At 32.0% G+C, this 72,089-nt stretch overlaps 4 protein-coding genes across 10 annotated transcripts in view; 2 read left to right on the top strand and 2 right to left on the bottom strand.

Moving 5' to 3' along the window:
* The first annotated feature begins 17,538 nt into the window (after positions 1-17,538).
* On the top strand, positions 17,539-27,023 carry LOC107613730 (actin-related protein 7). 5 transcript variants are annotated; one of them, XM_088496892.1, is made up of 8 exons: positions 17,539-17,556; positions 17,819-18,002; positions 18,162-18,377; positions 19,428-19,569; positions 20,845-21,089; positions 22,393-22,576; positions 24,174-24,241; positions 24,914-25,448. In XM_088496892.1, exons 2-8 carry the CDS (start codon positions 17,925-17,927, stop codon positions 25,064-25,066), a joined length of 1,086 nt encoding a protein of 361 aa, XP_088353018.1. In that variant the 5' UTR covers positions 17,539-17,556; positions 17,819-17,924; the 3' UTR covers positions 25,067-25,448. The 5 variants fall into 5 exon arrangements, 3 of the variants coding, with proteins under 3 accessions (XP_088353018.1, XP_088353017.1, XP_016171345.1); XM_088496891.1 differs by lacking the exon at positions 17,539-17,556 and adding an exon at positions 17,584-17,602; XR_015896446.1 differs by lacking the exon at positions 17,539-17,556 and adding an exon at positions 26,757-27,023 and having other exon boundaries at positions 17,701-18,002; positions 24,914-25,129.
* Positions 27,024-37,976: 10,953 nt separating this feature from the next.
* On the top strand, positions 37,977-41,698 carry LOC148549447 (uncharacterized). Of its 3 annotated transcripts, XM_088497414.1 has the most exons (9): positions 37,977-38,340; positions 38,438-39,046; positions 39,157-39,254; positions 39,523-39,607; positions 39,716-39,790; positions 40,079-40,389; positions 40,495-40,928; positions 41,011-41,345; positions 41,474-41,698. In XM_088497414.1, the coding sequence occupies exons 3-6, from the start codon at positions 39,160-39,162 to the stop codon at positions 40,208-40,210; spliced, it is 387 nt and encodes a 128-aa protein (XP_088353540.1). In that variant the 5' UTR covers positions 37,977-38,340; positions 38,438-39,046; positions 39,157-39,159; the 3' UTR covers positions 40,211-40,389; positions 40,495-40,928; positions 41,011-41,345; positions 41,474-41,698. The 3 variants fall into 3 exon arrangements, with proteins under 3 accessions (XP_088353540.1, XP_088353542.1, XP_088353541.1); XM_088497415.1 differs by lacking the exons at positions 41,011-41,345; positions 41,474-41,698 and having other exon boundaries at positions 38,065-38,292; positions 38,438-39,254; positions 40,079-40,168; positions 40,255-40,389; positions 40,495-40,616; XM_088497416.1 differs by lacking the exons at positions 41,011-41,345; positions 41,474-41,698 and having other exon boundaries at positions 38,438-39,607; positions 40,079-40,168; positions 40,255-40,389; positions 40,495-40,616.
* A 961-nt stretch (positions 41,699-42,659) lies between these two features.
* Positions 42,660-46,842, bottom strand: LOC110265700 (protein FAR1-RELATED SEQUENCE 5-like). Its single transcript, XM_021108881.2, has 3 exons — positions 46,627-46,842; positions 43,148-45,474; positions 42,660-43,020 (listed from the first exon to the last, which is right to left on the bottom strand). Exon 2 carries the CDS (start codon positions 45,329-45,331, stop codon positions 43,412-43,414), a length of 1,920 nt encoding a protein of 639 aa, XP_020964540.2. The 5' UTR covers positions 45,332-45,474; positions 46,627-46,842; the 3' UTR covers positions 42,660-43,020; positions 43,148-43,411.
* Positions 46,843-68,825: 21,983 nt separating this feature from the next.
* LOC110266020 (polygalacturonase) overlaps positions 68,826-72,089 on the bottom strand; it is a 6,043-nt gene continuing 2,779 nt past the window's right edge. Inside the window, exons 6-9 of the mRNA XM_021109697.2 lie at positions 71,422-71,503; positions 71,207-71,315; positions 70,446-70,562; positions 68,826-69,234 (exon numbers count right to left, since the gene is read on the bottom strand). Coding sequence (XP_020965356.1) covers positions 69,007-69,234; positions 70,446-70,562; positions 71,207-71,315; positions 71,422-71,503 — 536 coding nt within the window. The 3' untranslated portion in view covers positions 68,826-69,006. The remainder of the gene's footprint in view (positions 69,235-70,445; positions 70,563-71,206; positions 71,316-71,421; positions 71,504-72,089) is intronic.

The following is a 72,089-nucleotide window of genomic DNA, read 5'->3' as shown; positions in this document are numbered from 1 at the left end:
AACACACTGCCTTTAAATTAGCCCTTATAATTAGAGTAGAAGGTCTTTATTTAAATTATTTGTCCTTGTTTATTATTAGTGAGGACTTTATTGTTATTTTTTTTAGAAACTAATTTATAAATTTTGAGTAATTAGAAAATAATTAATTAATAAATTAATTATTATTTTAAAAAATTAAAAAATTAAACTTTATAGTTTAGAATGGAATAAATAATTAAAATACGAAATTTGACACTAATTTAAAAAATTTTGGCCTAAAATTGAGAGGAACGAATCGAACCAAACGAACTGGGCTCATAGGGGTGTATATGGTTTGGTTAATTCAAAAACCAAACCAGTTTTTTGGTTAGCCAAAAATTTAATCTTGGTTAATTAACCAAATTGATTTTACATGATAAATCGGTTATTAACCGTGAAGGTTGTGGTAGGCTTAGAGAAGGGGATTGAATCTATGCCTTTCTTTTAGTTGCTGTTATGACCATTTTTAAACAAACTTTCAATTCTGATTCTGTTTGAACTAAGCAGCAAAAATTTATGAGACAATTTATTTTTGTCTCATGAATATCAGAAAACAAAACAGTGCAGAGAAGAGAAAAGCCAACACCAGCATATGTCCTGGTTCGGTTGCCTTGTGCTATGCAACCTACGTCCAGTCTCCTCCACAACAATGGAGGAATTTTCACTATAGTTAACAGTATTACATACACCAATTCCACAGGATTGACCCAATCCTTTCACACTCAAGTTGTAACCTAACTTGACATTGGCTATGCTAATACCAAACTATTCACTCTTAGTGCTAACCCAACTAAGAAAGGGATACCTCACAGGTACAAGATACAAGACATAAACATACCTAAAGAAATCAGAAAATAACTCTAGGCTTTTCTCTCAAGTGTTTTACTCAACCTTTTTCCACTCATGGCTTTTACTTGAGTTTCCTCACAATGCATTTTCTCACAAGAAATTACAGAAAGATATACATAGAAAAGAACATCACAATCAGTAAAACATGAAGGAGATTGACTTCATCAACAGCCTCTTCGCTATGTGCAAAATCAGATTTGCAAACCTTAGCTTGAGTTCTTCAGTATTGGCCGAATACTTCTTTGAAAGAAAGCATTATCCAAGTAGAGGAACTTCTTTACAGAACAAAGCTCACACAACTCTGATTTTCTCTCCTTACTTCTGAATGAGCAGAAAGTCTTCTTTTATCTCCTTGCATGTTGTTGGGTTCTTCTTCCAATGTCAACACCTTGAGCCTTGAGTTTCACCAACCCACAGATTCACTTTTTCTCATTAAACCTTAGAGTAGAAACTTTGCTTCTGACTTCTCCATCTTGACCGAAAGCCATAAAGCAGCAACCATAAAAATCTTCCAATGGTCAACTTAATATGAGCCCTTGAAAACCAACTTGGTCCCCAAGACATGTTTGAGACCGTGGATTTACAGCAGAGAGGAACAGAAATCTTCTTTTTCATATAACCCAAACTGGAGATACAGAAAGTTGAAGATGAAGAGAAGAAAGTGTGTTGCATGTATGAGGAAATGGGTTACCTTTAACCTAAGCTTGATATGGTTTGAATTTGCTGATTAGACTTCTATGTTTCAAGCTTGGACTTTCTCTTTCTTGCTTCTTTGATAATCACCTTAGGGAAGAAGCTTTCTCTTTCTCTTTCTCACTTTTCTGAGTTTGTGATTTGACTAAGACAGAGGAGAGAAGAACGTTGCTTTGACAAAAGCAAGTGAGAGGGAATGAAGACTTCAATCTTGTATGAGAAGTTTGGTGGGATCAACTTGGATTTATGGATATGGGCTTGGATTGGTTTTGATTAGTTTGGCCCGTTGGTTCATTTGGCTTTGTTTCTTTTGAGCTTTGCTTGTTTATTGACCCACTAGCCTTGCTATATTATTTTCATACCAATTTGGGCTGCTAAACTAAGTTTTGACCTGCAACATATAATAAATAATTAGTAACATATAATTATTAACACTCAACACTAATTATTTATTTTGCCCAAAAATAATATTTGTCATCACTAATTAATTTAGTTAATTTCTTAACTCAACAAACCGGTTAGCAAATTTAAAAACCAGTTTTTAATCGGTTATTAAAATAAAAATTAATTAAAAAAAACAATTTTTATATAGAAAAATTGGTTTTGAATTGAAAATTAAAAATGGTTTTTACATAAAAAATCGGCTGTTTTTTACACCAAAAAATTGGTTTTTATACAAAAAAATTTGTTTTTACATCTAAAAATCGGTTTTTACACAAAATTTAATTTTTTTTACATAAAAAATCCAATTTTTTACCCTTTTTTAAATTAAATTTTTTAATCTAAAAATTAATTTTTTTTCTTTCTAAATAATACGAGTAACATTTGTAAATAATAGAATCTCTTCCATTGCAAACATTTTTATTTTTCTTCAACACCTTCCCTATACAAATAAGGCGTAGTCCACTCCACAATCTTCTTCACAAAACCAACATTGGAAAAGCAAGTCTAATCTCCTTAGCAATCATATGTGTACTTTTCTCTCACTAAATCATAGAACCTTTATAGACCGCTTCCATTTCTAAATTAGTTTTAGAATACAAGTAACAAGATAAAAAAAAATTGAAATAAGAATAAAAATAAGTAACTAAATCCTACCAAGTACCAAGTTATTTAAAACATTTGTCCATTAAGTCTAATACCTAAGCGTTTAGAACATAACTAAAGAAAACATAAACAACCAAGACTTTATTGTCATCCTCAAGCGCAATTGAACTTGAACCTATTGAATAAGTAATGTCCTATGATAAAATCAAATCAGCAAAAAAAAAAAAAAAAACTATATATATCAAGCTAACTGACAGAGAAAAACTATAAAATAGATATTGGAATTGATAAATCATCATATGATATATTTAAGAGACATTTAATATTCAATTTGTAACACCCTACCACACAGATTCTTATGCTTAAGTAATAAAATTGAGGTGATGAGGTATTACGACCTCTAAAAATAAAAATATACATACAAAATAGTTGAAAAAGTTTTATATCTAGGAGCCTTTGAAAGAAAATTTAAAACAAAAGTCGTAACACTTATGTAAACGGAAATTTGCGTGCGAAGAAACGTAAGATACATATATAGGAATAATAAAAAAGGAGTGTTAAAGATACAATTAACAAGGTTTTCAACTCGGTTCGCGAAGATAAACCGGCCAAAGCATATAAGTATATATATACATATATATAAAAGAATTCCAAAATGACCCAAAGCAGAAAAGACAGCCTATTTCTCCGAGCCAACCTCTAATAGGGACAATTATAAAATACAGGGTGAAAAATCTATATACATATATAAATATAAACAAAATACGTCCCTGAGTCCCAAGAGTCCTTCGCTTCATCAGAATCTCCAGAATACAGAGTGGTGCTTCTCAACCTGCATCTGAAAAATACAGAATATGTATGGGATGAGAACTGGGGGTTTTCAGCATGGTTAAGGTGCACACATATAATAAATAAGGTCCCGAAAAAGCTAGAGGCAATCCTAGAACTTCGATACTCAGATTATAAAACCTAAAGGAACAAACTGAACCATAAATTTGGTTATAACTCCCTAAGGTACCCAAGTCAAAGTATAACCCTACTCTGCAGTTTAACTTCTGTCTCCTTTAACTCTAACCCTTGGTTTCACTTTCAAATAACATAATATTCTATATATTTTACCGCTTACTACTAAATCATTGTTAAACAACTCTTACCACTGACCTAACCAGTCACGACCTATGGCCCAAATCAAACCAGCTCAGCCTCTGGCCCAAATAAACTAAACCCGACCTCTGGCCCATTTCAAATCAAATCAATATTATCACATATCCACCACCAAGGTACTTAAAACAGAAAGACAATCACAAACACAAGCAAATAAAAGGCAAACACATTTAAAGAACAATTACAGCAAGTATCACAGTTATCAGTTAAACATAATTTATCAGATAGGCAAACCAAAATAATTATGCACACCCAAACAAAGCAAACAAATGCAACATGATGCATGCCTGTCCTATTGGCCGTGAGCTCACGTGTCGGTTAAACTGCCAAAATCCGACACATCCGGTAGCTAACCCGGACATTTGTCTCTAGGTTGCGCATCTCCAGGAGGATCATAAACGAAGGAGAGTGCCTTTCCACATCGAAGGAGTGTGCCTTTTCACCTTGCAACCAGAGAAGAATGTGGGAAAAACAATACAAAGGAGAGTGTCTTTCCACTTTCCCCCACACCCCCATCACGACAAGAGAGGGAACTTCCATCCTCAACTTGTCATTCGAATACATTTTCAAGTTAACGAGCAAGCGGGATCGCACCCAAACCTTGCCCTCTCGACCATTCCGGCCACACACACATCTCGACCATTCCGGCCACACACAGTCATCCCTAATCTCATCATTAACATCTCAATTCAGTTACTTTAGACCATCCTTGACTTTTTGCACTAAACTTCTGAAGGGCATAACTCTTTCGTTTTAAAACATTTTTCATCCGTTCTTCGAACGGCGTAAACTTCACGGACCCAATTTTTATATAAAATAAGTTTAAAACAATTTGGGAATCTGGAAGCGGAGTTATAGCTCGCCGAAGTTCAGACAAAAATAAGTTTTTCATAAAGTTCTTAAACCTCTACTTTCACCAAAAATCAAACTCAATATTAACTTCCTATACATATAAACAACACCACAACATACCATTTCAGCCTTACAACCCCATATTCTACCAAATCAATCATACCTCAATTAATCACACTTATCCCAATTAATCTCAATTATACACACAATTCTCAATTTATCAATATTTATATACTCTTGTTCATTTTTCTCATTCATCACCATCAAAATCACCATTCATCAACCTAGTTCATCAACCACAACCACATTCACATCATGATTCATTAAATCTAATCAAGCATCATCAATTCTACATACATTGTCAACTAAATCACTAAACATGCTCCAAACTCGTAATTCAACTTATCCTAGGTCGTCTAGCCTAAATTTTCACAAGACATTATATATTAAATACGAGAAACCAAAACTATACATTGGCCGATTTCTTGATAACCCGGAACACCTCAAGCATTTCCAAACCACAAGCTCCACAACTCCAGGCCCCTCACCAACGATACCTGGCCTCCAAAGCTAATCCTCTAGCTTCCAATTTCTCAAATTAACTCCAACCGATAACCAATTTCAATCTAACATCACAATTATCACTATAATCAATATAGAGTTCACTAAATCAATATCTCACAAAAGATTGGAGGGTTCTTACCTTGCCCATAGCTCAAGTGAGTCAAACCCAACAAAAATCCGCAAGCTAACTCGAACTTAAACACCGAAATCATACAAAATTCAACATGCATTCATATTGAATTTCGAAACTGAAGTGGGAAGATTTGGGTGTACTAGATTGAATTTATTACCAAATTAGTTAGTGGACTTTGTATAGAATTCTGAGACGAACGCGTGGTCGCTGACGGCTCGTCAATCGAAACTCCAGATCAAAAGTTACAAGGATTTGAAGTTGAATTGAAATTGAAACCTAGGTTTTTTCTCCTTCTCTTACCTTGCATGGCTTCAGCGTTCTTGGCTGAAGGGAAGAAGAGAATTGGCTCTTCTTATATGTGGTTGGGCTGATGGGTTGGACCTTGGGCCTATTTTGGACTCGGTTCAACCAGTTCGGCCCGTTCGACCTAATCTTGGGTCAAATTCTTTAAAATTAGTGTCAAAATTCTTGTTTTAATTAGTTCTATCTCACTAAATCATAAAATTTTATTTTCTAATTTATTTGATTAATAATTAATTTATTAACTAATTATTCACCAATTACTCAGGGTTTACACAATTTACCTTACTCGACCTTTTTAAGCTCTTCGAAATTCTCAGGTGCAAGAGAATAGAAAAAGTCTCCTTTAAACCCTAAATGTTAAACCACTAAATCATAAATCCTAAAATCTTAATCCTAAATCCTAAAATCTACATAATAATATTTAAAACCTAAACCATAGAAACTAAACCATAAACAAATACAGTTTTATTCCGTACTAACAAATTAATACACCAATTAATAGGGGTGAACGTGGATCGGATCCAATATCCACAATTTTTAAGCTTGGATCCGATCCGATCCAATCCGCACCGGATATCAGATATATCCGCAAAACACAAAAATATTTTTAAAAGCTTATTTTTATTAAAAAATATCAATAAATTTATTTTTCTATTTTTTTAAATATGTTTACTCTTAAAATAATATTAAATATACTTTTTTTAAATAATAAATTAAAATAATATAACATATATGTTAATTATTAGTTGAAATAAAACATAAAAAGAATATTTACTTATTTATTTCTTTATTTTTGCGGATACGCGGATATGCGGATACCTATACAAAATCTGCAATCCGATCTGATTAGTATGCGGATTTGATCCGATCCGATTCGATAGCCTTGCGGATCGGTTCTATAACTGCAATTTTCGGATTGAATTCAGATAAATACCGTAGATATGGAGATCGGATCCGATCCATGAACACTCCTACTAATTAATACTATTCACATCTATTTTTTAATTTTTTGCTTCCAATTATTTTTATCACGGTCTCTTTCGACACATCTTTATTTATTTATTTATTTATTTTTTATCATGGATCAAGGTCTACAAATAGATCCGACCCCTAAAGAACTACCCATCCACATCAAAAATCCAGGCCCAACTCGGTTACTATTCCAAGTTCCCAATGTTATAGAACTATCTCCATGGCTATTGATGAAGGATGAGATGCTTTTTGGAGACGCCGCTTATGTCAACGCGATATGAACAATTTTTAAGTTTAATCATTGGGTATGACATAATTTATCCCATGTATTACCAAAAAAAAAATTAAAAAAAAATTCAAATACACATATTCATATCTAGCCAACCCACTTAACCGTTTATTTTCTCCAACTCCATTTTCATATTAGATGAAGTAAAATTCTTGTCCACAATAAATTCAAAACACAATAAAAACAACAAAAATGTTGTCCACCAAAAAGGTTCAACCCAAAATTTTAATCACCATCAGTTGTAGATTACGGTTAAGTATTAGGGTAATGCTACGGTGATGATACCTATTTTTTTCATCATGTGATGAACTGAGTTGGCATGGTGATAATAAAGACACGTTAGTATAAATATCAGATTACATTTATATTGTTATAAAAAATATGTCAGATTAGGAAATTTTTATTTGATTTGACTTTCTTTCTTAACCAGATGTAATTGATAGCAATTAACTTAATTAACAGTGTTTTATTTGACCATTTTAGTTAATTATGGGGCTGATGGCCCATTATTGATAAGTTCTGAAGATGCACTTATTTGTTGGTAAAAAAATTGTAGAGCACATTTTATAATTCACAACAAAATAAATCACTCCAGAACACATTAATAATAATAATAATAATAAATAGGAAAATAGTGTAACATATGTAATTGTTATTAATATTATGAATACCGGAGATCCAACAGGTATTATTATATTTTATTTAACTATTTTTTTATTATTTTAAAAAAATATATTTTTTAAATTGTAAATTTGATGTTATTAAATAAAAATAAAAATAAAAATAAAAATTTTATAACTTATTTACCATTTAGAATGTATGAAATAAAAAAATATAAATTAAATAAAGTATAATTAAAAAAATTTAAATTACATTGTTAAAATGTGCAATAAAAATACAAAATTTATAAAGTAGTTATTTATAAATAAATATTATTAAATTTATTTAAAAATCAAGATATTTTATTTGAAAATATTATAAGTTATTCTATTGTGTTCATAATTGAAAATTTTTGTTAAAATAAATTTTTTGTATTCTGATTTTTTTAAAAAATAAATTTAAATTGTATTGAATTAAATTTTAAATTGAGATAAATACTTTTTAATATTTTAAATTCATAAAAAATAAATAAGAGTGTAACCAGCTATAGAAAAATGATAAAAATATACACTCTTATTTATTTTTTTTGAATTTAAAATATCAAAAAGTATTTATCTTAATTTAAAATTTAATTCAATACAATTTAAATTTATTTTTCAAAAAAATCTGAATACAGAGAAGTTATTTCAACAAAAATTTTTAATTACGAGCACAATAGAATAACCCATAATATTTTTAAATAAAATAAGGGTTAATACATATTTTTTGTTGAGTAAAGTATTTTTTTTATCCTCAATATTTGAAGTAAGTCTCAAAGTTGTCCCTAACGTTTCAATCGTTCTAATTAAGTTCCTAACGTTTTAAAATCGACTCAATGTTGTCCTGCCGTTAGGAATCCGTTAACAAAATTGGCGGCGGGACAAAATTGAGACGATTTTGAAACGTTAGGGACTTAAATAGGATAAAAATGTTGGGGACAAAAACGATACATAGAAATAAATTTTAGGGTAAAGTATATTTTTTGTCCCTGAAGATTAACAAAAATTTAAAAAATGCCTCTAAGTTTTATTTTATTTCAATTTTGTCTTAAAAGTTTTCGATTTGCATCAAATATACTCTTAACGGCTAATTTTTCAAAAAATTTAAGACTAATTCAACAACAATTTCATAAGAACAACCCTCAACATAAGCAAATCAAGCATAATTTTCAGGCATTATTGTTAGATTGGTCTTAAATTTTTTGAAAATTTACCCGTCGAGGATATATTTGATACAAATCGAAAGTTTTTGAGACAAAATTGAAACAAAATAAAACTTAGGGGTATTTTTGAAACTTTTGCCAAACTTTAGGGACAAAAAGTATATTTTATCCTAAATTTTAATTTTATCCTTTCAATAATATTAATTTTTTATTATACATAGTATTCAAATATTTTTTAATCTTGTCTAAGTAAATTACAGTTAATCACATTACTTTCATTCTAAATAAATTAATTTTTTTATAATTTTACTCTTAAAGTAATGTAATTTTTTATAAATAAATAAATTTTACACTTTCATTCTAAATAATGTAATTTTACTTTCATTACTTAATCACATTACTTATAATTTTTTTATAATTTTACACTTTTATTTTAAATAAATTAATTTTTTTATTATTTTACACTTAAAATAATGTAATTTTTTTATAAATAAATAAATTTTATACTTTCATTCTAAATAATATATATAATTTTACTTTCATTACTTAATCACATTACTTATATTTTTTTTATAATTTTACACTTTCATTCTAATCACATTACATTATTTATTTAGAAAGAAAGTGTAACATTTATTTATTTATTTACTTTAAGTGTAAAATTATAAAAAAATAAATTTATTTAGAATGAAAGTAATGTGATTAAGTGTAATTTATTTGGATGTGATTAAAAAATAATTGAATACTATGTACAGTAAAAAATTGATATATTATTGAAAGATAAAATTAAAATTTATTTTTATGTGTCATTTTTGTCCCCAACGTTTTCGTCCTATTTAAGTCCGCGACGTTTCAAAATCGTCTCAATTTTGTCCCGCCGTCAATTCTGTTAACGGATTCCTATCGGCAGAATAACATTGAGTCAATTTTGAAACGTTAAGGACTTAAATAGGACGATTGAAACGTTAGGGACAACTTTAAAACTTATCCCAAACGTTGAAGACAAAAACGATACTTTACTTTTTTTTTTTTTTTTTTTCATGTATAAGGATGCATAACTTTCTAAAAAATATACTCAAATATGAGTTACTTAAGCCACATTTATTTTTTCACTTACAAAGATTACTTTATTTATTTAACAATCATGATTTTTTGTCCATCTTTTATTAACCAAGAATGGCACACAAGTTTTCAAAAAAAATAATTATACATGTAACTTTACAAAATTAGATAAAATATGTATGCACGTATACAAAGAGTTTAATTCATATGAGTACTGAGTAAGTAAAGTAATTATATCCACATATTATTAATTAGAAAAAATCCAAGAAATTAACTACAATTTAAGCTAATTTAAGTTAATTTTTTGTATTTTTATAATTTTAAAATTTGAAAAATTAAAATAGTTAAAAGTTGTTTTTTTTATTATAAATTTCTTATTTTTTAACAAGTTGACTTTAATTAGTTATCTTTTTTAGTTGGTTTCTTAACGAAACCGAATTAATTAAAATCAAATATTTAAACCAATTATTTATATCATAAGTGAAAAAAGTAATATAGTAATCGCTTTTCAATTATGTTGTAAAATTAAATAAAAGTATTGAAAAAAGATGTGAGGGGGTTGTGATAACGGCATATTATTCTATGATAATTAATTGTTGTTAGATGAAGAGAAGGTGAAATCTGAAGAATTAAACAATGAAAGCTAACAAGAATTATAAGCATGGTTGGTGAGGGGATAGTAATGATGTTAAATATAAAGAATGGTTATAAAATGTATAGGGTTGAAGATTGTCTAATTTATTATTATTTTTTTAAAAGAACAGTTAAAAAATTAAAGAAAATAGTATAATACTAAAAGAGGGTATGATAAAAATAAAAATTAGTAATTTAAAAAAAATGAAATTGAAGATAGTTTAATATGTTAAATATAATATTGAAAAAAATACAATTGTTTTATATATATTAAAATTATGTATAAAAATAAAGAATTTTTTTTTATGAAATAAGAGTACTTTAAATATAAATTTTCATATATCCATTTCACCCAAAAAAAAAAAAAGGGTTGAGAAGTTAAATAAATTTAATAACATTTATTTATAAATAACTACTTTATAAATTTTTATCTTAATTTTATATTTTTATTGCACATTTGAACAACGTAATTTAAATTTTTTTAATCATACTTTATTTAATTTATATTTTTTATTTCGTACATTATAAATAGTAAATAACTTATAAAATTTTTATTTTTATATTTTATTTAATAATATCAAATTTAGAATTTAAAAAAATATAATTTTTTAAAATAATAGAAAAATAGTTAAATAAGATATAATAATACCTATTAGATTCCCAGTATTCATAATATTAATAACAATTACGTATGTCACACTAATTTTCTATTTATTTATTATTATTATTATTATTATTATTATTATTATTATTATTATTAATAATGTCTTATGGAGTGATTTATTTTGTTGTGGGTTATAATATGTGCTCCACATTTTTTCTTACCAACAAATAAATGCATCTTCAGAATTCATCAATAATGGACTATCAGTCCCATAATTAACAAAAGTAGTCAAATAAAATACTGTTAATTAAGCTAATTGTTGTCAATTACATCTAGCTAGAAAAAAAAGTCACATCAGATAAAAATTTTCGAACCCAAACCTGACACATCTTTGACAACAACAAAAATATTATCAGATATTATATACGAACGTGTCTTTATTATCACTATACCATTTCAGTTCATCACATGATGAAAAAAATACGTCATTACCGTAGCATTGACCTAAGTATTACACCACATTCATAAAAGCATCACTCTGCCACCATTGCAGCGTCTCAGTTTCTGTCTATCCGTAATAGCAAATTGAAGAACACGTGTCTTGTTCTCCTTTATGCCAACTCATTTAGGCAGGTGGTGAAAGAGTTTGAATTCAGCACCGTAGTATTTGCCATAAGATTGTTTTGTTTAAAATTTCAGTAAAACACATTAAAATTTTGGTAGAGTTTATAATTATTTTAAAAAATTTAAAATTTAGATGAGATTAATTTTAAATTGTCAGTGCTTTGGTAGTAGTTTGAAAGGGTTAGAGATGTCAACAGGATAGGATAGAGGCAGAGGATACTTTCCTACTCTTCATCCCCATCTCCAGATTTATTTTTCGTCTTTGTTTTCGTTCTCCGCTATAGAGAAATATTGCTTCTTATCCCTATTTTTCATAAGGCCCCATTCTCTGTGGGGATCACATTCTCCATCTATATGATAGTTCAAACTAATTATTAATTTTCATATGAATAGAGCTGCAAGTATCCATTCTATACAAAAACAACAAAATTTTATACAAAAAATCTAAACGACAAGATGGTGACTTCTTTCGAAATGACGCAGTGGGGGACGCAACGGCGAGTCAGAGGACAGAGTAGTGGACGAGGTGGGAGACGCAGCAACAGAGAGAAAAATAGATACGACGACAGAGTTACAGAAAGGGACGCCACAAATAGAGAGCACGATGCGGTGAAGGTGATGACACCGTGAGGTGTGACGATGCAATGAGAAGGGAGAGTGGCAAGGGAGTGGCTGCAGAGAGGTTGGATGGAGTATGGAAAGCGTTAGGGATCTTTGAATCGAAGAAGGGTTATGCAAATGAGGATTAAGAGTTTTGGGTTTCTATATGTGTGTGTATGTGAAATGACTAAAAAATATATATGAGAAATAAACTATTAAGGGCAATTCAGTAAATTCATGAATTTTGGAGATTAGCGGGGACAAGCGGAGATCCCCGCTCGGGTCCTCGCGCCTGCCTCGGAGGAATTTTGTCCCCTATCCCCATTCCCGCAGAAAAATTTTTCACAGTCGGATCCCCATTCGGGGCCGTCCCTGCATAAATTCTCGCATCTCGGGGAGTTTTGCCATCCTTAAAAAGGGTATTGGTAATAGTAAGAAGAAATTACAACGTTTGATTTTATTTTTTTTAATTTAAATTATAGGGCAATTTACTATAATAAATAAATTGGGATCCAATATTACCAGATTACATAAAATGCAAAACGCATCCCAAAATGTATTTTTCTCATAATCTATATAAATTGCGACAGGGGTACCGCGGTTTACCAATACATTGTAATCCGCTATAGGGGTGTCGCGGATTACGTTCTAGGAAAAATAAGCATAATCCGCGACAGGAGTGTCGCGGTTTATGTGTGAATGACAAGTGTGTATAAACCGCGACAGAGGTCTAACGGTTTATGCATTAGTATAAATACGCTTTAGGGGTCTCGCGGATTACATTTGTGGTGGTTGTAAAGTTTTTTAGAGAGAGAAGGAGAGGTTTTCTACAGAGAGAAAAAGAGAGAAAAGTGTGGGTTGGTTGAGTTGAGATCGGGTCGGGACTATGGCGGAGGCACGCAGTCTTTACAGGCTCAACGGCATTGCGCACGTTGCTGGCAGCATAAACGAAGAGGTTAGTTTGGTTATTTTTACTTAATGTATTTCGTATAATAGTTTTCCAATGATTATGATTTAGGTTTCTAAATTTAGATTTAAATTATTATTTTAAATCATAAAATATTTATTTAGTATTTAATTAATTTAGATTAAGTTCTTGAGTCGTTTATGTCTTTCATTGAATTTTGTGATTATGAACGGTATGTTACCTGTTTAAACTTTAATATTGTATTTTTTGTGTTAGATTACTTTAAATTAGTGTTGGATTTTTTATATGTTTGGTTTCTTCTGTCACATGCTCCAACCGACTAGGTGTATTTATAGTGTCTAGGGATAGCAGAACATGCCTCTGCATGACAGGATCGTACCCTATCTGGAGAGGGCTGGTTTGCACCACCTGACGAGACTCAACGCCAGGTGGTTCTGGTTGGACGAGCCCTTAGTCAGCGCTTTCATTGAGAGGTGGCGTCCTGAGACGCATACCTTTCATATGCTCAGGAGGTTCCTCTTACATATGTTTTGAGCTCCCAAATATACTATGAGATCCATGGACAGATGTATGATGACCTGGCGGACCCGACTTTCACGATGGATATGGACCACGAGGTCGGAAGTTCATAGTTCTATTCCGACTTTGCAGATCTCATCCGGGATGACGACCCTCTGCATTTTCAACACCATACCCCACAAGATCAGGTGCCGGAGACCCAGTCCGAGATGGACGTTGCACAGGGGTACTACTCAGATATGGAGGATATGCAGCGGTACCAACCCCAGATGTATGATCTTCAGGGGTACCAACCCCAGTTTCATGTAGACTTGAATGAGTTTGCTAGCAGCCCGTATGACGTTGTTGGTTGGGCATGGGAAGGACGCCTCCATCTGCATATGGCCTCTAGCATAGCAACGCCAGAGGCCAACTAGAGTGAGACGGGCCGCTCAATGTGGTACAGGGTCGCACCTCCTAGGCGCATTTGGACATGACTCTCACGAGGAGGATGAGGACAGGCAGGAGCCGTAGCTGTTTATTTCATATTTTCATTGATGATACCTATGTATGTCAGATTTGTCGTATACTTTTGTATTATATGATGACACCTATGTTTTCATTGATGTTTAGGGTTTATGTGTATGTTATGTATGTTTTTGTTTACCATACACTTACTTTATTTTATGTTTATGCACACTGCTCATTCACGCATAAACCGCTAGACCCCTGTCGCGGTTTATGCACACTCGTCATTCACACATAAACTGCGACACCCCTGTCGCGGATTATGCTTATTTTTTCTAGAACGTAATCTGCAACACCCGTGTAACGGATTACGTGTATTGGTAAACTGCGGTATCCCTGTTGTGGTTTATATAGATTATGAAAAAAATGCATTTTGGTATGCGCTTTGCATTTTATGTAATCTGATAATATTGGATCCCAATTTATTTATTATAGTAAATTGTCCTAAATTATATCATGTCTAAATTTTATTTTAGTAAAAAATTTTGTAATTCAAAAATTCTAAATTGTTAAAGTTTTTTATAAATGATAACTTTTATTTTTTTAATATTATAAAAATTTTAAATTGAAATTTAAATTAAAAATAAACATATCTAATTCAATATAAATTGTAATAAAATATATTAATTTTATTTTTTAAATGAATTTAAATTGTATTATAAATACCTTCTTATTATTTTGAGAAAATTATATTTTTATTGATACAAATATCCATATCTCGGTCTTGTAAACGAGGATATGAATTTTTTTTTTTAACATATATGCCTTTTGCAAATTAAACGTGACCTTTTATTTACAATGTCAATGAAATATATAAAAAATATTTTTCGCGATTCCATGAGATGTGTAATACAATATTTAGACTAAATATTTTTTTAAGGGGTAATGCTATGGTGCTGAAAGTAATTTTTTTCAATACATGATGAAATGAAGTGGCAAGAAGGAACGGTGGACGCGTGGTTCACCTGTAGCTATAATTGGGGACAACAGCTGATGCACAACAGATGGGTCACAATCATCCGTCAGTTGAAAAAAAGTAGTTGGTGATGTTTGCAGGATAAATTAATGCATAATTGAAAAATTAATTGATGGTTAATGGAGATAATCTCTTGTGACTTTTTTTGGGTATGGCCATACTGACTGGACTAAGAAATGCTCTTTTGAACATAAAACTCAAATTGGGCCATGAAATGCTATTATGGTAATAATAAACAATAACAATATAAAGCCCAGGAGAATAATAATAATAATAATAATAATAATAATAATAATAATAATAATAATAATAATAATAATAATAATAATAATAATCTTATATATATATATATAGAAAAAAGACAACTATAATTTTATTTATAAACCCTAAATGTAAATTTTATTTTAATAAATACATTAAAAATTAAAATACATTAAAAAAATTTAATATATGAATTAAAAGAAAAATTTAATTATAACAAATTTTTTATTTTAATTTATACTAATTTATTATGTATGTATTCAATTTACTATATATATTTTGTATATAATAAATCGAAATTAGATTTATATGTAAATACCTAAAAATTGAGTTTGCCTAATTCGATTTATATAAATCTATTTAGGACATATATGAAACTAATTTTTATTTAAGACATCGGTGTAATTTTAGTCTCCAATCAATTTATTAACATAAATTATCCTTATTTTTAAAAAATTACAAAACCTTTTTTTATTTTTCAAATTTTAAAAATTTCAGTTTTTAAATTTATTTTACTACCTTTGTTTATTTCAAATTTTATAACTTTGCACTAATAATACTATTAGATTTATATTTTACTTTAAAAAATTACAAACTAAAATCAACTTTAAAAAACTTCTAAATCAACATCAGTTGAATAAAAGTTATGAGATCTTTAATTAACTAAACTTTTAATAATTCATTAATTAATAATTACTTTGTATTTACTGTGCTCTTCAAATTTTTTATAAAAAATTAAAAGATCAAAATCATCAAATTACAAAATACTAACAAAAGTTTTTTTTTTAATTTCTAAATATAATTTAACTTTAATTACGATAACATATTTTATTGTTAGACCCTTTTTGAGGTATCCAAAATTTTTGCAACATGACATTTTTTGGGTCCAACAAATGTTGGGTGTTGACATAAAAAAAAGGTAAAGCTCGAGAAATTAAATAATGATAATAATAATAGTAACCATACTTATAAAATTATAAATTAATTTCAATTATAAATTAGATAATTATTTGTTGGACCCAAAAAATGTCATGTTGCAAAAATTTTAGATACCTCAAAAAAGTCCAACAATAAAATATGCTATCGTAAGTAAAGTTAAATTATATTTAGAAATTAAAAAAAAACTTTTGTTAGTATTTTATAATTTGATGATTTTGATCTTTTAATTTTTTATAAAAAATTTGAAGAGCACAGTAAATACAAAGTAATTATTAATTAATGAATCATTAAAAGTTTAGTTAATTAAAGATCTCATAATTTTTATTCAACTTATGTTGATTTAGAAGTTTTTTAAAGTTGATTTTAGTTTGCAATTTTTTAAAGTAAAATATAAATCTAATAGTATTATTAGTGCAAAGTTATAAAATTTGAAATAAACAAAGGTAGTAAAATAAATTTAAAAACTGAAATTTTTAAAATTTGAAAAATAAAAAAAGGTTTTGTAATTTTTTAAAAATAAGGATAATTTATGTTAATAAATTGATTGGAGACTAAAATTACACCGATGTCTTAAATAAAAATTAGTTTTATATATGTCCTAAATAGATCTATATAAATCGAATTAGGTAAACTCAATTTTTAGGTATTTACATATAAATCTAATTTTGATTTATTATATACAAAATATATATAGTAAATTGAATACATACATAATAAATTAGTATAAATTAAAATAAAAAATTTGTTATAATTAAATTTTTCTTTTAATTCATATATTAAAATTTTTTAATGTATTTTAATTTTTAATGTATTTATTAAAATAAAATTTACATTTAGGGTTTATAAATAAAATTGTAGTTGTCTTTTTTCTATATATATATATAAGATTATTATTATTATTATTATTATTATTATTATTATTATTATTATTATTATTATTACTTATTCTCCTGGGCTTTATATTGTTATTGTTTATTATTACCATAATAGCATTTCATGGCCCAATTTGAGTTTTATGTTCAAAAGAGCATTTTTTAGTCCAGTCAGTATGACCATACCCAAAAAAAGACACAAGATATTATCTTCCTTAACCATCAATTAATTTTTCAATTATGCATTAATTTATCCTGCAAATATCACCAACTACTTTTTTTCAAATGACAGATGATTGTGACCCATCTGTTGTGCATCAGCTGTTGTCCCCAATTGTAGCTACAGGTGAACCACGCGTCCACCGTTCCTTCTTGCCACTTCATTTCATCATGTATTGAAAAAAATTACTTTCAGCACCATAGCATTACCCTTTTTTTAAATGGTGTATATTGGTAAATAAAATATTTAATTTATTTATTTATAAAAAAAAATCTTACCAAGCTTTCTAAGTTTCATGGAAAGCCTGGCCAATCATAAAGTCGCAGATTTCAAATATACCCCCGCTAATTCCATTACTCCAACTCTTCTTCTTGTTTGTTCTCTTCAGCTGCAACTTACTCACCTGCTACAACTCAATCCAGTTCTACTGCTACATCTCCTTTCATAAAATCGAAAACTAGGGTTAGGGTTTTCATTTTGGGTCCTAGACGGTCATGGAGGCCGCAGTGATCGATGCCGGCTCAATGCTCCTCAAGGCCGGTTTCGCAGTTCCCGATCAACCTCCTGCATTGGTATCCAGTTCTTCCCTTCTTCTTCGTTTTCTTTCAACTTTCATTTCTCCAAATATGAAAGGAAAAAAAAAAAAAAGCAAATGGTGCTGAAATGCTGAATTTATTGATACAACAATGTGCGCGGCTAATTGTTCTTGTTTTTGGGTATATATGAATCAGATAATTCCCACACAGATGAAGCGAATGCTTGATGATGGGTCAGGAAATGATAATCCAGCAGTAGATGACTTTGCGGTTGATCCAGTGGTGAGAGGTTTTGTAAGTGATTGGGATGCCATGGAGGATTTGTTGCATTATGTACTGTACACTGGGCTTGGATGGGAAATGGGAAATGAAGGCCAGATACTATTTACGGATCCACTTTGTACCCCAAAGGTTTGGATTTTTATGTTTGCAATGTTTGTATTTGATTATTTTTTATGATACAATTGTGTTTTCCCTGGAAATCATTCTTAGTTTCTGGTTATAATTTGTATTTATCATGAAATAGGCTTAGTCCAAACACACATATGCTCTTCTTTTTTGAAATTAATAAAGGGTCCATTAAAATGAGCTTGTTATTCAGCTTATTTAGTATGGCCTAAGTACCTGCAAAGAGTCTTTCGTCCTGTTTGGTAAGCTCATTGAAGCGGCTTCTGAAATTCAAATAAGCTGCTTCAGGCATATTGTGTTCGCTATGAATGAAAAGGCATGTGAAGTCGACCCTTTGCAAGAGTTAGAAACAGCTTTGGCCATAGCCATTTTTATAATATGAAACAATTGACTTTATTGATTGGTTGAAATGCTCTTCCTACATAAGCATTTTGTGAAGTAACTATGTGTACACTATACAGCTTTTAGATTCTACATCTCATTTAGCAAGCTCTTCTGAATCAGTATGTAAGTTGTCAGGGTTGCCATTTTGGAGTGTATATGTCTTAGCAATATTCCACCATTTGTCTCTGCATATTTTTACACAAATCTGTTTTCTCCCTTACTTTACGTATTCCTTAGTTACACTGACCCAGTGGTAAACACTTCGCTACCGGCTATCAATATTAGATATTCACCTTAATCCAGCCCACAGATAGCCCTTTCCATGGCACTGATAACTAAGGCTCTGATACCATTGTAAGTAGCTAAGGAAGTGGGAAACCACATCTTAAAAGCTAGCTATTAAGGTGGAAGAACTACTCGCCTCTCCTTAAATACAAGATGTGGGACTTTGAGCACCCTATAATACCCAAGTCCCCAAGACATTCTTAATGCCCATTTGCATGCCTAAGTTTTTTTCGAGGCGGACTTGTCCCTTTCTTTTCCTTCTACATACTATGTTGTCTGCATGTTATCTGATCTTGACAATGAAACTTGGAGCAACAAATTAATAGCCTTCTTTTCTTGTGTACACACCTGTCAATAACATCTATATATATCATTGTTTTCCAGGCTAACAAAGAACAGTTAGTGCAACTAATGTTTGAAACATTCAACATATCAGGGTTTTATGCATCGGAACAGGCAGTGTTGTCGCTATATGCTGTGGGACGTATCTCTGGATGCACAGTTGATATTGGTCATGGAAAAATAGGTATCTTTGTCTGAAGTAATGGAACACAACTTAATATTTGCTTGAATTCTCTAAATAAAATGTTTTATTTTTTATTTTTTTATTTTTATTTTTTATCTACATGCAATGAGTCAAGTTCTGCATTTTTGTTTCTAAAAATATGTTTATTTATTACATCTAGGGATCTGTAGGCAATAAGACATAAGTTGTGGCTATTTTTTTTAATATGACCATGGAGTAAGGCAGTAAAAGAGAAATTTAGTTACTTTATCATGCTTTAGTGATAAAATAAAATACTACAAACTTGCAGAGTTTGTGCGTCAGTGCGTTTGCTTTAAAATGTTTGACCTAAAATTTTGTCCCTTGCTTATCATTGCATATTCATTTTTCATTGCCTTTCTATGTGCCTTCTATTTAGTTTTCACTTCTGGTTTAAGATTATCTGCATAACTAGGTGGAAAGATTTAGACACTTCTGTTTCTAGTCAGCGTAACTGGAGTTTGGTAGTCTTCCTATGTCAGTCCATGTTTAGTCTGTAGTTTCTCTAGTGGCATCATGGTATTTAATGAGAGAGGGGGTGTGGATTTATGTTGTGGTTAACTTGACTGACATGTATAATTATATTTCAACTATAATTATATTTGGTAAATGTAAATAAGAAAATTTAATAAATTTTTTTTTCTCAAAAAGAAAAATATATCATCATCAAGGTTAGTATATTTCCCTTGCCTTTTCTTTTGGCGGTAATTTCTATTTATCAAACCTAAATTACAAATACAAGGTTACATTTACAGATATGCTGTTAACGATTAATTAGTTAATTTATGACTACCAATACATGCTGAGAACTGGGAAATAAATACTACCTTTGTTTGGACATAACTGTCTATTTTTTTTTTCAAATGAAATTATCCAATTGAAAAATTTGAAAATATTTAATACTTTTCCCCTCTTATTTATCTCCCAATTAAAAGGATGGGCGTAAGTGAAAACAGATCATTCAAGAAGAAAGAGAATTCAGTAAGGGTAATTTTGTAAAACAAACCTAAATTTCTCTAGGATTGACGTTTTGAATCATCTCCTAAATCTATGAGTATATTTAAGACATGACAGTTTTTATCAAATGAATGAAGTAGCTTTTCAATGTTTGGTTTGAGAAGGATATCTATGTTGAACTTTGGGGCTGTCAAAGTACATAATTAGTGTCCACGTGTTTCTTTTCCAATTTTAACTTTGCTCTTGGTTGTACTAGATTATTGGTTAAGTGAAACTTAATCCTCTTGGTTCGGTAACCAGATATTGCACCAGTAATTGAAGGTGCTGTTAACCACATTGCCTCAAGAAGATTTGAGTTTGGAGGTACTGATCTAACCAATTTCCTGGCACAAGAACTTGGCAAATCCAATCCACTAGTCAATATCAGCTTGTCTGATGTTGAGAAAATAAAACAACAATACTCGTGTTGTGCTGAAGATGAATTAGCTTATCAGAAGACCCGGAATTCTTGCCCTGAGGAGAAACATACCCTTCCTGATGGACAGGTCTGCCTTTTGGTTCCTCTATCTAAAAGTTATGGCTTATGGTTCTTGCTGATTTACTTAACAATGAACTTAAGTTTGGTCAAATTCTTCAATCAAATTTATACTGTTTTAGAGCTGACTTTGAAGTACGAGTTAATAGTAGGATGCAAACAAAAATGAAAGGAATGGTGGGGTGAGGAACCAATATGTAGAGAGCAGGGCTTTCCTTGATTTACACAAAGCTTGTGGATGGGAGAGTAGGTAGATAACATTTGTTACCATGGAATATATTTTGTTTTAATGCCTTGGAAACTTTGAATTACATCATTTTGGCCAGTGATATGGAGTTTTATTCTTTTGTGATGTATATAGTAACCAGAGTTTTTGAGGTGTCCCATTTCAAGTTCTCTCCAAGCTGTGTTATAAAAGACTGTTTGAATTTTTAACATAGCTAAGCTGTGATTGGAGGAATATCAAGAAAAGGCCATGTTAAATGGGATTTATTTCAAGACTCACAACAATAGAGTTAATTGATTATAGTTATTTTAAGCTTTGATGGGGATATAGCCAATCATATGCCTCAAGGTTTTGGGAAATGATGTTTACATGGTATTATAGCTTTATAACAAATTGGTCTGAAGTTTAATCAGTGTTGCTCGTATTCTTCTAAATAAATTAAATTTTAGCATGTCATAAAGTGAGCATGCGACCGGTTTATTGTTTATTCATAAGCTCAATAAATTCTTAGGGTATGTGGGCACAGTATCAAATATGAAACCATTTGTGCATGTATCTTACCTAATAGCTTTGGCGTTTAGGAAAGATGGTTCATCACATGCTTCTATTTTCAATGATTGAAATGTTAAACTTCTGTAAGCCAAAGATTATCATTTCATAATCATGAAGAGTATCATAGATTTATTGAGAAGAAAATAAATTGTAAATTGCTTCAGTATAGATCTATTTCTTCTTTACGTGACAGTTATTTAATATGGATTAGTATTTTTCACTCAAATATTTGATGGTTTGTAAAGAATTTATTTGAGCATGTATTGCAAGTAGTTGGTTTCCTCAATACATTTTTCATATTATGAATCATCACAGAGAATGGTCAGAAAGGCCATGGATTTCTAGTGCCATAGATGTGATTTAATTCTTCTCCAGCACCCAGTTTATGGAGCCAAATTGGTCACCAGTCTCCACTCCCCAGCCCAGCCTAAGCCTACGACTTTCTCCTTTCTTTTTTCTTAACTCTGCTTTAACCACGTGTCTTCTATAATTTATGAATTATGACTTAATAATCTAACAGCTGAATTATGTTTAGGTGATAACAATTGGAAGAGAAAGATATACTGTTGGTGAAGCTTTATTCCAGCCATGTCTATTGGGTTTGGAGGCTCATGGCATTGTTGACCAGCTTGTTCGAACTATTTCAACTGTGTCATCTGATAATCATCGGCAACTCCTGGAAAATACTGTGGTCTGTGGTGGCACTTCTTCTATGACTGGTATATTATTATTTCCCTTAGTCTCAGCTACTATTTTGACCTGCTATATTTTTTATTCTTTCTCCTATTTAAATAATAATTGGCAGATCTTTGGTCTATGTTTAAGATGTTGGAATCACTGAATTTTCTGCTTTCTGAGTATCAGGGTGCCATGTTTCTTTTTGATGTTGGAATGTGGTTCAACAATTTTACTTTGTTATATTGGATTATGGTACAACTGAATATTGGTCCATTATATCCTCTTGTCCACTTCCAACCTTGATATCAACAAAAGAATTAAACTTATGAAATGAGGCATTTTAAATTTGGAATAATTGCTAAGGCATGATTATACATGTTATTTATTATTTAATTTCATTTTAATATTTGAATTGACAGATAGGATTATATGATTTTAAATTCTTTATTTTTGATAAAAGAACATTGTTAAGACAATGACAAGAAAAAGGGAGATAAGAAAAATCCTCGTTAGAAACATAGCTATCAATCTTTCGACATGTTTGAGAGGGAAAATCTTGTAAAATGATTATGAGCATTATACCAAGCAGAGGCCAATATCGAATTCTATAAAACTTGGTCATTTAATATCCATCATTGAAGATGCATGCGTTGCATTTTTTTCTTTTTTGTCTTATACATTAGCTTGTGGTCTTATAAACTGGTCCACTTGTATCTTTCTTCATCTTAATAAACTTCCTCTTTTGTCTCTACTTGTACTACTAGTGGACTGACGATTGCAAATGACTAGATTATGGTGTGCCACTACTGCTATAACAACGTTAACCTACTCTAGAGTTGGCTTTAATACACTGAGACCTCAATATTTTCGAATATACATTGCCATCTACTAGTACTTAAATTAGTTGTTACACCATAATATATCTTCTTTAGAGCCTTATGTAGTGAATGTATGTAAAAACGTGTCTAGATCTGTCTATCTTTAGATAAATAGAGGAGTGATATTTGAACACCAAAGTACTTTTTTTTTTTTTTTTTTTGTTTAAACTTTTGCAGAAAAAGTACTTATTTTATTTTGTGTTGTTTATTTGTGCTTCTAAAAAAGGTAAAAGCAGAAAATAAGTAGTTTTTCAGAATTTTTGAGAAGCAGGTATAACATAATATTACATTTTAAAAATATTAAATAATTAGTTATTTAAAACTAATTATTTAGTATATATTTTATATCCAAACATAAGCATGACAACCTTTATTCTAACTTTATTAAAAAAAGTACTTATATATTTGTTATATCCAAATACTTTAACTACTTAAAAAGTACTTTTATAACTACATTCAAATACAAAATAATTTTCTAATTATCTTTTTGCTTTTGCTTTTAAAGAAGTATTTCTTCCAGCTGCACAACCAAATAAGCCCATAATATATTAAATAAACTATATTTTACTATTCTATTCTTCAGTGTTTTTTGATTCCGGTTTCTTCTTGCCAGCAAGTAAACCACTGTTTTTTAATACATCAGTTTATTTAGTTTGTTGATGGCGAATTGCTAGTCATCTACAGCAATCTAATATCTTATTTATGAGAAACCTGTTGTTTTGCCTATTTGCTATGGCATGCTAATGTAGTATCGGTGCAGGGTTTGAAGAGAGATTTCAGAAGGAATCTAGCTTGAGTTCATCTGCTATTCGACCTATGCTGGTTAAGGTAAACCTCCTCCCCCCGTCTTCCCCTTATGCGAAGTACATAGTGCAACATGTCATGTAGCCATTATATATTTTTGGTAACTTTCCAACAGAAATACTAGGTTAATGTAACTGCACAATTTGGTGGTTGCTGCTTTTGTCTACAATTTATCATTTTATTTGTTTCCTTTTACGAGTAACATGCACTCGGACCGGCATAAGCATAGTTTTCCCTTATCTCAAGAAATAAGACTGGTGCTGATCTCCACACTTATTCATTGGGTCAGTTTGGATTGGCTTTTGAAAAAAGTACTTATTTTTTTCATCTTTTTAAAAAAGATCTTTTTTGAACAGAGAAAAATTATTTCACATTTGGATAGGCTTTTTAAAAAGTGTTTTTAAGTATTAAAAACCTCTTTTGCTTTTGCATTTTTCTAAAGTAGGGTATTGCTACCTTTTAGAAAAAGCAAATAATTTGCTCTTTTTAATAAAAATATTTTTTTTAAAAGACGTATCCAAATAGATTTTAAATTGAATAAAAGTACTTTATTTTTTAAAAAAGGTATTTTTTTCATTAAAAAAACCAATCCAAACTAGTACATTGTCATCCTATAACTGTACTTAGATAAGCTTTATTATTATTCATGTTCTAGTTTAATTTTTCACTTGGTGGGTAATCTCTGGCTTATTGCAGCCTCCGGAATACATGCCAGAAAATTTAACCATGTATTCTGCATGGGTGGGAGGGGCCATACTAGCCAAAGTAGTTTTTCCACAAAATCAGCATGTAACTAAGGCAGACTATGACGAAACTGGACCTTCGGTGGTTCATCGGAAATGCTTCTAACAGAATTCATCTGCACGATTTCTTCAAATGGCCAGTTCCTAAGCACTTTTATTAGAGCATGTGGTAGGCCTCGATTAACTTTATATTCTAAATGCTTGTCTTGGTAGATGTCTAGCTGTTTTTGCGATTTAAAATATTTTGGTGGATCTCCATTAACTTAATCCAATCAATGTTTCCTTCCACCAATGTCCATGGTTGATGCTTTTGGTAGAAATTTCTTGAGAGAAAATCATGTAAACACGTATGTCTGTGGCAATAGCAGGTTGCTTATCTTTGTAATGAGTAGAGCCCGAAAGGGGTTGTTCCTCCCTTGGTGACCTCTACTTTCTCCCTGTTCTCTACGCCTCTTCTATAGTAATTGGTAATTTTTATTTTCTTGTAATTTGCTATGCCCTGCTGATAATACTTTTAATTTGTTTTAAAAAAATTGGTTAGATACACATTTAAAATCTAGGGATAAGTATGATTTTGGTCCCCAACGTAGAGGCTGAAAATTTTTTTCGTCCCTCGTCTTTTTTTCGTTCTAAAATGGTGCCCAAGATTTCAGTTTGTTTTAAAATGGTCCTTCGGACCAAAATGCCCCTATCCCTTCTTCTCCAAAATCATGCCACCACCACCACCACCACCACCAGAACCAGAACCACCACCACCACCCCCCACCCACTGCCACTCCATCACCATCTCCATCACACCAACCAAAACTCAGAAAATCAACAACATCATCGTCATCCTCATCAGAACTCAGATCCAGAACTCAAAAACTCAACTCAGAAAATCATCATCATCATCAAGAACCCAGAATCAGCAACAACAATACTCCAAATTCAAATTTTAGCAACAACAATATTCCACAACAAATTTCACAAAAAAATACAGAAATTTCACAAAAAAATTCAATTCACAGAATTCACAGAAAAAGAAGAAGAAGCGGCGGACGGCGGGCGACGGTGCGGCGGTGGGATCGGCGGTAAGAAGAAGAAGAAGAAGAAGCGACGGGCGGTGGTGGGTGCGGCGGCGGAAAGAAAAAGAAGAAGAAGAAGAAGAAGAAGAAGAAGAAGAAGCGGCGGCGGACGGGGGCGGTGGTGCGGCGGCATGGGTCCCCTTCCTCTCCCCTCCCCCCTTCCCCCCCCTTCTCCCCACCCTCCCCGCTTCTGGATCCCCCCTTTCTTTCTTTTTTTCTTTTTTCTTTTTTTATTTATTTTATATTTATTTTATTTTATAATTTTTTTAATAAAGGGTAATTTGGTAATAAAAAAAATATAATTGGTAAAAAGGACGATTTTAAAACAAACTGAAACTTTAGGGACCATTTTAGAGCGAAAAAAAGGCGAGGGACGAAATAAATTTTCAGCTCTTACGTTGGGGACCAAAATCATACTTAACCCTAAAATCTACTAACATGAAAATGGCAAAGTACAAGCATGCCTAAGTAGAGCCATTTTTTAGATCTTTTGTACTAGTCTCGACCCAAAATGAATGCCTAAGTAGAAACTGAAAAGGTTTAAAGTGGTGGTGATGTGTAAATGTGGGAGAGAAGAACTATAAAGTAGCTTCTTTCCCTTTGTATTGCATTTGTCATAATAAATCTGCTAGTGAATACAATAAAATATAATGATATTCTTTGTTGTAATGAAGTTTCATGTGCATGAAAGTGTTTAAAATTGAAAATTAACTGTCTTTGTTACAGTAGTCATGGAGAAAATCCAGTCCCCTTGAAGTTTGTATAATGGAGAAATGGAGAATACATTCCAAACTCTGCACTCTAGCTTTCATACTCATTCGCAGTTACTATTATTTCAGAGTTAAGAATACTTTATTCGTTTAGGTTGCAACATTAAAGATGAACAAAGAATGTTTATATGTTTTTCTAGTTTTATGTCAAAAATGGGCCAATTTGTTTAAAAGGAAAAGTACATTTAACTATGAAGCAATGTTAAGGATACAATGCTTCTGCAAATGTCTTTTTTCCGTTTTGTTTAATCTATTTTTAAATTTAGCTTTACAGTATGCTTTTTTCCGCAAGATTTAAAAAAAAAAAATTAAAAAATGCTCTTAACTTTTTAGTTTGTTTTAATTTTGTCAATAACGTTTTAAATATTTTCAATTATACCCTTAAACATTAACACCATTAACTACTAATGGTAAATTATAGGGTACAGATTTAAATATACAGATATTTCATTTGAGTACAAAATTATTGACGCTAGGGTACAGATTTAAATATACAGATATTTCATTTGAGTACAAAATTATTGACGCGTGTTGTGTCTGCTAGGGGAATGACATAAGAAAGAGAAAATGTTAATGTATATAACGGGTTTGTTATTTTATTAAGGTATAGAAATAAGAGACAATATATACAGATATTTCATTTGAGTACAAAATTATTGACGCGTGTTGTGTCTGCTAGGGGAATGACATAAGAAAGAGAAAATGTTAATGTATATAACGGGTTTGTTATTTTATTAAGGTATAGAAATAAGAGACAATTACACTAGACAAATAACAGAATTGTACTACCACCGATTGTTGACCTTTCTTTAGTTTATACTTTATATTTTTTTTTTCAAGTTGAATTTGAATTTTAATATCATACCCATAGGCAATAGCCATTGTTTTCAGTAAGAAAATTTATAACTAATCTAAACTATGATGTAAAATACACTAAGGCACTCAATTTTTATAATATTAATGGAAAATATTTATTTTGAATATTCAATATTGCAGATAAAAAAATATAAACAACAAAAATAGTCAACTATTAAAATGCTACAATTAAGATATAGTTTAAAAGTTCGTGTATAAATATAAATTGAGTGCATTGTACTTAAAATATAATTATAACAAAATTTCTAGCACTATATTCAGGATATATATAATTTATAAAAAATATTTTTTTAAATAATAGTTATCTATCTTTTATTTTTATATTTTTTTAATTTTTTAAAAAATTTAATAGGATTACTTCATAAAACCAGAATATATTATAAGTGAGATATAAATTTAATTATAAAAACAAAAAAATAATTTATTTGAATTAGATTAAATAAATTTTGAAAGTTAAACCTAAAATTTAATTTAAGTCCAATACAAATTGTTTTTAATTTTGATATATTTTATAATTAAATTTAAATTAGATCATATTGAATTAAATTAGATTTTAAATTTTTAACACCCTAATTAACCAACTAGCCTATTACATTAGCTAGTCTTAAAAACAAGGTTCTGAAAATTAGATCAATTATCAAACCGTTTTAATTATTGATTTATTAGTTCATTAGTCTAATTGGTTTCACTATCGTTAAACTGAAATAACTGTTTTATAATTATATAATTTAATAAAATATAAATAAATATACTAAAATATAATTATAGTTTAATATAAATCTTAAAATGTCATCCATATTAAATCAACAAAAATCTTATGATCTTATTAAAGTACAAACTCAAAAGTTATTAGTTAAATAATAAGTGTTTTTTTATTGATACTATCATTCATAACTGAAATTATAAATCATAAAATATATAAATAACCTTTTATCTCATTAATTATTAACAATCTAATACTCTTTATATGAAGCAGTAATAATTGATGCACAATTTTAATAAAATTGTGAGGATAAAAATTAATTTTATTTTTAGAAATTATTTTATTAAAGATAATTAAATTAAATTTTAAAAAATCTAGATTTAAATTAATTAAGACTTTTAAATAAATTTTATAAGAATTAAATATTTTTTATATTTAAACTTAATAATAGTTTCATAGATATGTACAAAATTTAAATTGTAACAGTAATCACTTATAAAATACACACATTGGAACGAGAATGTCTTTTTTAAATTTTATTTTATTAAGTTAAATCTGAAATTGAATATACGTACATAGTATAGAAAAATTTAAAATTTTCAATAAATATAATAATTTTTTATTTTGTTGGTTTTATCCGTTCTTCCTAAAAAATATTATAGTTGCCATAATAATTCTTTAATATAATGCAAAATATATCTTATACAATGTCTTATATCATATGTACAACTTGAATTAAAAACTTATGATTATAATTTTTGTGTTACTTAAATTATATTTTTGTATTATTCAACTAATTTTTTTATATTTTTAATTAATTATTTTGTATTTTTATTAAAATTCATGATTTTTTTTTGGTATTATTCAACTAAACAATCTGCATAATTAAAAATAATTTATGTATTATGGAATGAACTAAATTTTTTTGTGCCTTTTAACAAAATTTTTGTGTTTTTCTTCCGTTATTCAACTAAAAAATTATACAATTTAAAATTACTTTACTTTAAAAAATATTTTTCACATAATAATAAATAAATAAAAATATTTTTTATATGAAATATTTAAACATAAAATTATTTTTATTTATTAAAATAATTTTTTGAATAAAGATAATTAATTTTTTTTATAAACTCACTCAAATAAATTCTAAATCTACGAATATTCTAAGTTTACTATAATAGATAAATCTTGTAATAATCACAAATTTATCCACAAATAATATAATCAACATTCCAAAATTACTATTTAAATTATCTTTCCGTTTTCTAAACAACATATTAACTAAATGAAAAAATAATTGGTTTACTAAAACAAAACATTTTGTAATGAGAATATATATATATTATTTTACCGCCATATAGCTATAGATTATTTTATCTACTAGTATATTACATTAGAAAAAGAAAAGAAAAAAAAACTTGAGTCGATAGTCCAAACAAGAAAGTCATAATCGTTGTATTGTTTGGAAAATTTGGTGTGTCCAGCTATTAAGAAAAAGAAAGTGTAATTAGTAGCAGTTTTAACGGCGTCAACTATTTTTAAAAGGAGTTAGTAATTAACATTTCACGATTCGTAAATATTTGTACTGTACTATCATTACAGCCTTCGCATTTGCATTAGAATTTAGTTTAATAGAAAAAAAAAAGGACACGTATCACTAATTTTAATTATAAAATATATCTGTACAAAATCTGTATATAATGAATCTTTACACTAGTGCCACCCCTGACTAATATATTGACTTAGCAATATGTGTCACTGACGCATGTCAACTATTGGTTGATGTGTCACATGTTAGTATAGAATTGTCAAATCATATGTTTACTCAGCTAAAGGTATAATTGAAACCTATTGAAACGTTAGAGGTTTGGTTTTGCTCTTGGCTTGTTTGGTTTTGTCGCGTTACTGCCTGGTCTTGGATACACGACGAACTCTTTATTTGCAGGTATGAATGCTTTGGATTGGCTTCAAGTCAGCATGAGAAAAGAGTGTGCTGCCTCTTTTGCATCGAGCCTTGGTGCATCTAGATGAGAAGAATTCATGCTATCTTTGAAAGCCATGACAACTCTCCCTGTGAGGTTGCATACTAAGCAAGATTATTAATAGAGGAGACCACTATAGGGGGCCTTTGTCATCATCTTTCTCCCACTATGTTGGATGCCTCATGGATTTTTCTGGAAGAAGGCTTCATTAAGCTTAATTGTGACGGGAGTGTTTTTGACGAGAGTCATGTTGGCTTTGGTTACGTCCTTAGGGATAGCTCGGGGGTATGGGTATTCAGAGTATCTGGACAAATTCATGACAGTGGTGTTTTGAAGTTTGAACTTTAGGCTATATGGGAGGTTTATGCTTGGCATTCGACCAGAAACAAATGGCAGTGGTTTGTGAGATGGATTCTGCGAACACATTCTTTTTGGTAAATTATTGGAAGATTTCTACTAAGCATAAAGATAGGAATTTAATTCAAACGATCTTTGATTTAAAGGTGAAGCTGGGGTGGACTGTCATATTCTCCCTTATTTAGAGAGAGGCCAATAGAACAGCAGATTGGATGACAAAACTTGGTGCTACCTCCTCATAGCCTAGAACAAATCCTTGCTAAGGATCATGAATAGGGAGCCCTTCTCCCTTGCATTATTTTCTTTTTTTGCCTTTGCTTTTGTTTTATTTTTTCTTTTCTTAATTTTCTGTCATAAAAAATGTTCGATCCAGTTTGAGAATATTGAGGTAAAAAGTTTTAAATTATATATTTTTCATAAAAAATTTCTTAAATGGTAACCTTAACATGTGTACTTTCTAAAAATGAAATGCAGTAAAATTTTGTCCGTTGTGTGTCAAACTCATAATTAAATTTGAAACTCTTTAATTATTTATTCAATTGAGTTGTGCAATGGAGTATATAATTCTGTGCAATGCACAAATTTTATACAAGTTTTGCACGAGTTTTAACTATAAAGTGTAAATGTTATATATATATATGGCCAGTTTTCTGGTGGCACAATTAATGATACCTAGTGGTGCCTAAGTGTTGACTAACTAGTAGATGTGTGAGACTTGGCTATGGGTTATATATATATATGGCCAGTTCTCTGGTGGCACAATTAATGATACCTAGTGGTGCCTAAGTGTTGACCAACCAGTAGATATGTGACACTTGGCTGAAGGATTATGAAGGGTAATTAGTGGTGAGAGTGATAAGCACGGGTAACTCTGGAAAGTTTACCGTGAGGATAAAATGAACAATTGACGTCCAAAAATTGACTCTTATATTGTGGGCTGTGTACCAGGCCAACAAAAATATAGAAAACACTAGACTTCCGGACAAAAATTAAAAAAAAAACAAAGAAAAAAAGACTTGGGTTGTTTTGCCTTTTTTTTTAGATGAAGATAGTAAATAATCAAATTTACAATACATGACTTCAAAGAAAAAAAAAATCCAATTTGAAAGCAAAAGGGAAAAAATAAAAAAAAAAAAGGACTAGGAAAACACCCCATGACACTTCTTCTCTGTCTGAAAATCTTTCCGTTTCTTTAATGGTTGTCGATTGTTTTTTTTTTTGACAAAATTTTAATATTTATATTAGTATTCATAAATACTATCATATCTTACAAATTAAGATCGTTTAATTTAAATGTTGTAACATTAATTTAAAATCATATAAAAATAGTAATTTCTAAAATTGTAAATTTTAATTATGTAATACATTTTTGAAATATTATCCAATAATTTTAGATATTATTTTATCTATTTTAAAATATTATCAAATTGAAAAGAGACTGAACCTTCCTGTAAAAGATCTTTTCTTAACATCAAATTTGTTGGTACTGAATAAAAAGGATAACTCCAACAATATCTTTGTCCTCAACGCCACTTAATTTTCCGGAATTAGTCAGAGGAAGGACGCATAACTCAACATAGAACAACTAGCTCGGGCTCTTCCTCTTTCCGAAACTTCTGTAACTGCTAAATCAATTCTTAACTTAAGGGCCCGGATTGTCTTTGGATGTCCGGCGTCCATAAGGCGAACAGCCGGTAGCGGGACTCGGATCTCTCCGAGGTCTGTCTCCCAACATATAGTCTGTTTTATCCGTTGGCTAAGTACTTAGAAGCTTGGCCTAAGGGATGGAGAAGACAGGTTTCTTCTAGTCTTATCTTAGAAGTTCGTTTTGTCTTTAGTAGTACTTATCATATATGGGACCTAACAATAATAAACGTTAGATATTATTTTATTTATTTTAAAATCTAAAAAATTAAAGTCTAACTTTAAAAGCTCTAATGATTGATTTAAGTAATTAATCTACATTTTTATTTATGTAAAAGAATTTTTGTTTAATTATTCATGTTAATTAAATTTATTTTTTTATTTGTTTATTCTTATAGGGGTTTAAAATTCTAGTATTTGTGAATTTTTAGTGTTTATAAATACCAACAAAATTTATTTTAATTTTTAAATATAATTTTGGGGTGAATCACCCAATTAAATTAGTTTGACTTACCCAAAAGATTGCATTGTCACATTAAATCAAATTATACACGTATGTCCAGTTCTAGTAAATCCTCTTTATTTAAAATAATTAACTGTACATTTATATAAAGACATTTCTAAAATAAAAGTTATAATAGAATTAAGAAGTAATATTGAAACCAAACCAACGCAAAATGTTGATTTGTCCTCATTCTAAACTACTGATACAATATTTTCGGTAAAATTGCATAGTTTAAATATAATTTAATATTTATGGATATTAATAGAACAAACTATTTTTTACATTGCTTTCGTTGTGGCAATGTGTAGCAGTGTAGGTTAATGGATCGAGCGGGTGATAAATTGGTAGGTAATAAGTCAAAATTTTTTATTACGGATGAAAATTTGGTACTAAAAGCTTAGTAACTTATAAAATGCGAGAGAAATTATTTATATAAGTTATTTTACAGAAATTTTTTTATATATGAAAAAGAAAATGGTGATCTTCTTTAATATTAGTGTTATAGGTGCTTTGCATAAATGTGGGACATTAGAAATTTTAGTTTCAACACGCAAACCATAAATGGTGTATCTTAAATTCTAAAACCTAAATCATAAACCTTAATCCTTAATCATAAATCATAAACTCTAAATTCTAAATTAAACTTTAAATCTTAAATCCTAAATTCTATACCATAAAACCTAAACTCTAAATTCTAAAATCCTAAACATTTAAACTCTAAAATGACAATATTAAATTTTAAACCCTAAAAGGTAAACCCTAAATTATAGTCTGTAAATCGTAAACACTAAAATTTTTTAATATACGTACTAAAGAATAAAAAAAAAATTATAGTTACCATTACTTAATCAATTAACTTAGCCCGTTGAAGTTTATAAGGATGAATTCATTTACTTCACTTTAATATTTACTAATAAATAAAAAAAATTATTACAAGATATTTATTGTGATATTTAATTCTCAAACATAAATTACAACAAAAAATGTTATTTTAAAATAAGGAATAGCAAAACATCGAAATAAACTAAAATATGTCAAAATTATGTGAATCATCCAAAATCAAAACTATTATGTGTATTTTCTTAATAGTCATTTTCTAAATAAATCGATACAATAGATATATTTGATTTAGCAATGTTAGCACTAAATTGAATTAGCCTGATTCAAGTTAGTAGATATACATGTAAATTGAAAGGGATTGATTCGATTTATGCATGATTGTTTAGACTTCCTAGCCAATCGAATAAGCTTAATTCGATTTACGCAGTGCTCCCAACAACCAAGTAAATCGATTGTATGTCTAAGTCGATTTACATGTACGTAACCTAATGAATAAATTGACATTCCAATTCGATTTATTATGTGTTCACCAAGATATATGAATGGATGTATGTTATTTCAATTTATTACGGTGCAAACGTAAATAAAGAGTACATATAATAATATCCATAATGAATATAATAAAGAGTACATTTAATTGCAAAAAAAATAATTATAAATATTTTCTATAAATTATTTAAAAATCTCATTGTAAGTTATAAATAATTAGTAATAACTATGTTGATCTTTTAGCATCCTTAGAAAAATTACTAAGAGTGAATTCTTTTTATCAATATTAGTTAATATTTCGCATTAATAAGTTATTTTTATATTTTAAAAATTGTTACGTATAACTTGAGATTGGTGGATTAGGCTTGAAGGATTGGCCCAAGCGTCAAGAGGAGGTGGTCTCCGACTTGGTTTGTGTCTGGGAGTCGCCGTCCGACTTGTGTATGTGAAAGAATGGAGGTGGTATGTGAAAGAATGGAGGTGGTACCTGCAAAGACACTCCGATGCCTAAATCAGCAAAAGGGTAAGCAGGTTTTAAGAGTATTGAAATTTGGAGATACCTTGAGGGGTGTCAGTGTATTTATAGTGGTGAACCAATAACTACCGTTGGAGTATTTTCACCTTTTAAGGTGGATAACCATCCCTTCATCTTAGGGTAGTTGAGATATGACTCTTGGAAGTGGGTTGAGAGATTTTATGGGGAGTTATTTATTTGAATAAGTGTTATCTGCTAGTTATCCTCTTACCCCGACTTCTTAGGAAAGGAGTCAGTATTGAATCCGACCTCTTTCGAGAAGGTCGGTGGGAAGTGAAGACCAATCTTTGGATTGAGCCTTTTTGTGCGTTTGGGCCTGGACCATAGTGTTAGGTCAGGGTATAAACAAAAAATTACATTTTAAAATTTGAGTTAAATTTAAGTCTTTAATATTTAAAATTAATGAAATATTTGTCAAAAATATAATATTTTATATGCCAGTTAGCATTTAATCTATTGACCACAATAATATCTAGTTTATTGATTGGTTTTCATATGAAAATATTTTTGTTCTATTCAGGGTTTAACTTTGGTAAAACATCAATTATTAAGTAACTATATTATTATTGGTTGAAATTAAAATTTTTATTAAATAAAGGTTTAATCACTTTATTGGTTTCTATAGTTTCGCGAAATTTTCAATTAGGTTCCTATACTTTTTTTTTTTGAATTTAGTCCTTGTACCAATTTTTTTTTCAATTAGGTCACTTTTGGTAGTAATTGACTTAATTGTATAGGGATCCAACTAAATAAAAATTAGTGCAGGGACTCAAATAAAAGAAAAAAAAGTGTAGGGACTCAATTAAAAAAAAATTTGGTGCAATGACTCAATTAAAAAGAAAAAAAGTATAGGTACCTAATTAAAAATTTCGCAAAATTATAGGATCAACAGAATAATTAAACCGTAAATAAATTAATAATTACTACACAATGTACAAAATATATGATGAGCATTGAGAAATTTAGTGTCGAATTTTTTTAGGGTAGAATATCATTTATCGGACATAAGTTATGATAGAATTACTTATTTTTATTATTGATTAAAAGATAATAAGCTTAATTGCGATGATTAATACCATGTATTATTATTATAGTTATTATTATATATTTAATGTATAAATAAGTCATGTAAGACGCACATTATTACTTATCAATATATCAATATTCTTAAAGTATAAATAATGTATTATTTTAATATTAAATATTTTAATGTTACAAGCTTTTCTTTTACTTTGATATGTTTATAAAATTTTTGAATATTTTCTATGCTAAAACTTTTTGTCATAATTTTTTTTCCTATAGAAATAATGTCCTGGCTTTGTGAAGGCGGTACCGCAAAATACTATGTACAAAAATGGCGAACCTTAAAAGATGACCTGTGGTTATAACCTTCTGCTTAATCAATCTGTCGCAGCCGCAAATCATGTCAACTCAGTTGCAGTTGTCATGTGCGACCGTCACATCCACTTATCAACTCTACTTCAAAGGATCATGCCACTAACCTAAAGTTAAAATTCTGACCCAGATTATCCTTGGTTTTCTAAAGTTAAAGAACTACACTGTTTCATTTCATAAGTGATGGATATGGAGTCTCCAAACAAATAATCCCTCCATCTCCGTTGCACATGATAGTTGCTACACATATGCATGCCAACTACGTTGTTTATATTTAAAGACCACGCAAAAGTATACATTGTCAAAGCTTTGCCGAGTTCGGGCAACTACTGTGAGAACTACACCGGTGAAAGTTTAGGCACTGTTTCCGTACAACTCCGAAAGCTGAAACAGGTACTCATATCCAACTCATCTGCCTGCCCTCTTTGTTAGAATTCATCATGCGAATATTCACTATTGAATGGACACCACGGAAAAAAAAGTTACTTACTGAAATAGATTGTTTATTCCCACCCCTTGTTTTTACCATTGTGGGGGCATACTTCAAATGAAACTCCCCACCTTCATTCTTGTTTTAAGTCTTTTAGTTATGTCTTCATTTAATATGCTTGAAGTACTTGGTACAAAAATGTCTATTAGATTTGTCTCTGAAATTCTTTTTTTTTAAAGAAACATTAAATGATTCAACTGATCTCCAAAAAATTAAGTAATGTTATGTGCATTTCATCATTGTATAGGAGTGTAGCTATTTATTGTAGTTAGACCATATTTATTCCACTTGTTCATGTTCATATCTTTCAATTAATATGACAAATTTCTGTACCTATGTAATTAAAGACTCAAGTATATAAATACCTAAAATCACTTTCAAAATATAAGTTAACGAAGTTTTTGTATCCTTTTTAGTATATGAATAAAATATGTCCACGATTTAAAATTTTTTTATGTTTTGATAATAAAAATATTTGGCCGGTTTTGCACAAATTAACGTCTGCAAATATGTAAATATTTTTTTTATTTGATGACAAATACATAAAAAACTAATAGTACTTTTATAGTGAAAAATTTAAATAAAAAATTAGCGATCTTAAGTTTAAAATTCACCCTAGTCAAGGTGACATGTTTTACTATTTAATATATATATATAACCGGAGAAGATCGAAAGGTCGTCAACGGCGAAGACCCTTAGGCTGCTCTGAGGAAGACTTTATTTACCATAAAGAGAGTGTAACATAACCGAACTTTTTTCTTGTCCCTGCATGTGGCTCGTCCGCGCTTTTCGAGGCGCAGCTTGTGACTCAGCATGCTTGACTAGAAATTATGCTTGCTTAACTTGAGTTCTTACTGTTCTCGTAACCGGTGCCGAAAGCATCCTCCTCAAATTGATAGCTGTCAAGGTCATTTTTGTGCAATTCCCTTCAAAACTTTTTTGTATATATATATAAGTCATTATATTTTAATTTCATCCCATTTCATTGACAGTCTTCTATGTTAATATTTTGATTGAATCAAATAATGGTATAATTATTCTGCGTATTATTGAACAAACTAAAGAGAGTACATGTTTTTCTTTGATATTAAAAGAAAGTACATGTTTTTTTTTTAATAAAAGAGAGTACATGTATGTAGTAACATTCGAAAATTTTTTGTGTTGTCGGGCCCAATCACACAAAAAAAGGAAGTAGTTCTAAATACAACTAATTAAAAAATTCATCACCACTCTTAACAAAAAAAAAAAAAAATTTACCACTACTCAATTATTCGGCCCCACAATATTAACCCAATAGTAATCGTAGTGAGGCCTGAATTCGTGAAACGGCCTGTTACATCAGTGAGAGTCTAGCGAGCCGAACAAACACAACGGCGGTGTCACTCTCTTCATCTCCATCGACGCAGAGAGATTTAGCCCTATATGCATACCTTTTAGAGGTTCTTTGTTAGGATGGGTTACTACACCGTGTGAGATACCCTCGCCGAAGAATACATCCTCATCCTGAAAATAAAGAAACCCTAAACCATCGTTTTCAAGTCAGAATTATGTATTCCAACCTGATCTGTGTGCGCAGGTACTTCGAGTGCAAGACGTTGCGGCGATGGACAAAGAACAGATCAAGGAACCGGCTTCGTTGTCATCCCCAGGAGCTTCCGCTGCACCATTTATGCCTAGGAGTTCACAATTGGAGTTGCCCCCAACCCTGCTAATGGGTCGGAACACAAGTAAGCCTCCGCCTATGGACATTACTTACGTTATAACAGCATTCACTTAGGTTCCGTCATCTTCAGATCTATCTTTGTTACCCTGGTTTTGTTGCAGGAGGGATTCAATAGAACCTGAACACCCAATCACAACCACGTCTTTGGCTGAACGCATCTCCCAAATTGAAGCTGACATTGCCGACGTTAGATTCGTTATTCGAAACCAGAAGCTCCTAAATGAGGAGTATGTGGAACTGGTGAAAGAGATGATAAATCAGCAAGCTGTATCATCCCACATTGGAAGTAACTCTCCAAAAGTGAGGAAGACCACCATGACCGAGGGACCATTGGAAAAAGTGGAGCAACCTTAAGGACGTACAAGCGAAAGAAAAATGCTACTCCCACAACAACTGGAATCGACCCTGGCTATCCCCCAATTCCGACGCCGCCATGTAGTCCAGAAGGCACACCTTCCGCTGAAAACGTAGAAACAAACAGAGGCATTCTGGATCGACCCCTGCCCCAAAAGGAGAAACCCCAAAGGGAAAGAGGAAACTATTTAACTCGGGGAGCATTTCTGGGGTGGGCCAGAGCAAGGGAGAAAAGATTCACATCACTAGCAGCTCCATCCTAGCAGTCCAATATGCTGAGCAACAAAAACTTCCTGCAGATTTGCCATGTCGATAGGAGCCAGTGGTAGAAGGAGATTGGGAAAAATATTCCCCGTGTAAGTCCTTACCTACAGTTAGAAGCTTATGTTTGATAACTGGTGTAGATACCACAATATTTTTTATTCTGAAAAATATTTAATAACTGCACACGAGATTCTCCTTACAGGGTATGTCATTAACTTTCTTCCCCACCAAGGACATGAAGATTGTAGGCCTTGATCTATGCGCTGCGGCGTACATATTCAACACGAAACTTGACCAAGAGTAAGTCTCCCCACTGATAGTACTAGTTTTTGGTGGCATAGTAAACTGAATACATAAGTTGAAATGCACATTGTTTGTCACATTTGGTTCCATTGCTATAGCAGCAACTTATTATATCCCAAAATTCATACTAATGCATGTTTTGTTTGAAGCTTATGTTTAATAAAGGATTTGCGTATTTTGTTAAGAAGAATGGTCACCCACATTCTTGAAATCATGTCATAACTAGATCGAAATAAATCATGCTTGCTAATACTGAACACTGCAGCGAGCTACTTGTTCGAAGCCCGCACTGCGCTATTACCAGGTGTGCTCTCAGAACTCTGGAGCCAAGGAAGCCCGTGGTCGACGACGTGAGTACAAACCTCAGTAAAAAGTCCGTGTACATGATCCCCCAATCTCCAGTTGCATGATTTTGCTGAAGTGCATGCCTAAGTATTATGCATCGTGTATGTTTACAGGTGCTGATTTTGCTTGCCTGCATGCTGGCTGGGAACTCCACCAAGATTCATTGGTTCTTGCCGACAACCTTTTCAGTAAGTGAACCCTCCAATGAACATTATTTTCTAATAAAAATCTTTTCATTATTTCTGCCGCTAATTATTGGTTGTTGTTGAAATAAATAACATAAATTTTTATATGATCAAGTTGTTGGAGGTAATAAACTAATTTCGCCAATTGAAACTAATTTTATTTTTTGTAACATTTGTTGGTTTTTTGTTTTCGGACCCTATAAATTGATTAGAACTTATAGCACTTATTTTAAGAGATTATTAAAATCATGAAAATTTTTTTAAGGCCATCATTGAACTTTGTCGTTACAGCAAATTGCAACCGGAAGGGGACCAGTTCCACATGCGACACTGAAGGCCATTTGGGAGGATTTTATGGGCAAAGCCAATAGGGTATGCAAGGTTAGTCCCGATAGGATTTGTAATTGCGTCGTTAACTCTTAATTCATTAAGCATATGAATATTTCGTTGATGGTTTTTGCTAGTAGATTTATTGTCCCATTTGGTGAGATGGACATTGGTTTCTGCTTGTGATTGACGTCATTCGTATACAGCTTGTGTACCTAGACTCCCTTCCCTCAGAAGATGACAGACCCAAGCGGCTTCGACAACTAAAAAAAGTGGTATGGTCTATTAATTCGCGTTAAAACTAATTTATCCAATACATTTTATTCGTAAAGCAACATTAATAACATACATTTTTGTGCATGGACTGATGCAACCATAAGGCTATCTTCCTGGAGGAGGTGCTGGACAGTGATGATTGGTATGATGACCCGACAAATCCTAGGATTCTGTGCAGTGACTACGAGATAAAGGAGCCAAAGGTCACCAGGCAGGACCCCGGAAGGTACCCCTAAACTCCATCTACTTCTGTTACCTTAGGCTGGCTATGAACTTAAGTCAGATGTGACTAATTGATCCATGATTATCTATGATATGATATCTTTGTTCCACCCTCTATTTTGTTGGCATGATGAAGTGTTGCAGAATTTAGAAGTCCCTTGGTGTATCTGTTGTCACTTGATTCAGCATGATGTGTTACAAGATTTAAAAAAAAATAACATATCAAAAACATTTTTTTTGTTCTAACAATGATTACGGCATGTACATTGTGCAATAGATGATAATGTACCACCTGTGGAACTCGTACGAGGCTGAGGTATACCCACACACCATAGACTTTAGCATTTTGTTTGTAGTATTATTAGAAAATGTGCTAAGTGAACTGCTTGTGGTTGCAGAAAATTACAGACTACAGTCGTATAAGGCTTGCTGTTGACATGGTGCTAAAGTACCATAATGACAAGCGCATGGAGGTCATCCAAGCTGCGTTGGAATACTGGAGGAACTTAACCAATGGTTCCCCAGCAACTAACTGACCCACAAGTTCACCTTTCTTTTGACATATGCTTTTTTGAATGCTAAATGGCCGAGAGACCACAACCTTTTGTATAATATTATGTAATCCAGCAACTTATTGAATTGTGCAATGTTTCCCGAGAGTAGGTTCGGCAACCTTCTGTGGCTATTTTCATGCAACTTCTTATGTAACCCATGACACGTTTGACCTACACAGGTAAAATCCTTACTCATATGATGCATTTATCAAGATGGCTATGGAAATTTTCTTAACCTCCATCTCAGATACACTGCACCACTTTATAACCATAAAATAACAAGTTCTGATGTTCTACCTCGATATAGGTATGGTGTCAGGAGTTACAAATGAGGTACGACTGGATAAGCACCTTTCAGGAACGCACACAAATCATGCAGTCTCCAAAGAGTGTGCTTCAGATACACTCGACTTTTGTAAAACAAACTATAGATGTCGATGCTTTCTTATAGACATCAACTATGTCTTTCGGACCTCTCTTAATTCATCAAGCATAATTTAGTAAACTATCATGTACTGTCTTTCATATGCATATTTGTGGTTCTTCCAATGGTTGTGGTAGTTACACTTTTTTTTTCTGGTTAGACCAATACTAAACCAATACAATTAACTTTCGAAACTCAAAATCAAATGTATGTACAAATAGTAATTAGCTATGTAAACTTTTAAGAGTATTCTATTGCATGGATTGCTTTACTAAAATATGGAAATTGAACAATTACAAACCCCTTTTGATTACCAAGATATGGAAGTTGAACAATTACAAGCCCTTTTTGGTTACGTAAACACTCAAAATTAGTTTCAAATAACAAAATTATTAAAATAGGCATTAACGTAAATAAATTTTTTGTATTATCTTATTATTTTAATTTATATATTTAAAAAGATCTTATTAATTTATTTTATAAGATTTTAATAATTAATTATTAAAATAAAAATAACATATAACAATTGATAAAATATATTTTTATATCAAAAACAAAAACAATATATGAAATTATATTACTTTTATTTTTTCTAGTACTCTCAGTACTCTTTATTTTAATTCTAGTTTAAGTTATAAAATTTCATGATTCATGACTTTATTCCTTAGTTATTATTAGTTTTTTTATTTACTTTGTTCATTTTAATGAGATCAATAATTTATATTATGACAAAATAATAATAATAAAGTAATATACAAGAGTTACACTTATAAATTTTAACAGTACCAAATAAAAAATAAAATTTTTTTATATAACACCAAAAATGAAAATTGTATAGCAAAATTTAATTATATATTTTAGATATTCAATTAATAAGGACCCTACAATGAAAAAAATAAAGGTAAAATTGATACGAAAAAAAAATAAATTCAATTCTAAATGGAAAGTTCTTGTAATGAGTGTACCTTTCATTAAAGAGGAATTAAAAAGAATTTTCATCTCTGCTAAAAAGAGATAGAGAGAATAAACCTTATGTCCAATACGGTAGAAATTATCGAGAAATAATGACATCATCCAAGGCTGAAATTAAATAACCATTACGATTTTATGTTATCCATGATCATTACTTTGAAACACATGAAGACATTCAAATTTCGCTGTACAATGCACGTCCCTAATTCACAACACATGATGCAGTAGCATAAGATTTACTAGAGTTCAATACAAGACACTGTTTCACATAAATTTCGAACCCGCATCTACAACAAGGACAAAAAAATAGACCCCTGGTTTGGCAAATCCAAACATGCTTCATTCAACGGCCTGACATTGATGAATAGATGATCTGCACATCACCAATTGGCGAATGCCTAACCTCATCAAACCCTTTTACAAGAAGTTTGATACTGGCCGTTCATAGTTCCTACTACCTACAAAATCAGAAAATACAAGACAACACTGCTCAATCAAAATAACACTACTGAATTTTGAATGGTACATCAGACAACATAACAGACCTAAACTACTCACACGTTAAGAAACCAATCAAACACTAACCTCATCATCTGGTTGTTCGTTCCTCGCAGTACAATTCCTACGGTCGTGCCCAAGCCCATTACACCTTCTACATCGCCTTCCTATTTTTGCGTTCGTGCTGCCCCTGGGAGCACCCTTCGACTTTACAATAGTTGGATCCAGCATGTTGACATGGTCATCGCCTGCTCTCCTAAATCGGTTCCTTCCGCCTCGTGGGCCCGCTGACTCAATTTCCTTCGTCAGTTTTGCCACTTGAGAAAGAACATTCTCATACGTGTCTCCATCCTAAGCGGCTATATAGCACATAGACATACATGCACTCCACATGGACCCATAACGTTCCCGAAACGCCTTTTCCGGATCGGCCATTGGAACCGCACCAACTTTCTCCAATGTTTTTGCATCTTTACACGACCTGCGAAGCACTAATCGCCTTGGCAATGCCTCTATCTCAAGTTCCTTCATCGCACAAAATATATGACTACAAGGGACCCCTAGACTGTTCCACAACTTGCACGAGCACTCATAATTTTTGGAACTGCTATTGTATAAAATAGTATAAACTCGAAGGGGCCTTCGGAACTTCCTTAGCATGAACTTTTGAATGGTACCATAAGTCTCATGATGAAGCACGAGCAATGCAGCAACTGACTCTATTTGTTTCTTAACCTCAAAGAATATTTCTCGCGTATACACCTTGCTTACAGCCTTCTCAATACTTTCCAACCCTGTTGTCATCACCGGTTCCGAATACAAGCATTTGAAGTCGGCCATGAACTCATTATTCTGATAATCCTTCACCACACGATCCAGGTTCTCCACGAGCTCAAGTAGACAATTTCCAGATCTAATAAACTTCTTGAGGGATGAATTGATTCCCTCACATCTCAATGTTGTTCTAACTCTAGCACAAAACTTATCACACAGATAGGCGTTCGCCCATTGCGCCCTCTTCTCGTATGTTTTTTCAATCCAATCATTATTCTCTAAACCAAAGCTCTCAACCATCTCCGCCCAATAGTTCTCAAACTCTTCAACCACAAAGTTTCCATACACCGCAGTCTTGAATGCACTACAGAAATTAGCATCCTTAATATTAGAGACAACATTCCAAGCAAGATGCCAACTACATGGTCTGTGTGTTGCATTAGGAAACTCGCTCCGGATAGCCTTCTTCATTGATTTGTCTCCATCAGTAACCACAACCATCGGCTCCTTTTGCCTCATTACATCCAAAAAACTCCTTAGCAACCATTTATAAGAAGGAATCTTCTCATCCTCAAGCAACCCAAACCCAAATATAATGGTTTGTCTATGATGGTTAGTACCTGAAATAATCACCAAAGGCCTATTGTATAAATTCTTTCTATAGGTTGAGTCAAAGGCCAAGACATCACCAAAACAATCATAGTCATGCTGCATTTGACCATCACACCAAAACAGATTACCCAAATGGTTCTCAGCACAGTACGAGTATTGTACCACAACTAGGGAATTAAGTTCAATCTTCCCTTTAAGATAGCTAATGGCCGCAGCAGTATCACCCTCCACTATGCGGGAACGTCGAACATCATCGATATAGTTATATAGATCCTTCTTTATAAAATGCAAATTGCGATAACCACCTGCGAGATAGGCAAAGAATCCCATGATTTGGGTTGTCTGGAAACCTGCTTCATGCAAGCTATGAACATGGGCCTTGTCACCTTCCGACATGTGCCGATGTGGTGCCATTACATTTGTGTGGTCTGCTGGGGCTAGTTCATGGTTATGATCCACAACGAAAGACTTCATATTCAACTTTCCACAACCCTTGTCTAGATGAACCAGAAACCTAGCATTAGAATTGGTTCTTGTAATTGGTTTGTGTGCCCGCTGTCTATCAATCCTCTCGTAATGTTTCTTATCGCGCAATCCTTCTCTGTTGCAGAAGAAAAATTTTCTCACAACATTACCTTCATTATCTCTTCCCGAATCTCCCTTTCGAACCGCAAACCCGGTAACCCGTGCATATTCCACATACCTTACATATGCCTCCTCAACTGAATCGAACTCAGCAATAGCCAAATCTTCTGTTGTTACCCCTGCCTCGCAGCGATTGGAACTATTTGGTTCTTCAACTGACCTCACAGTTGCTGAACTAGATCCTTGATCTTTTGCATCATCTGCTACCCTACTACTTTCCTCAGTATCCAACCTTGTCATGTCCACTTCTTCTAATTGCCCTGACTCAAGCCTTGCTGTCTCACATTCGTCAGCCTCCGATCCTGTGCTCTATCCATCACTCGACTGCGCAGAGAACTCTGAGCTACTTTCCAAATCACTGTCTATCTTACACCACCAAATACCTGAACAGGCAAAGAATTTGTCAGCTGGCAACTCAGACAAAAATAGCATGGTAATTGGGCATAAGACATACAACCCAAAAATCATTAATCAGCATCCAAAAGAACCAAGGATCAATTTATATTGTGTTTGGAACACCTTCAGAATAGCTATCCATCAAGAAAAGAATTCTTTTATTTGGTTTGGAGTACAAGAAAAATATCATTTTCAAATCTCAAGTGAATTTTAACTCTCACGTTAATGTTGAAACTAAATCAGACAAAAAATTTGTCTGATTGTAAGTTTATTATTACTAAATATTGAAATGTCAAAATTATTCTTAATGAATAAATAAAGAAAAGACAAATAGATAAAATCATTTTATTCATGCAAATAATTGTTTCAAATCATGAATTTATATTTGAAATAAATTAGAGTTCACTTAACAAAAATAGAATTCTTTTCTCAATTTAATCCTTTCCGTCCACACTCAATAAGAATCATACATGGACAAAGGAAAGTATGAATGATGCAAAATGCTTATGTTAGGGTGGAAATAGAGACAAAATCCCGCAATTCATATGCCACAACTCTGAATCAAAATGACCAAAAAACAAAAAAGTTTAACTCTGCAAAGGCTTAATTTCTGAATGCCATTGTACCTAAAGTGTACTCCATGATGTCCAAAGTGTACTCATACTACGCAATAAAATTTGGTACTCTACTATTAATTTATGCCAACACGGCTTCTTCGTTATTTCAGTTCTTTAACATTCCCTATATCTCCTACATAACTTTTACAATGACAAAATGTCTACAAGAATATAAGTGATTGCATTAAGAAGGTATTACAAAACCAAATAGTAGCCACGCTTGAAGATGTTAGGCTCAATTACTATGGAAATAAATTCATACAAGTAACCTAGTTCCAAATTATCACATTTTGGTACACTACTTACTCCAACAACAAATTTTGCACTACAAGAAATTAGTAAGCATATAGTTACCATTATTAACTAAATCAAACACAATATTGGGTCAAGTCATGGGATATGGTAAAAGGCGTCTTCTGTACATTGTTTACAGGCACACATCTCTCCCTCAAAACAGTATCTATGTAAAACTATACCAGACAGAAGTAAGTAAAACACACATAATCCATAAAATCCTCTTACTAGGTCATAAGTTGCTCTGTTTTCGCCAGTCGCTGTTACCCTGCCTCCAACATCTATCTTCTTTGACCACGAGTACCAACAACAAATAGTTCTCCAATATCTTCCAGCAAACTCAACGGCGGTTTTCCATTGGATTCCCACTTTTCCACTTCTCGTAGCAGATCGCTGACAATGTGTATGCCAATGCTTCCTATAATGATCAGTCTTTCCACACCCAGGAAACCCTAACTCATGTAATACCTCAGTATTCATGGATGATGGGATAACATTTTTTTTCTAGCATAGAAAAATAATTTTTCCCAAATTTCTGTTCAAATTGTTTACCCTAATTATTAGTCTTTTTACCCTGTTTAAACACAGTAACTCAAAGTCAACGTTACTTTAGAAAAGCCAGGTGTTCACATTTAATTGGTAGGTTGCTTGTAGTCACTATTGCCATGGTAACATAATGGGTACCACAGAACACACCTATATATATATATATATATATATGATGTTATTTACTAGTAATATATAATATATAAATGGTGCAGACTCTGGTGGCTTATATTTTTTCGTGGCTAAGGTGACTAAGTGGGCCAAACCAAATGAATGCTAGCATGTGGCTTAGTAAGCAGAGACCCAAAAGTTTGTTTGACTTTGCTGACCATAGTAACTTAGGTAATTATGCAAGGTAAAAAGTTAGATGGTAAATTAGGAACATTATCTTGAGAGTTAATTAGATTTAGGAGAAGGGCCAATTAGAAATTTCAAAAAGTTACAAAAAAAAATATATAAATAACCAAAAAGCTCTCCACGCTTGAGTTTGAAAGGTTTGCTGTGGACGGCGACCATCACCCAGGGTTCATGTTACGGTCAACTTGGACCATTGTTGGCGGTGAGTTATTAACCGGTGGTTTCATGAGTCAGCCCCCCGTGTTGTTTCGGGGGAGGATTCTAGTTGTCGATCATCTTGTGGTTCGAGCGCATTCGGTACAGTAGCAGATTCAGCCACTACTTTGTCATTTCAGGTCCGCAACAATTGCAGAGGTTTGGGTGGTTGACGACATCGAAGTGTCCTCCGATGTGCGGCTGTGTATCTTTTTTGTTGGTAAGGTGCAATCCGTAAAGCAGTATAGGCAGGCACTCAGCCTCATTCCAAGTCCGCGACATTCGCCGCCGTGTGGGTGGCTATCGACGTCGAAGCCGCCTTCGATCTGAGGTAAGTGTAACCTTTGATTTGTTTTATTCTTTGCATCACATTCGTCTCTTGTATGATTGAAGATGAATCTGCATGTTGCCAACTTAAATGCCTAGTTAAATCCCAAGAAGAATTTCTCTGTGTGGAGAATATTTACACTAACTTCGTGACCTGCATACTTTTTTGTGTGTTGTGGATTGTAATTAGTTAATTGTAGCAAATGAGTTCATCTTTATTCTTAGCCATTATGGTTGATTTAAATCAATTAGTTTAATTCAATGGATGAATTTATCATCTTTCTTGTTAGCTATGATATGCATAGTGTTTTTATGTTGTTGCCAGTTATTAATTTAATTCATTGCACCATGTTATCATGTTCTTTCGTAGCCAATATCATGCATGTTGTTTTTGTCTTGTTGATAGTGATTAATTTAATTGTAGTAATTTAATTCCGCTATCGATCTGTCCTGTTAGCCGTTCTGCTAATCAGATATCTTGTCTCCGGTTTTTGGTATTAATAGTTAGTCTTTTTGAGAATGAGAATTTCTTTACACAGTGCTGCCGATTTGAGATGGAAAGCCATAGAGAAGAAAGTTCTGATTTCTCCGTCCAATGGACTGATGGATGGAGCACGGACTCAACGGATGACGACGAAGGAAGTACTGCACGGTCACTACAGACAGAGGAAGGTCAATCGGCAGCGGGGGATAGAGAAGATGGTTCAGTGGCAGGTGATGAGGGTTCCATGCCGGTACCAACAGGAATACATGTTGCGGCTGACAATCCATATGGTGACGAAGAATTGGGATCAACAGTTTTAACTACCGCTGCATTGGAGTCAGCTGAGTATAATAGTGTGGAAGAGGCGTACAAAGAATATGTGGCTTTTATGAAGGCGACTGGATTCGCTGTATGAAAGGGTGATTCTGTGAAAAATGAGGAAGGGAATATCGTGCGAAAGTTCTTTTATTGCAATCGACAAGGTTTGCATGAGAAGAAGCACTATAAGAGGGTCGATAGGAAGAGGGCTCATAAAGCAGAGACCAGAACCAATTGTTATGCCAAGTATGTTGTATACTTGGACATGAGTTCTAGAAAGTGGAGGACAAAAACGTTAATTGTGGATCATAATCACGATTTGGCCCCACCAGATTTCACCAACGTAGTGGCGCCGCATTGGAAGCTGACTGATGGAGACAAAGCTCACATACACAGCATGCATGAGGCTGGATTCCAGACAACTCAAATCATGGGGTTCTTTGCTCACTTGTGTGGTGGATATCGGAATGTCAACTTTATCAGGAAGGATTTGTATAACTATATGAATGATGTTCGGCAATCCCGCATTGTTGAAGGGGACGCTGCGGCAGTAATTAGTTATCTAAAGGGTAACACTGAGATGGATCCGTTAGCAGTTGTAAAATATTCGTACTGCGCTGAGAAGCATCTAGGTAATCTTTTTTGGTCAGACGGCCACATGCAATATGATTATGAGTGCTTCGGAGATGTATTGGCATTTGATTCCACTTACAAGAAGAATCTATACAGCAGGCCTCTGGTTATTTTTTCCGGTACTAACCACCATAGGCAGACTATTATGTTTGGATTTGGTTTGCTAGAGGATGAAAAGATTCCCTCTTTCAGCATACTTCCTACTTAAAGTAGCACCTATCCTAACCCCACAAGAATCATGCAGCCTGAAGAAAGTGGAGGATACTTCTGCGTGTTCAAGGGATGGGTGCCAGGTATATACACCAATGTGGAGGAGGTTCAGGAGCAGATGGACGACTATGATGATAACTGCTGGAAGCACTACAAAACACTAAAGGAAGCGCAACATGGGTGGAAGAATTACTTTGGTGGAGGAAATCATATCGAAGACCGACGACGGATCCAGGAAGGAAGCACACCAATGGAGATTCAACCTGCTATCCGCCGGGAGAAGGAGCGGATGGCTATCCATATACTGAAATTGCACTACAAGCAGCACCGTGAGACCATGTTCGAGAATCCCGAAGGTAAGCCAATGATAATAGTTATTTACAACGCGGTTCTCTTACCACATGCTCACCTATTTTGAGTTGTAGGTGATGATTTTGTTCCAGACCCATTAACCTCCCCCCTCATTAGCCCAAGCTTGCAAGATTGGCTACTAAAAGTATGCAAACAACTAAGTATCCCAGACCCCATAAAACGAACCGTTGTTGGGTCTGCGGGAGAAGCTCACCGATGTTATTGCTATCTAGTTGCCTTGGTTCCACCTGAATCTGCAACCGCTAGCGTCCTCTGTAGGCGAATCTCTTTTGATCCCGCAATTGCCCATGAGGATGCTGCCCGGGTCGGCCTCGACACGCTTTCTCGGTTGCTGGGAAGACCAATTCATGGCTATAACTTTGAAGTAGTTGACAAGTGGAAGGATAGGTTCGCAGAGCTTGCAGCAGATCTAAAAACAATAGAAGCCAAACTCGACTACTTGAACTATGCAAAAAACCAATTGGAGGACATACTTGACAGTATCGGTAGAGCTCATCACCCAAGGGGAGGCCGTGGAAGAACCAGCCGCCGCAGCGGTTAGTATTCATGCGGTAAACAGTCACTTACAACTCACAACTCACAACTCACAACTCACAACTCAACTTGCATGCACGTGACAACGTCACGCTTTATCATGCTAATATTAGTTTATGTCGTCCACTTAGTTGAATCTCTATCACAATCTTCAGCGATATATTTACAAAAATGTAATCGTTCCCAATATGTGGTCGTGGTCAAGCTATTTCGAAAAAGGAAATGTAATCATTGTTTGAATAAGACAATTTAATCGGGTATTATGAATTTAAAATGACAAATTCATCTTAATTATGCATGAAAAGGGGTTTTATAGATTGCACAACATTGAGTAAGAACAATTAATTGTCCTTACAGATTAATTATAACATAAAAGCAAGTGGATTTTTTATGATTATTTTTTTTTCAATATTAAAAATAAATTTTATTAAGATTTTTTGTTTTAACTGTTGTCATTCACATTGAAAGATATTTAACATAATTTTGACGGGAAAATATTATCAAAACTAAAGTTCAATACTTTAAATAATTTTTATAGGAACTGACCCTAAAATACGTTTTTATAACATTATTAACTTTGGTTGAATTTTCGAGAATAATACCCCATTTTTTTTTCATAAACAATTGAAGATATAGTCTTTTGGTGTGAACTCCATATTATTGAAGTTTTATATTCTCCTTTTAAATTAAAGCAAATATTTTTCTGTTAAAAAATATACCAAGTTTTTATTTTGTGATAATTGTAGTTAGTTGTACAAAATTTGAAATATATGAACTGTTATGTATTTAATAAATCCTTCACATTAACAAACAGCTAAAAATGTCTCAAACTATTGAATATCTAAATGTCTGTGCTTAGCAAGAAATTTTAATAAATCATGCATGAAGAATAAAATAATATACTAGGTCTAGTAAATTACAAACATTTAACTTTTTAAAAATTTTAAAAAGTTATTAAAATTTAGAAGGATTTTGTACTTTTGTATTTATTAAATTAAGTAATTTGATCACACAAAATTAAACAAGGTAAATATAATGCATCGAAGGTCTATGTTGTATATTGTTAGAAGATCTTGATACAATTGTGCATGAATTTAAAGTCAAATATTGGGTCATACTCGACTAGGATAACAAAAAATATCAACGAGTATAATAATTATTTTATATGTAAAAAATTATTAATTTTTTTTTCAAGAAATTTATCAGAGTTATAGCGATTCATTGTTAACAAACAACTTTAATAAAATAACAGATATTTATGCCGTAAATGATAATTAAAAAAATGTATGTATACAATATCTTTACTGTAATGTGTATGATATCTATATCGTAATGTGTATGTGTCTAAATTTAAGAAAAATTTAGTTGTGTCTTAAATATTTTTATATTATTAAATATTCAAACAATATTAAAAGCTTTTGTATTACGTAAATATAATTTGTTAAAATCAAATTTATTTACGATAAGAAAAACAAAAAAAATAAAATAAGAATAACCGAAAATTCTTGCCACACAGACCGAGTAGTTAATTAAGTAAAGTTAAGCTTAATTTGTCAACCATGACAGATATTATTAGTTATTAATAGTTTTCTTAAATTTATATATATAAAACTTAATTATTTTTATTATGTTATCTAAAAAAAATCTATTCGTATACTGAAATTAGTTACTAAAATTAATAATTAATATATTTGTATGAAAATACATGTGAGATTTAATTTAAATTTGACTAATATTTTTATCCATAATAACATTATGAGAATATAAATCTTACAAAATTACGTCGGTCTTGCTATTATAGATTATGCGTAAAAAAAATTATAGCATTAGATTATTTTTACAAAAAAAGGTTGTAAAGGACAAAAGTCTCCTTTAAATACGACGACCAGAGTCTCAGTAGATACCAAAAAAGTAAATAATCAATTTTTTAATTATTATTTTCATATGAAAGAACTTAATTAATTTTTTATTAATAATTAATTTAACATTCGTTATCTATAATTTGAAAGAATTTAACTTGTATACTCTTATATTTGATTAGGTTTTAAGTCTGTTACACAAATAAAAATAATTAATTTTTATACTCGCTATTTAAAAATAATATTTGTCACTCTATATATATAAAAATATAATTACATAATAGCATAAAAAATTTATATCGGTTCTAACTTTTAATAACAATATTAGTATTTTTTTAAATTATATATAATAAATATTTGATAGAAAAAAGTAAAAACATAGATCAGAAAGATAACCAATAAAAATTTAAAGCTAAATAAAAAATATGTATATAATAATATTTTTTATTTAAATTATATTATGTTATTAATTTTATATTTTGTAGAACAAAAAGATAGAGAAAAATAGAGAAGGAGAGAAAAGAGAGAAAAAAATAAAAAAAAATGGGAGAAGAAATTTGTTAGTTTTAAAAGTTAAATTGTAAATTACACATAGAGTGTGGAGAATCAAGAGAAATAGAAAAGAAAAAGAGGTAGATAAGAGAACAAATGTCCAATCTAAAAAAAACACGTAACACTTTTGAAGAGAGTATACTGAAAGAGTTGATTGAGTCAAACAGGATAAAATTTTTAATGGACAGAAATAAATAATTTGAATCTCTAGTCAAAATCAATTGAACTTTTAACTAAGAGAGATTGCTAACAGAGAACCACATCTAAGAGAAATCAAACGACCGCGACTCCGACAATTGGCACGAGAGTCCGTGACAGAGTTGAGGTTCGCCGGCAAAAAATGACCGTCAGCGTGGCTTACAGTAACCTGAGCAACACCGACGGGAGAATTGAAGTTGGAGGAAGAGGTTAGCCTAGTTCAGCGACTACGGCACCGTATGGCCGACGGAGAGTTCCTGGGCGATGAAAAACGTGAATTTCAGTAGCTGATAGAGTTCAGTCAGTGTGGGTCTGTCTTTAGTTTTTGAAATTGGTTTCAAACTCACTTTGCTAGTAAAGGAAAACAAAAGGATGAAAATTACTAATTAACTTAGTGTCTCACCTAATTTAGTTTTACTGTTCCTAAAAAATGAGCTTATTGTTAATTTGTTATCAACTTCTTATTAGTAAATGCTGTATTAGTTTTGCAATTTTAATTTAACCATAAATTATTGCAGAATTTGTACTTTTTAAAAATTTTTAAAAAATGGGTTATAAAATAAGTTTCTAACATCATTGTTACATTTTAATTTTAACAAATTGCTACTAAAATGGTTTGATTTTCTCATCTCTTTACAAATTAATTTAAAACTTATTGTTTGTGAAATACGATGAAAAACAAGTAACATGAGATTTTTTTTCCCTTATGAATCAATATTTTCTAAAAGAAAAAAAAAGTTGGTAATAACTTAATAAAATAAACAATTAATTAGTCTTAAATTAAAATAATTAAACATATTTTATAAAAGTCATAAAATTAATGATAATTAATTTTTTTATTATTTTAATTTTTTCATCTTAAAATATTTAAATTTTTTTATATATAAAAAATTCATTATTTTCAAAATTCATTATATCATGGCTTGGAAGTGGCGTATTGATTTTCGCTTAATTCTGAGAGACGTAAATATCGTAGCAGACACCATGACAAAAGATGATGATGAGATCACACTTTCTGCAAGTCGAGCTTCTAGTGTCCTGAAAGAAGTTTGAGCTGAATATTCAACGAGACTGTCCTACATCTTCTTAGTCTTTTAGGATTTTGTTTTTTCTTTTCTTTTCTGTTTGGTTGTTTTTCTTTTCAGTCACCAAAAGAAAAAAAACAAAAGTTTCCTACATAAGAGATGATTTATATCTACTAATATAATATTACAAGCGGATGAAATATTGAAAACTCAATTTTTTACCATGTTTAATCCAAAATACTATGAATCAAATGACAGTGAAGTCTTTAAATATTCTTTGAATTTAGCTGCTCCTGGTTTTTAGTATTATATTTGTATTTGTAATAAGAAGAAAATATATGACATAATAATTATATTTTTAACAAACGCTTTTAAAATAAACATATTGAAATATAATAAATATAACTGTTAATTCAATATTTATCAATGGATAATTACTAAAAACAAAAAAATATTGCATAAATAATACAAATAATTTCATAAAATATAGACTACTTTATACCATTAAAAGAAAATAAAATAAATAACAAAAAATAAATACATAATTATAATTTTTGTTATGTGGTACGATGTTATTTTTAACATAATAAGCCATAATATTCTCATACATAAAAATGTAAAATTTAATATTACTCTTTTTTGGAGTTCATTTCTATACAAAGAATAATAATAATAGAAAAGAATAATATGGGATACAATTAGAGAATTTAAGTAAAATACTAATTGATAACTTAAACAAATAATGAAACTAAGGATACTTAATAAATTGAATATAAAATTAAAAAATAAAATATTTTTTATGAGAATTATATAAAATTAATAATTTTTATTTATTTGAATAAAATCGATTGAATAAATATTGGTAGAGGATATGATTCTATTGGAAATGAGTTCTATATGCTTTTGAAAATATGAGAGTTTTGATTATTATAGAACCCATGGTTATATATATATATATAGCTTGTTAGCATTGAAAGAGTCTTGATTATTATAGAATTTTACAATTTATGATTTCATATATGTTTTTTTTTTTTTTGTTGGTGGATTGGACAACCCCCAATTCTAGGTACACAATACACACCCACATACTCCTTCTTCTCGGTTGCAGTTGATAGGACTCGAACTCAAGACCTTTGAGATGGGGAGGGGATGGAATGCCGTGTGAGCTATGGTTCATTGGCAAAAAGATATGTTAAATTATACCTTCTTTTAATTTTCATTTTTTCATCCACATTGGTCTTTCCAAATTACTATATGGTTTGTGTCCAAAGTCCAAAATTCATTAATTTATCTTTTTTTGTTGGAGACCAAACAGGCTTTTAATTTGATTGGTTTTTGTCCACACAGTTATAGGCCCACCTAGCATAAATGATGTTTGACCTGTAAAATTACATACTTGTCCATGCGGTAAACTTTTTGAAGTTACCATACTTATCTAAAAGCCAGTTACATAATGCAGCATTGATTCACTACCTCCACATAACTCCTCTTGTCACCTGTCCTCAAATTATTGGTTGGTCAAATCTTGGGCATCCTTAGCCACTACTACCCGTGCTACCACAGAACTCACCTATATAAATTAATACTAGTGTTATAATATTTATTTTAATGTTAATTTGGTTACATGTGTGCATACGCGTAAATGAAAATCTAAATCTCTTAACCCATTAATCCATACCTCAAATTTTATGTTATAGATTTTTCCAAAAGGAAAAAGTATAAATAAAAAATCATGTTCAAGGCAAACCAGAAAGGGTATAAGATAGGTATATATCTATGAGTTTGTTTGTAGGACAGAAATTAAGATATCGATGAATAATAGGACAAGACTGAGATGGCACATAGGTGTTTAAGATGAATATGAATGATCAAATACTGGCTCTATCCTGTCCTGCCTCATTGTGATCCTTAGATATTGAAACTCCCTTAACGGGCCTAATGATGAAGGTAGTATGCCTTTAAAGAAGTTTTTTTCCAAATCCAAGAAAGTGAGCTCCAAAAATTTTTCATTGAAGGATGGTAGTGATCTATTGAAGTTATTACCATTGAGGTTGAAATGAGTGAGTTATGGGAGCGAAGAAAAGGCTAAGACATCAAAGGTCCATTGAAGTAGGAAGCAAAAAGGTTTATGCATAACTATAGTATTTGTTGTTTTGCTACAAAGAATGGCTTTCCAAATGCAAAGTTGGTTAAGGCTGGTGAGTGAAAATGAGTTGAGTGAAGAAGAAAGAGGAAGACATAGGGTGATTTACCTTTTGACAAGTGTTTTTACTTCTGTTGGTGGTGATAATGTCACTGTTGTATTCAATGTAAGTATGGATATAAGAAGTATCGTAAAGAGAATAGAAACAGTCTTACGGAAAGTTTTCATATTTCTAACTAACAAAATTAGAAAGCTTTCTAATGGAGGTAAAAATGACTTATTATAATAAGCTTCTTAATGCTACGTAAATAGTAATAATATTTTAAAATAGGAGAAATAAGAACAAAAACATATTAATAAAAACAAAATTGAACAAAATATGAATATTTTAAAATAGAAGAAATAAGAACAAAAATATATTAATAAAAATAAAATTGAACAAAATATGTATGAGGAAGAAACATAGAGTATAGTCTTATGCATTGCACAAGTTTTGCATGAGTTTCGCATAAATTTTAAGTAGAAAGTATAAATGCATATATGTGCGTGTGTCCGTGCGTGTGTGTATATGAACATCTTAATTTTTAAATTCACTGATCTAGAAACTCTAATTTCATGTTATATATGCTTTTTGAAAAGTAAAATTATAAATCAAGAATCTTGTTTAAGATAGTTCCGGAAGGGTGTGTAACAAGTATATACTCTTAAGTTTGGATAAGGTCAAGAAATTTAGATAACTATGAATTATCAGACTAGAGTAACATGATGCATAGGTATTCAAAATGAGTATGAGTAATTAAATCCCTGGTCCACCCTCTCTATTATGCCATCTCTAGATACTGAAGTTCTTTTAAGTGGCCTAAATATGAAGATAATATGTCTCTAAATAATTTTTTTACAAAATCCAATAAAGTGAGCTTGAAGAGTTTACCAATGAAGGATGCTAGGAATCAATTAAAAGTTGTTGCTACTGAGTTAAAATGAGTAAGGTTTAGGAAGGAAGAAAATGCAAAAGCATAAAGAATGTGAATTATCCACCCATATCCATAGAAAGCTAAGAAATTTATCATTATTTTGAGAACTTTTAGACTCTTCATCATTGCCTTTGGATCGACATACAAGGATTGCTACCTAATCTCTAGTGGTAATCCATAAACTAATATAAGAATACAAAGAAAAACTTTTTTGTTAATTCTTCCTGATTTGCTTGTGATGCATTGATGTAAACATTTTATTTTCTCATACATATTCGTATTCCATTGAAGTGATATTTGCTATTTAGAAAATACCATTCGTTGAGGCTGGACCAGCCAAATTATTGTAAGAAAATTCAACAAATTGAAGGTTGATCATGCTATAAAAGATTTTGGAATTCGACTAGATAAATGGTTGTGTAAAGATTGGGAAGCTCCAAACGTGTAAGAATTTTAAGGTTTTGAGAAAATTTTCTTGGAAGTAAGTTATTGATAATTTAGAGCAATAATAGATTGCCAAATTCAAATGGGATCTCCCCTGATGGATTGTTAGGCTTAAAACCAAGGTTAGTAATTTATGAAGATTACCAAGCTCTTTAGGAATGCTTCCAATGAATTTGTAACTGGATAAATCATGAAAGTTAAGATCACCCAATATGTTAACACTCTCAGGGTCTTCTCTTAACAAATGATTCATGCCGATGTTGATTTGTGAATTAATTATTATCCACATGCAGATATTCTAGTCTACTCAGTGTACTCAACTCGGAGAGAATTTTTTCTAAAAGTTCATTTTCTTTTACTCATTTCCGTTGTAATCACATCTCAGAAAGCTTACCAACAAGGTTATTTTCACAAAGTGAGATAAAATCAAGACTTTAATAAATCACAAATTACTCTATGATATTACCAGATAGTTTATTAACATTAAGCTTGAGTCTAATTAGACTTCAACAATTTCTTTAGAAGTTTGGTGAAAACTCAAAAATGTTGTTATGATGGAAAAATTAGTTAGCGTGGTACCATTGCACAAGTTTGATGGCATTTCACCTGAGAAATTGTTATTTAAAAGGTAAACAGTTTTCAATTACAAAATGATCTCTGAAAGATGTTATTTTTCTAATAATTATTACAAAAATTTACATCAAAATATGATCTCTAAAGTATATTTTTAGAATATATATTTAATATCTAGTTCTTTTTGTTGCATTTATAAATCTTTCAGAGGCTTATTTATTGATAACATCTTATGAGGTTATTTTTGTCAGTGATATAAATTTTTGGGTACTATTTTTATAGTTTAGTGTGTGTGTGTATGTACCTCTACATCCTAAATAACTACATCCAAAGACAAACTCTTATATAAGGAGCTTTTTGGCTCAACCATTAGTCACACCACATCCACCTCATTACTCTCTATTATACTTCTCTTTCTTTTTCACACAGATGGCCAGTAATCAATTTTTTTTTTTGTAGTTTATCCTAATGGGATAATAAAAAACGGTGAGGAGGGAGTGATATTTGACTGCAATTCACCTATGATATTCCGCACTTGCTGTCTTAATTCTCTAGATGCGCTAAAAAATGTCATATTGAGCAACATAAGGGCAATAGATTCTAAGGAGATTGGAAAAGTTGCATATAGATTTCGATCAGCGCTACTGAGTAGAGGGTTTATTAACAAGACATTTTGGATCAAAGCTGATAAGCATGTGAGGGTAATGTTCGACGTACATGCTAGCCTGATGCCACAACATATGATGGAATAGTATGCTAAAGTTCATGACGTAGGTAGTAATTATAGGCCGTCCTCCTCGATCTCATAGGCAGTCCCAGTAGCGGCAACACTGATTCACTTTGCCAAACCTCCCGATGGCGTCGAGGAAGACGATAGAGAGTCTAATTCGAATTACATTGCCAAAACCGGATCGTCTAATGAGAGTGATTCTACTGAAGAGTATGTTTCAGAGACTCCAATTGGTGGGGTGTTTGGTTTCTTCTTTCTCTCCCTTTGGTCATTCTACAATTATCAGAAGTTCGAAGTTATTATCACACTCTTAAAATGCAACTAAGCTGATACTTTCAACCTTAGCGAAGGAAAAGATTACGACACGAATGGCGGCATGGAATTTTGGGAGGGCCATAAGTTTAGGAGTAAAGATGTTGTTCTCATAGCAATGAAGAACTACAACATTCGAAGGAACACTAAATATAGAATTTTGGAGTCGAATAAGACAAAATACAATTGTTGATGCAAACAATTCTTTGGTGGGTGTCCATGAAAATCTTCGTATAGCACTTTGACAGAATTTGAATTATTGGTAAATGACATCCTTTGCATTCTATGAAATTAACAAGTAAATATTGATTGTTATATATTAGATTATGAGATTTATAAGTAATTTTTTAGGGAGGTGCGTAGATTTCGGGGGCCACATACCTATTTGGCACCAACCATGTCTTAAAACCATACTCAGTTGGATAGCAGTCTTATTTGCATTGTTATCCTGCCAATTATATATGTTGATCCCTTTGTTTCCATCCTAGTGTTGCAAAGTGCAGTACAACAGAGTCATCACTTTATTCCATCATATCGAAAGGTATGTATGACAAAAAAGAAGGCAATTGCTCATATTTACGGTGATTGGGAAGAGTCTTATAACAAATCTTTATCCTAGCACCATACACGATTGCATTATGCTATTCTTTATTATAACAGGAACATGATTGATAGAGATTATAGCCATCTTGATAAGGTATTTTGGATCTTCCCTCTGTGTGTCAAAGCATTTAAGTACTGCAAGCCTTTTGTATCGGTTGATGGGACACATTTATATGAAAAATATGGAGATGTGTTATTAATCACTGTGGCATAAGATGGTAATAACAACATTTTGACCATAGCTTTCGCACTATTGGTGTTTGAGTCCACTAAGTCATGGTCATTTTTTTTTGACAAATTTGAGATAGCACGTTACTTGGTAACATGTCCTTCTTTTCATATCTGATAGATCTCAAGTCATACATACTATCTTTAATGCACCTAATAGTGGCTGGCATCCTCCAACAGCTAACCACACTTATTATGTACGTCACATGGCTTCCAACTTCAATACCCAATTCAAATCGAAAACAAGCAAGATATATGTTACCAATACAGTGTATAGTCCAAGCAATGAGGGATATGAGTGGTCTTGGACGTCTTGAAGGGGTTATCAAGGGATATGTTGGAGTGGACACTGAGGTTTAGAAAAAAACTATGGCTTCAGCATTGTGATGGAGGTCACAAGTATGGTCATATGATGATGAATCTCTCAATTGTTTTAAGGTGAACGAGGAACCTTCCAATGGCAGCTATTGAAAGGGATACTTATGAGAGACTACAATAACTATTTGTGCACAAAGGTTGTGAAGCACAGACTCAATTGCAAGGTGGTCAGGTATTCCCACAATGACTATTAACAGCTATAGAGAAGAATAAAGAAACCCTGTTGAGGATGAGAGTCACCCACTATGATCGTTAAGAATCAGAATTCAGTGAGGAACATGTGGAGTCTCTGGAAGGGTGGAGCTAGTATTCCTATCACGTCCGACTCAATTTGCGTGCGTGCAACTGTGGGCTATTCCAATCCCTGCATTATTCCTGTGGTCATGCATAGGGGTGTTCGCGGTGCGGTTTGGTTCAATTTTTTAAAGAAAAGTCATCCAATCCAATTTTATATTAATAGTGCAGTTTGGTTTGGTTCGATTTTTTTACTAAAACCATCCGAACCAAACCAAACCAATTAAATCCGGTTTGGTTCGGTTTGGTTTATTCAGTTTTTCAATTCATTCAAAAAAATTTCATGTCAGTGCACCAATTTGTGTCCTTTTTCCTGCACTAATACTGAATTAACAATATCCATGATTCCATGTTATTATCCAATTCAAAAATCAATGGAAAAATTATTCAATTTCAATCAATTAATTTGTTTCATTCGTAGGAACTACAAAATTTTTGGTCACCTTGCTTCAAATTCCTTGAGATTAGGCATTGTTCCTCCTTTCACATTCTATTCTTCCATATTGCTTAAAAAAAAATTAGAACTAACAACCCTAAACATGCAGACAATAATAAAAAATAGAACCATAGCTTCAACTCTAAACCAGAATTATCCCAAATTAGAAACAAAATGAAAAATTTTGAATTATAAAACAAAATCAGAATCAAGAACAACCAACCAAGTGTTTATTACAAATTAGAATCAACAAGAGTAGACTAAACCATAATTAAAAAAAAAGAATTGAATCAGAACAAAAAATATCAAAACAAACCTAAGACAGAAGGATGGAACGGCTTCAACGATGTTGAAGAATAAATTGGGCGGACGGCACGGCTTCAACGACGAAGACGAAGGGGATGGACAGACGGAACATGGTTTCAACAACAACAAATGGATTCAATGAAGGGCTTTGCGATTGTCGAAGACGGAAGGCGCGGAGAGAGGGGATCGCTCAGTTACTTTGTGTGTGGATGTGCTGTATGGTGAGTGTGCGGTGGCAATGATGAACAAGTGTGAGAGAGAAGAGTGTGAACGAGCATGAGAGTGTGAGGGTTGTGCGGCACTGTGTGTTAGTGTTAGGGTTAGGTTCGGTGAGGATAAGAATATTTAGGGGTTTAATTATGCTGATCGGTTCGATTAGTTTGGTTCATGTTTTTTTACCTAAACCAAAATCAAACCGAACTGATGGAAAACTAAGAAATTTAGGGTGCGTTTGGTTTGCATTTTCATTTTCTGTTTTCATTTTTAGTGTTTTCTATTTTCTAGATTTTGTGAAGAAAAAAGTGTAAACAGGAGGTGAAAATAGAAAAAAAAGATTTTATTGTTTTCACTTTTTTCACTTTTTCCTTCACAAAAGCCAGAAAACAAAAAATACTGAAAATAAAAACAGAAAATAAAAATACAAACCAAAACCCTTAATTTTTCAATATTTTTGGTTATCGGTTTCTTCCATTTTCGTTTTTTTTTTTGTTCGATTTTGTTCAGTTTGGATTGGTTTTGAACACTTCTAGTCATGCACTTGCGGCATGTGCTGCAATGAGCATTGAGTGGGGCACCTTCGTCGACCCCAGTGCAAGGCTTAAGCCCAACCCTTCCATGTGCCCGAAGGCAAAGAAAAGACAAGTTTTGACACGAATGTGGAATGAGATGGACACAGCAGAGCGCTCGGAGAAGAGATGTGGTCTCTGTCAGTAAGAAAGTCATACCAGGCAAGGATGTCCCAATGCTCCAACCTTGGACTAGTAAATTGTTTCCAGACAATCGTTAGACAATTTTGGTTATCATTTTCTATCAAATATTTTATTTTAAAAATACTTGTGTACTTGCTATTGTCATGATCTTTGTATTGCATCTCTTTGAATCAAATATGTTGAGATTATTTTCGTGTTTAGTTTTAATGTTTCATCATTTTTATCATTTAGAGTAGTTGAGCTAATAAATGTAGAAGATGATAACAAATACAATGACAATAAAGTATCCCCAATTAGTACAATTTTTAGAAAGTCTAAATACTACTACAATACAAAGAAAGTCTGAAGACTATTAAAATAATAAGAAACAATAAAATACTACAATAACATCATAACAGTAATCTACTTTGGTAAAAATAAAATAATAAACTAATACTACTACTCAGAATGGTGACCCAAGAGGTCCCCTATCCCACACCCAGGTGCATGTGTTTGTCGATGAGGTTTGTTGTTGCAAGAAATGATAGCCTAGTGCTGTGTCAGAGGAGTCTGGTGTAGGGGCTGTAGTGGCTGATATGCTGGTGGCAGGGTCAGCTGATATACTAGTGGAGGAGGTGGCACTGGCTGGTAATATGGACCCGAAATCTACTGATATACTGGTGGGGTGGGACCGACGGATATACTAGTGGAGTCGTAGTAGTCTCATATGTGGGAAAAGTCTGTGTGTAGTTCCATGGTGGTAGAGTCTGTTGTTGCACGACAGGAGCTATAGATGGCCCAGGTCCATAAGCGAAGTATGTGTGGGGACCTAAGATGTAGATGCCTGACCTCCCTGCTGAATCATCTGGTCTTTCCTACCACGATACCGATCTACCAGGTCATCCATGATATCCCCATGTGCACGCATAAGATGATATAACTCGTCAAATGAAACCCGTTAGGGTGTGATAAGCTCAAAATCAGCCTGATCCCATGTGATATGTCCTAGTACTGCTCATGTGCTGAGGAGGAAGGATCGTGCTGCTGTGTCCCTGAGGAAGATCCTGGCATGAATTCCCTCGCAATATCTACCTGATGCCCAGAAAAGAAGTTGGGCGATGACATATCCTACTCGGGGATATCCTGAGAGATATCCTCCTGGCGTGCATACTCAGTGCATACGTTGGTGGATGCCCCCTCGCTAATCCCAGAGCTTCCAAGCTGGTCTATGGATATATTATCTGACCTTCCTCCTAGCCCATCGCCTGCAGTTTGGAACATCCCGTGGAAGGTCTAATACATCCCTCTGACTCAGTACAGCCGGGTGAATGTCTGCAAGCGGGTCCGCAACTCTCGAATCGGCTAAGACGTTTTCTCCAGATAGAAATCAAACATGACATGCTCACTGCCACCATGTCAAGTAGTCCTGTGTGGGTCGAAGATCTAGGACACCGTCAATAGTGACCATGTGCTGTTGCTGGCCACAGGTCCACCACCGATCATACCACTCAAGGTGCACATCAGGCCACCACACATCATCACCTCGATTGGTCTTGAATAGAAACTCATACACATTGACCTGGTCCTCTTGTCGGTGTTTTTGACCCCTGAGTTGTCTCTTGACCCTCTCCATGTACGAATCACCCCATTATTCCTAATCTAGTCAGGAATCATCTGTTGTAGATGGGGATCGTTGTAAGGTGTCCAACGGAACTGGAAAGCATACAATCCTCTAATTAGATATGGAAGAACAATATATGTAAGTCACGAGAAATCTAAACAGATCGTACCTCATTAAGTCTGAGAGCATCAAGCCTATGTCACAATCATAGTATCCTTTCCTGATGGTGGTCCCTAGTCTGTTGTCTCAGTCTTGCCGACCTATTCATGGAGGATAAATTATGTTTAGTACTTAATATTGCAAATAGCAACAAATGACACTTAATAATAAACATTAATTACCTGGATGCAAGTGGGAATCTGAATACATCATAGCCGGCCGGACAGAAGGATGGGAACCTGTGATAAGTCTACAACAACACTAGCGGTATACACCCGGTAATGTTTGTCACATCATGCCGAGCAACGCTACACAACGAATGGTAGGTGTGGTCCAGTAACGCATAACTTCAAGAAAATCGTCTGCAACTATCAAAATCCTCCAGGAGCAGCAACCATCCGAGGGAGACAAGATTGGCTGACTTGTTTGAAAACAAATACCCCCAATTAGCATCAATAAGTAATATCAGACATACTAGCAGAGAGTATATGGATCTTCCCTTGGCAGAATATGTGCGACCTTGTTTTTGAGTCAAGTCATTTTCAGACCGAAATTCTGCTTCCTATCCTCTGGCTGAGCTCAACCCACTATCATGTGGGGTACCTATGATATTGCTGGAAATATCTAGTGCAACTCCCAATTGAATCATCATCTTTGCAAAAACCAAGATGGTAAGTCATATCCTATAGTGTGATGGTGACCTCACCGCATAGAAGATGAAAACTATGGGTCTCGGGCTTCTATCGCTCGACAAATGCAGAGAGTAAGGTATTCTCAAATATAAAATTCCTTAACTCTGCTACATGTCTGACCTCAGCCTCCCTAATGTATAATAGTAGAACGTCAGACAGTGAGGTAGACAGTGTCACACAACGTGGTAAGAGCAACCAATATCTTTGTAAAAATATGATGATTAATTTTTTCATACTAGCATATAACACTGCTAACAATAACTAAATTATACATATTGACCTTATCTAATTCATCGATGTTTGGTATCTAATGTAATTAAATATTAGAATTAAGTAAATAAATAATTTTTTTTAAAATATTCTATTTTATGGATATAATCATATAACATAATTAATTAGTAATATCCTAATATAATTAAGTACTCTGTTAAGAACTTCATTTGTAAAAAAAAAATTAATTAATCATCTTCTAATACTTTTTACTAACTAATAGTCTTCTAACTAACTTAATAATTTAATTAAATAAAATTCTATTTTATGAATATATTTATATAACAACATTAATATTAATTAGCAATATCCTAATATAATATAATTTTAGTATTCGACTAAAAAAAGAACTTCATCCAATTTTAAAAAACTAATTATTCATCTTCTAATATTTTATACTAACTAATAGTCTTCTAACTAATTAAATCCAAACAATTCAAATTAATTGAATCAAAATAATTTAACATGTCAATTCTAACTAGCTACTTAGATTAAATTATCCTATCCTCTAACTACTTAAATTGAAGAATAAATGACCATTTGTACCCATGAGAGATAAAAATGCTGACATTTGTACCCATGATAGCTCGAAACTAAACTTATACCCATGATAGATGCCCTCCGTGTGACAAAAGTGCACTGGCTTGGATCTGAGCTTGGTTCGTGGGTTTCCGAACCTACGTGGCACTCCCTCCCTTATCTTCAACCCCTCTCTCTCTCACTCACTCTCTCTCTCTCTCTCTCTTCACTCTCCAATACCCACTCTGGCCCCTTCTTCCTCAACACTCCGCTTCCTCGACGGGGATCTGTTGCTGTTCCACTTATGATTCTTCATCATTGTTGTTGTTCCCTCCCTGATGCTTCGTTTGCTGGTTACTTCTTCTTTTCTCTTCTCCGTAACTGTGGTAGCGATGGAGAAGCTTCCGCTGATGCTGCATGGTTCTTCTGAGAGCTGAGACACTACCTCTGAGACTTCACCTTCTTTTTTGTTGATGATAATGGGGTTGGGAATGGGATGTTGGTTCTTTGATTCGATTTTGTCATCAGGGTTTTGAAGAGGAGGCAGAAGGGTGTCCGATTCTGGCTTCAAAATTGGAACTTGATTTCGTTTGGCAATGGGTGTTTCTGATAGGACCTCTTTCACAAACTCTTCCTCTAACACTGGTGGTAGTTACCGCTGTGGTATTTGTTGGTTAAGGTTTGAGTTGGGGAGAGAGGGTGTAAGGTATTGTTGGGGGGTTTGATTATTTTGGTGAACCACGTCCATTGCCAGAACCAAAACCCCTCTTTCCAAAACTCTCTTTTTTCTCAACAGCCTCCTTAATCTTCATGCTCTCAAGATGCTCATCAATCTTCTTCCAATCATGCCCCTTCTCCGCCAGCACCTCCTCCCTTGGTCTCACCTCGCCGAATGAGCTTGGACTCTTTGGTTTCACCACATTATCATTACCATTACCAGCACCCTCCTGTCTCTCATTGTTCACAGGGTGCTGTACGAGGTTGCAAAACGAGCCTAGGTCTCCCACCACCACCCTCACTCCTCTCACTTCCACCGTTAAATTCAACATTTTTCTTGTTCCAATTATCAGAATTTGCGCCGCCGCTAGACCTAAACCCTACCTTCCTCTCTCTTTCAAACCCAAGACCACCAGAACCGCCGTTGGAACCGAATTGGAGGAATCATCACCACCACTGGAGCTTCTATTGGCGCAGTCACTGCCGTAGTTCCTGAAGCCGCCGCCAAGACGGTTGCGGTCGCGGTTGAGCTCCTCAGCGGTGCGCTGGCGCGGACAGGTGGGGAGCACGATGGGATCTTGGTAGTCGGTTTTGGCGGCAGTGAACTCAGCAAGGGAAAAGGTCTGGCCTTTCTTCTTTTTGGGTATTGGGGAGTGAAGAGAGAGTGAGTGAGAGAGAGAGGGGTTGAAGATAAAGGAGGGAGTGCCATGTAGGTTCGGAAACCTACGAACCAAGTTCAGATCTAAGTCAGGGCACTTTTGTCACACGGAGGGCATCTATCATGGGTATAAGTTTAGTTTCGAGCTATCATGGGTACAAATGTCAGCATTTTCATCTCTCATGAGTACAAATGGTCATTTATTCTAGATTGAATTACCCTAACGTGTCAAATAAAACTAAGTAAATCAAAATAATTTAAATTGTCATTATTTTAATACATTTTTTAACTAATTAAATCAAAATATTCTAACATATCAACTAAAATTAAGTAAATCAAAATATGTCAACTAATTAATTACTTAGCATAAGAGAAACAAAAATCAATTTCGAAATCTAATACCCCAATTACATGCCACGTCGCATTTAGTCGATTGATGTCCCTATCACGCTGTCCCTATCACGCATTATCGGCAAAACATATATGCTTTCAGTACTAATTAAAGGTGTAACCAAAGTTTCCAAAACATTAAAGTAGTAAAATAACAACCAATCTCAATTGACTCATTATATATAACTCCTATATCTCGGATATTAAAACTCTAATTTGAGTGTATTTTGGATACTGTTCACGCAATTTGCCATCTATATCATATTTCGAATCCATCTGAAATCTATAAAATCTTTTTTGTATTATATTCTGATAATTACTCGGGATATTAGCTTTTTCTGCCTTAAATCTCAGTATTCGAAATGTGATATATTACGTATATGAGTAAATATTTTATATTTTATATATTTTCGTAAATATTATATTTTATTAATTTAAATAAAAACTCCTCAAAATCACTCGTCTCGATGTATACATAATTTATTTATGAGTTAGGATTAAGTAGTATTTTTTTTTTATCGAAGATATGGAAACTCAAACCCGCAACCTTTTAATTGAGTATGGAAAGATTATGTCATTTGAACTATTATTTATTGGCTTAGGATTAAGTAGTATTGCTATTTAAGTTTATATAAATATTATACTCAAATCACTCATCCCAGATTCCCAGTATATAATTTAGCGGCTCAATCATTAAATTGTAATTACTTATTATATAGATCACTTCTCCAAATTTTATATATAAAAAAATTAAACATCAATAAGATTATAATCTAACATCTCATATTTTATTTTAGTATTATCAGTTTATCACATATATAAGCTAGCATCTCATATATATATAATTGTCAATTTTTATATGTGAAAAAATATTTCAAATGATTTTAGATTGAAATTAAATATTATACATATACTCTACAATATACAAACTTTTAATCCATAGACGAGTTTTGAAATATTTTATTTTATTTTTTTGCCCGGTACACTTTACAAGCACATAAACATTCTTTTTTTTTTTTCAGTGCTAATATTTTTGAAAAATAACCGGATTCTGTTGCTAAATTTGAAGAATAAAAAAGTATCATCATCAAATATTTTGTTCATAAACGATAAATCTACCTAAAGTTAAGCATTAAAAAAAAGAGTTAAATCGTTAAAACACTAGTTAATCATTGAAACTTTAAGATATTGTCAATTTGTCATAACTTAAAACAAATGGAAGGTAAGTTATTTATATGCTTTCGTAAGCATGGTTGTTGCTTGAAAGTTAGTTATAATAGTTCTATATACGAAAATTAGTTACCATCATATCTTCTTCAAATTGGAAAGTGCACATAGGTTCGTTATACTTTAGGCATTATTGCTTTCATCTTTGTTATTTATACCTAATTATTCACCGTTTTAATTTGCTTCTTTCCTCCTCCATTCTCTGTAAACCTAACTAGAGAAACCAAAGCAACACAAAAATTTCACTCAACAGTCTTGCTGACATTATTATTAAATTATCAAATCAATAAAGTTTTTCAAACTTTATTCTAGTGTGTAACAACATAAATAATAACTATATTCCTGTGTTCCTAGTCATGAATAAATTAAACTGCTACAATATTTACAAATTCAGAACAACATAATTATTTCTTTCTTCAAGCAGTAGAGCACTGAGGAAAAAGCTGTCCTCTGTTGGCATATCTAACGTTCTCACATGTCGCAACCGTGTCGCTGCCATGGCGTTCCGGCTTTAGAATTACGTCTTGCAAATAGATTGATCTGCAGGGGACGGTTTTGCTGCAGTTGAATTTGATTGCAACTTGTGTTGCACTTGTTCCTATGATGTTCTGGTACACCACATTGCTCAATTTCACTGCTGATTCCTGAGATTCATGCAGTGATAAATTAGAAATAATAAATATCTAACCCTGATTCTTAACTTTTTCTTCTAGGGACAATCTGTTTCTCAAGTTATGTTTGAGACACGGAGAAATTTAGAAATAGAGTAAAGTACTAAATTGGTCTCCTACTTTTGAACACAATTCTGTTTTGGTCTTTAAGGTTTAAAGTGTCCTATTTGAATTAAAAAAAAATTCATTTAATTTCAATGTAGTCCCATCGTGAGGTCAAAGTTAAATAATTAATAAAATGTCCTATCGATAATCTGGAGAACAAGTACAAGCTCCAGAAATACAAAATCAACCGTGGATGCATCAATACATTTATTTATCATTTTTCTTACAATTTAAATGTAATATTTTCTATAGAACTAAGAAAAATGATAAATAAATATATTGATGCATCCACGGTTGATTTTGTGCCTCTGGAGCTTATAATTGTTCTCCAGATTATCGACCTTATTCTTGTACTGTTGTTATGTAGGACATTCCGTCAATTATTTAACTTTGACCTCACAGTGGGACTATATTGAAGTTAAATAAAACTATTTTAGATTCAAATAAGACACTTTAAACCTTAAAAACCAAAACATAATTATGTCTAAACGTAATGGATTAATTTAGTAATTTACCCTTTAGAAATTTCTTTGTTGAAAAAACAAATTGGTGAAGAGTGAAAATTGTAACTAATTTTTTAAGAAATTATGTGTTGCATATGATGACTTTAATGTTTTAAATTTTTTACAAAAAGAATATATAGAGAAAAATTCAAAATAGTCCCTGACAATTATCTCAAAAGACAACGAGGTCCTTGACAAAAAAAATACCAACTCGACTCCTGAGATTTACTTTTATGTGACTAATTAGCTCATGTGCCAAAAAAAGTCAATGTTTTTTTTAGTACAGGAGCTAATCAATCCAAAAAAAAATCAGGGGCCGGATTAGGTGTTTTTTTTTTCTTGGGAGTTTCGTTGTCCTTTCGAGATAATTGTCAGGGTTGGATGGAGTAGTCACTCTAATTTTTATAGTAGAAAGTATAAAAATGTTACTATGGGATAATATAAATTGGGTATCAAACCAAAGATAAAATTAAGTTTCTAACAAAAAAAATGTAAGACATGTTCATTGATAAGCCGAAATAAAATAGGCTAATATATATAATTTCCTCCAAAATTTTTTTTTGAGGGACAAGTCACCTGCTCTTGGCATGGTTCTTTCTGATCGCAGTAGTTTTGATCTATGATTATGGGATTGGTCACGTTTCGCATTTCTATATTAACAAATTTGATGTCTTTTGCATATCCAGAACCTCCCTGTATTAAGATTAAACCAAAATATATAAGAAAAAGAAACAATCTCTTATTACTTGTAACATGTTTCCCATTATTTCACTCTATTATTAGTTAGAAAAGTTCATGACTTTTGGCATTGTGCATAAACAGAAATTTAAATTAGTGTGGTAAGTGCCATGGAACTCCACAAGAAACAAATGAAAACTAATAAGTGTGCCGGTTCTAATTAGTTAAGAATGTGATATGAAAATCAAAGAAAGTTGAACTACAAAATATTTCAAATAAGATGCCTCATTTGACTTGTGTGAAGAAGGTTAGGGAATTGGTGGATTGTGTAAACTTGCCAACCCAAGTTAGTTGAAATATTGGAGGTCAACTTTGGTTTCATAAGTGACATTCCACCAGAAAAAAAAAAAAAAAAATTGTCACAGGGTATGTTAGATTGTATAAGCTCAGTGGTAGTCAATAACATAAAAAAAATTAGTTGAAAAAAAAAATTAGCAATTATAACATGCCCTTTTTATCAAACCTGGCATCATTGGTCAATCCCCAATGTGTCTAATTGCGCCTAAAATTTTGCAATTTGTGGTCAACATTACCTCTCAATACATTTCTACTTTTCAGTTTATTAAACACATTAATTGTGAGAGAGGAGTTTAATTTACCTGCCAAGTCTTAATTCTAACACCATTAGTGGTTCCTGTGAAAATGGCTCCGTCGATTACCACATTCGAGACTTGTGCTTCTGAATTACCAGCTCCTAAGCTTCCAATGCTGCGACATTAACGGATTTAACCAATTAATTAAAAATTTGCCTAAAATAAACAACTTTGGGTTAATAAATAAATATTGTGTGCAATTGTGTAAGTATCTTGAAAACCTGATTCCATGGCCTGGTCCACAAACTATATCCGTAGCACGAACATTTTGGGACCCACTCACTATTGAAATGCAGTCATCACCTATAAAGAATCAAAATTAATTAAATTTTAAATTTGAAGTGTTTTTTTAACAAAAATATTACGTATACAACAAAAAATTAGTCATTTCATCAATCACCAAATTAATATCATGTATTTATATATAAATATATTTTTATTATATATTTTATATTTTAATGTATATTTTATATAAATAACTAATTTAATGATTAATTTTTGTGTACACTCAAAATTATTATTTTTTAAAATATAAAAATAATTTTCTAAACCTAATTTTGCTCAAATATGTTTTTACTGTCTATAAAAATTAAAATAGATGACTTTTGGTCCTTAATTTTTTTTTCTTTTGATTTTGGTTCTAAAATATCTAATAATTTTGATTTTAATTTCTAACATAAATTTACCCAATTTAATAATTCTATGCCATATCCTATCACATTAATATTTTGAATTATCACGACAATATTTAAAGAAATAAATTAATAGTACGAATAAAATCACAACTTTAAAAAGAAAATGTCTACAGAGATTCAGAAGGGAAAAAAAGAAAAAGAAAAAGCAAATTGTGTATTTTCAGTATTTTGTAATGTTAAAAAAATTATTTAAT

The sequence above is a fragment of the Arachis ipaensis genome, chromosome B8 (assembly GCF_059453495.1).
Source record: "Arachis ipaensis isolate K30076 ecotype BB chromosome B8, ASM5945349v1, whole genome shotgun sequence".
NCBI lineage: Eukaryota > Viridiplantae > Streptophyta > Magnoliopsida > Fabales > Fabaceae > Arachis > Arachis ipaensis.
This window is presented reverse-complemented; position numbering and strand designations above follow the sequence as displayed.

Bases quoted from the DNA above. Each gene is read 5' to 3' on its own strand.
- LOC110265700 (XM_021108881.2), bottom strand. From the start codon at position 45,331: ATGACAAGGTTGGATACTGAGGAAAGTAGTAGGGTAGCAGATGATGCA.
- LOC107613730 (XM_088496892.1), top strand. From the start codon at position 17,925: ATGGAGGCCGCAGTGATCGATGCCGGCTCAATGCTCCTCAAGGCCGGT. The intron at 21,090-22,392 runs GTCTGCCTTTTG...AATTATGTTTAG, and splicing joins ATACCCTTCCTGATGGACAG to GTGATAACAATTGGAAGAGA. The intron at 22,577-24,173 runs GTATATTATTAT...GTATCGGTGCAG, and splicing joins TGGCACTTCTTCTATGACTG to GGTTTGAAGAGAGATTTCAG.
- LOC148549447 (XM_088497414.1), top strand. From the start codon at position 39,160: ATGTCATTAACTTTCTTCCCCACCAAGGACATGAAGATTGTAGGCCTT. The intron at 39,255-39,522 runs GTAAGTCTCCCC...TGAACACTGCAG, and splicing joins AACACGAAACTTGACCAAGA to CGAGCTACTTGTTCGAAGCC. The intron at 39,791-40,078 runs GTAAGTGAACCC...TTGTCGTTACAG, and splicing joins TCTTGCCGACAACCTTTTCA to CAAATTGCAACCGGAAGGGG.